This window comes from Sminthopsis crassicaudata, chromosome 1 (genome assembly GCF_048593235.1).
Source record: "Sminthopsis crassicaudata isolate SCR6 chromosome 1, ASM4859323v1, whole genome shotgun sequence".
NCBI classification, from domain to species: Eukaryota; Metazoa; Chordata; class Mammalia; order Dasyuromorphia; family Dasyuridae; genus Sminthopsis; species Sminthopsis crassicaudata.
In genome coordinates, this window is record NC_133617.1 from 616,144,330 (window position 1) to 616,216,418 (window position 72,089).

Sequence of the window (72,089 nt, forward strand, 5' to 3'; positions counted from 1 at the left end):
TGAATACAATTCAGTTTTCCTGAACAGTCAGCAGAATAAAGTTAAATGTATACTTTTTATATGATACAGAAGTATCTATCTCTATATATGAAATGGATGAGAGACTTTTTGGGGGCAGGTAATGTCATTTCCTCTAGCGCCCCATGCATTCTGTAAAACTATGTGGGTGACTCATCCTAGCAGTCAGCAGCACCTCCAGTATATACTAAAGAGGGAAGTGTATTTGCCAGTCATGGCAGCTACTCCTTAGCAGATTCCAGAGGCAGTTATTGGCTGTGGCTTCAGTTATCTGAGGATATGTCACATGTTTAGGCTGTTACATGATCTATCCTGCCTGCCTTATGCTCCTAAAAGCTTTTTCCATACAATGACTTTTTACACATTGCCTCCTTACACATGTGACTCCTTAATGAAATCTACAGGAAAGCCCTTTTATAGCTATTTAAATAAGGTAAAGCATTTTACATGGGAAAAAAAACTAGCCAAACCTACCTAACAATCATCTCTTATATGAACCTTTTCTGTGTTCAAGCTTAACTATATGTGTATATATACACATACATGTATACCCATATTTTTATAGGGCAAGATGTCCAAGATTAATGACCTCCCTATCTTCTTATGCACTTTCTTAGTGGTATCTGGTCTCAAGTCAATGCAATACAAAGCAATAATAAGCATGTATGAGATGCTTAGAGGGTGTCAGGCACTGGGAATACAAAATAATCCCTGTCCTTAAAGAGCTTATAGACACATACTTTTTCCAACCATGAAACTAACTTCTGTTAAGATTCATCAGATAAGCTTTTTTTAAATCTTATCTGAAACTAAATCTTTCTAAACAATTTAATTGTGAATGAAGAAAGTATAGACTACAAAGATATTTTTAAAAGATCTTAAATACCGATTTTAATAAATGCTTGTACTGTTTTCATTTGCCTTTTTTAAAATTATGAAGACTTGCTCAGGAGTTTTTGATCACTATTGGACTTAAATTATTTATAATATATTATTTATATATTTAGCACTTCATTTAGAGAACTACACAAAAATCAGAAAGTGGGGAAACCCTCATTGCTAAGGCAAATTCTTTCAATCCAGGGAAATTGTTGTTATATCACTTCAGAAAATGAAATAAACTCTTAAAAAGAATTGAATCTGGCTTTTTTTGTACTCTGACTGTGGCAGCATGGATATAAAGAGAGCGTTAGCAGATTAGTAAGTAGTAATAGGATAATGGGATAGGAGTGAAAGCATTAATTAAACATTTTAAATACATTTAAAATCAAAAAGGAAAAAAAGGGAACACAAAAAATAGACTTACAGTATACCTTGCACATTAATGATCTTAGACAAGTAACTTATTATCTCATTGGACAAGGCAACTCTCTGTCACTGTGACAGAACAGAAGATAATTAATATCAGGAGATGGAATTGACCTATGCTAATGAAATCTTTGTCTGGGTTTTGGTTTTGTTTACAAATCAGAGTAAAGAAAATGCTACATCATTTCAGCTAGCAGCATATTTCCAAGGAGAAATTCAGGGACAGTCTGACTGCTACACTAGAATCTCTGATGAAATTCAAAGCCCCAGGGGAAAGTCAGTAAGTATGTCCTCTATGGAGGAATTAGGCAAGGGGCTAGACAAGGGTCCATAGGATGGAAAAGTCTAGAAGTACTATAATCTGTACTCATAAAGTTTTAACTAAATTAAGATCTTTGTTATTTTCTTGTGTTTACACATATATAGGAAAGCACTTGATAATAAAGGTAGAGCCAGCCTACTAAAAAGTGAGAGGAAACCTAAGGGAATTAACTAAACACTGTAGAAGTATATTAGTTCTGTGTACTAACATATATCCTCAGTTACTGGATTGCTCCTCTGTAATCCTATCATGGTCAATTTTGAAGACTAAACTTTTTTTAAAATTTCTTTTTATCATAAAATTGACAATCAAAAAATGCAAACATTTTGACATACTGAAAAATATAATTTATAGCAAACGACCTATTTTGCACTTTTCTTTAGTGTGTTTGTAAGTGAGAGAGACAGACAGAGAGAGAGAGAGAGAGAGAGAGAGAGAGAGAGAGAGAGAGAGAGAGAGAGAGAGAATAAAAAGACAGAGTCAGAGAGATAGAGAGATTTAACAAGAGAAGTAAGATTAATAACTATATCTATAAATTTTCTGGTCTGTGGAGATTTTTCTGAGGAGCCTCCTCTATCAGTGTGCAATTTAAATTTTTAAAGAGTAATTTAAAGCCCAGCTTCTTAAACTGTGTGTTGAAATGCCATATGGGGTCTCATAACTGAATATGGAGGTTGCAAAATTATGACTTATTATCAGTAAATGATTAATTTTTATATCTATTTTATATGCCTCTATATCCAGGGTCATATAAAATTTTGAGCGTTGCTAGTGGAAAAAATTGAAGAAATCCTGATCTAGAAAACTAGGCCACTTGTTCAGGATCACATGGTCAGTATATATCAGAAGTGGGATTTGAACCTAGATCTTCTGTACTCCAGGATTCTCCCTCACCCTGACTTTTTTCTTGTTCTCTTTGTCTAACTGTGTAAATACTAGAAAATACTAGATGTGTACATATGTATAAGTAGATCAATCTCCAAGTTACAGTGTGTATATATATACATATATATGTATATATATGTGTGTGTGTGTGTATGTATGTATATATATATATATATATATATATATATATATATATATATATATATATATATATATATATATACATACCTACTGTCAGAGGGATTCACTTCACGTGGAAGTTTCCAGGACCAGTGAAATTACAGGTTTAGGCTTGAGTCCCATTCCATGTGTGCATAGATGTGTGTGTGTTTTTGTTTTACTTCATTTTTTATAGTTTAGATAGTAAAGATTTATTTTGACACCAGAAAGAAAATTACGGATCTTTCAACTCTTAAAAGATGAATATTCATAAGGAAATTCTAACAAAAGTATATCAAAAGGCCAAATTGCTTTGATTTGAAGTGTTTTTTAAAAATCTCTTCCAGAAGCTTATGTGCTGAATTCTTGATTAAAGTACCCTGAATCAGAACTAATCAAGAGGACCACCCACTTTTAGACTCTAAGGACCACCTAGTTTTAGAATTTAAAACTTATGTGAGCAATAAGGTCAGGTGAAACAAGTCATATCCAGCTACAAATTGAAACCGCCACATGGCAGTAGAAAAGATAACTGGCATGAACAGCACTTCAGATATAGATTCATGTGAAGATACCACAATAATCTGGCATATTTAAGATTTATTGGCTATGAAACAACAAACAACCCTCAGAGGAGTCTTTAGCTCACTCTGAAATTGCTTGTACTTCTCAACCCAGACTGCAAGACAGAAAGAAAAAGATCTGTCAGATTTTAGGGACTTATCTGATGAAAACCACATGGCACATGAAAGGTTTCAAAGAAAGATGGGGTACATGAAAACAGTAAGAATTGGCACATACCTCTGTCCCAACCCAGAGATTCTTCCCTGAGTCTTCATGAAGACCTCTACGTAGGACAGATTTGTACAAGCCTTTTCACTTTCATTTCATGTAAATTGGTGCCTCTGTGTTCATTTTGAGTTTCCAGGTCCCAAAGTTTTCGTGGAAAAAAGTGGAAGCCCAAATTCATCCAAGCTGAATGTATTATACTCTTGTTCTTTTCAAGCTGAAATCAAGAAGCATATGAAAAACACACCTCATATTCCCTAAAAAGAAAAAAAAATTGAGGAACTTATTATTAGCATAAGAATTCTACAGGGGCAAGTCAAGATTGGAAGTTTAAAAGGCTTATATATCTGAAAATCAAAATGGATGAAATTAAAATGGAAATATTAAGTGGTAAATAAATGGGAGAGAACTGAATCTTCGCAACTAATTTTTCTGATATATTTCTAAGATATATAGAAAACTGATTCAAATATATAAGAATAAAAGCCATTTCTCAGGAGATAAATGGTCAAAGTATATGAAAGTTCCAGACTATCAACAGTCATGTTACCAAAAAAAAAAAAAAAAAAAAAAAAAAAAATGCTCCAAATCACCAATAATTAGAGAAATGCAAATTAAAGCAGTTCTGAGGTTCCGCCTCACACCTTTGGTAAACATGACAAAAAGGAAAAAATAACTCGTTGCAGAGTCTGTGAGAAAGAAAGTATATTAATGCATTATTGCCAGAACTATAAAGTAGCTCAGCTCTCCTGAAAAGCAATTTGTATCAGTGCCCCAAAATTTGCTAAACTGTGTATACATTTTCATTCAGAGATCAGTAGTAGGCTTTTACTCCAAAGAAATTAAAAAGGAAAAAGAACATTACATGTGTTTATATGTATGTGTCTATGTAGATATACACCTATATGTATATATGTACATTTATATATATACATATATATATACACATATATACAAATACACTTTCTATATTTGCACATCTGTACAAATGTGTGTGTATTATGTTTATATATAAATATACTTATAAACACATATATGTGTGCATAAGCCAATGTTGTATTACATATAGATATGTACTTATATGAATATATGTATTTTGTTTGTAGATATACACATAGATAAAGATATATATATATATATACAGGTATATGTAGATATGTAGATATATCAGCTCTCTTTGTAATAGTAAGAAACTGGAAGCAATGGGATGACCATCAATTAGTTGAAAAAATTATAGTATAAAGCTATAATCGAATATTATTTTGCCAAAAGAAATGACAAAGGGAAAATTTCAGAGAAACTGAAAGCTTTGATGAACTAATAAAGACTAAAGTCAGCAAAACAAGGGGAAGATTATATAAATAACAATATATTACAGACAAACTTTGACATATTTAAGAATTCTGATCAAGGCAATAACCAACCATATTTTCAGCTAATTGATAAGGAAGCATGCATCTCACCTCCTAAGAGAAAGATGATAAACTCTGTAGAATGTAACCAATGTGGGAAACTTTCACTTTTCTTTCTTTTCAATAAAGTGGAAATTGGAAGAGAAATGAATTAAACTTTTTTTAACCTGAAAAAATAAAAGATTTTCTGGGATATTAATACATTCTTGGTGGAGTTGTGAACTTTTCCTGAAGTGCAATTTGGAATTACATCCAAAGGACTATCAAACTGTGCATTACCTTTGATCCAGCAGTTTCTCTGCTGTGTCTGTATCCCAAAAATATCAAAAAAAAAAAAAAAAAAAAAAAAGAAAAAGGAAAAATGACCCACATGTGAAAAAATGTTTGAAGCAGTCCTTTTTGTAGTAGAAAGGAACTAGAAGCTGACTAGATATCCATCAGTTGTGGAATGGCTGAATAAGGAATGGTATATGAATGTAATGGAATATTATTGTTCAATCTGAAATGATGAGCAGGATAATTTCAGAAAAGTCTGGAAAAACTTACATGAAGTGGTGCTAAGTGAAGTGAACAGAATCAAAAGAATATTGTACACAGCAACAACAAGATAATATGATAATTAATTGTGATGGACTTGACTCTTTTCAAAAATGAGGTGATTCAAGGCAATTCCAAAAAACTAGTGATGGAAAGAGCCATCCACATCCAGAGAGAGAACTATGGAGACTGAATGGCACCTTTTTTATTGTCATTATTGTTTATTTGCTTGGATTTTTTTTCTTTCTTTCTCATGTTTTTACCCCCTTTGATCTGCTTTTTCTCATTCAGGATGACAATGTGGAAATAAGTTTAGAGGAATTGCACCTTGTTTAACCTGTACTGGATTGCTTGCTATCTAAGGAAGGAGTAAAAGGGAAGGGAGGAAGAACATTTTGAAACACAAGGTTTTGCAAAGGTGAGTATTAAGAACTATCTTCGCATGTATTTTTTAAAAACTATTATTAGTAGTAGTATTATTAGTATTATTATTTTAGAAAGTTTTTTCCAAAGCTTATGTGATTAAAAAGATTTTTAAAAACTCAAAAAGTCATTCAAAGATATGAGCAGAGATGATCAAAGATAATTCTATGAAAAAGGCAAAAGGTCCTCGGTACCATATCTTCTCAACCTATTATGTCATATACTTCCTGCATCCTTGATTTGGATTCATTTTTACCTATCTTTCAAGTATCCTTAACCATAAATAGAGTTGTATGGCTAGACCTTTGTAACAAGATGCCAAAAAAATATTAATAAACACTGACAGCACTTTCTTAAAGTCCTAGGTAATTAAGTTTTATAAATTAATTATATATAAATCATGTTAATGAGTTGTAACTCAAATTAAAATTTTCATGTTAAGGCAAATTGAAAATAAGTTGATGTATTAGTCCAAAGGTGGATTTAATGGTGGAAATTTCTGAGTACCTGGGTTAGGAGAAGAGTTTTAGTGCCTGCTTTTATCACATCACATGGGCAACAACTTTCTTCATTTACACGTAGAAATGAATTTGAGCATAAATAAAGGAATTTTAACTAATGTGATTTCAAGTTAGGTCCTCAATAAATAAAAAGTGGAAAATGTCTAGTTGTTAGAGCAGCAATCAGGGATAAAGAGCTACAGAAGATACAGTTCGATAGTGTGTCAAACATGGATAACACACTTGACCATGATGCTGGCCCTTTGGAAACCCAGCCAATCAATCAACAAATTACCAGACATTGTGCTAGGTACTGGGGTTACAAAAACAAGAAAAAACTGGCCCTGCTCTCAAGTAGCCTGGTAACAACAACAATACGTATCAATTTCAGATTTGCAAAAAGCTTTTTTATTCCTAAGAGTATTTTGAGGTAGGTATCATTTGTTATTATAACAAAGGGCTCAAAAGCTATTTGTAGAAAATCTCTTCATTGACTGAGATTAATTACTCAATTCTCCACTTCTTCATCAATGGAAGAATTGGTAAAAGCTTGAAAGAGGAGAGATCCCTGATCTTCTGCCTCCCCCTGAAAAAGAAGACTCATGACTGCATATTTGCTTCAGGGAGTGGACCCTGAAAGAGGCCAACATGTAAAGGGGGCAGCATCTCAATCAAGTCTGTATACCAACTTCCCTATACTAAAGAGTTCAGGGACTTTCCTTTTGGTAAAATCTAAGACTTTTTTTCTTAGGTAAGTTGAGATACCTCTTTCACAGTGAAAAAGTTTATTCATTCTGTGCATTCTCTAATACAATTTCATCTGCATATTTTTTGTGATTTCTCTTTGTTTTCAACTTAGATAAATGGGTCTATTAGAGATTCACTACATGTGGTTTTTGTATAACTGGCATTTGGTGGGAAGGGAGTCTAATTTTGGATAAATGGCTTAGTGCACTCCTTCCCTGTTAAGGGATAGCAAACAGGATCACAGCTTGAACCTATAAATCATTTCTCTTAGACTAACAAAATCTAGGAGGGCAGAAAGATCTAATTTTATCCTGGTACAACCTCTCTGGAGAGAGCATAGTGATCAGACTCCTGGTTTTTATCTCCTACTTTTTCCCTTGACAAAAATTAAAATTCACCCTTAGAGAAGGGTGGGTGGGTAGAGAATATTCTAGAAACATTTGTTTATATTTCTCTGGAAGCCAAATCCAGATACTAAGCACATATAACCTGCATGGACCAGTGCAGACACACAATCACACACACCTCTTACATTATCATTACTGTTTTATAGATAACAATTATCATCATTATTTAACATTTATAGACCACTAATCCTCACTCCCCTAAAACTTTCTTCTAATACATGACCATAGAATGGAAGTAATCCTAGCATCTCAAAGATTGTTCCATTGGGAGGTAAGCTCTGGCAGTTCCCACCAAAAGGGAAATTCACTTCAAGTCAATTTAACAATTTATTTGGCATATCTTGTGTGTATGTTGTAAATGCATACTGTGAACCAGGTGCTGTATGAGGCAATAGAGGTGGAAGGAAGGAAGGAAGGAAGGAAGGAAGGAAGGAAGGAAGGAAGGAAGGAAGGAAGGAAGGAAGGAAGGAAGGAAGGAAGGAAGGAAGGAAGGAAGGAAGGAAGGAAGGAAGGAAGGAAGGAAGGAAGGAAGGAAGGAAGGAAGGAAGGAAGGAAGGAAGGAAGGAAGGAAGGAAGGAAGGAAGGAAGGAAGGAAGGAAGGAAGGAAGGAAGAAAGAAAGAAAGAAAGAAAGAAAGAAAGAAAGAAAGAAAGAAAGAAAGAAAGAAAGAAAGAAAGAAAGAAAGAAAGAAAGAAAGAAAGAAAGAAAGAAAGAAAGAAAGAAAGAAAGAAAGAAAAAGAAAGAGAAAGAAGGAAGGGAAAAAGCAAGTGAAGAGAAGGAAGGAAGGAAGAAAGGAAGGAAGAGAAAGAAGGAAGGGAAAAAGCAAGTGAAGAGAAGGAAGGAAGGAAGGAAGGAAGGAAGGAAGGAAGGAAGGAAGGAAGGAAGGAAGGAAGGAAGGAAGGAAGGAAGGAAGGAAGGAAGGAAGGGAGGGAGGGAGGGGAGGGAGGGGAAGGGAGGGAAGGAAACAACCCTGCCATCAAAGAATTTTCATTCTGTTGAGGAGACAATGATGCACAAAGAAGTAAATGTACAATATGTACACAGCAAATTGAAGCAAGTGAAAGCCCTAATGACTGGGGGGTTGGGAAAAGTTTCATTTAGAAAGTGGTACATGAGCAGAGTCATAGATGAATCTCAGAGTTCAAAAAGGAAAAGGTGATAGGGGAGAGAATTCCAGGCATGAAGATCATCAGCCTGTGCAAAAGAATGTCCTATAACATAAATAACAAGTTAAAAGTTTTCATGTTCAGGCAATGCAATCTCTATTATTCCCAGAATTACAGAACCTGAGCAAAAGCCAACCATTACTCATATCTTACATACTATATCATCATGACTCAGCTGCCTTCTGATCTGCATGTTCCTTTTTACATTGGTAAGTTCCTCCCAGAATCTCCATTTTGAGTGAAGTGCCAAACTAGAAATCTTCCTTTCTCCTAACTGTACCACCATACTACCTACACCAACTTTTTCAGCTCCCTATTTATGGTGTTTAACCATTATGAGTTAAACTACTTGAGTTTATGGATATCTTTCTTTTTGTTTTAGACTCTGGAAATCCTAGCAACTCATGAAATTATCTACTCTCACAAAAAGGCTTCACTTTGCTTCAGCCTGGAGAGTACCCACATCGATAAATGAATGAAGTATTTTAACTGCTCATATGTAACACTCTTTATATAGTATTTGAGGAATACTGAATTGAAGAAGTTGTAGTTCTACTGCATTTGTTTCACATTATCACATATCTAAGAGGAATAATCACAGTAATACACTATAGTTGTCAATATCAGTCAACAAGATCCAGAATAGAATATTCAAGTTTAGGCACAACCTCCATTGCCCTGTGGCTTGTCTGGTCAGGGCTAACCACTTCAGCAGTTGACTGTTGGCATTGAGTATATACAACTGTTTCTAAATGATTCCAGAGGTGTCTCAGCCTGAGGGAAAATACTTTAGACTCAGAAAGAGAGCATGGTTAAATGTTTCACTTATCCATAGGTCAACCTTCCAGCAACCTCAACCATCCAGAACACAGCTGTGAAACCACAAATAAGCTAATAAGGCCTTTGAGCAGTAAATTGCTGTCACAAAGCCCATAATATCTCCCATTTAAATGGTGCTTTAAGGTTTACAAAGTGTTTTCCTTTCCACAATAGGGCCCACACTGTTATTTTGATAGGAGTATAGAGAATCATAGACTTAGAGCTGGGAAGAATATTAGAGGTCATTTAAACCAACCCCTTCATTTTAACAGCTGGGGAAAACTGAGGCTCAGAGAAGTGAAGTGATGTAGCAGGAAGTGAATCAATTTTATCCCAGATCCTCTGATTCCAAAGCTCATGCAATTTATTTTTGATGCACCATAATTGTCTCAAAGAAGAATCAGGACCATCCTCAGGCCCCTAGCCTGAAAGCTAGCTACATGTAAAGTTGAATAACACTCTAAGGGCATTATGACAGGGCAACTGATCATTAAATAAAGAGAAAAAAGAAATGTCAAAGCACAGCAATCTGATGCCATTTAAAAGAGGAACTCACAACTTTTCAAACTTTAATTGCTCTAGAAAACATCCCTATCCTGGAATACAGGGGATAAATTTTTGTCATAACAGCCCTAAGGAATAAAGAAAGGGTTAACATTTGTTTCACATCCATTATGTGCATTAAGAATACAGGGAAGCCCAAAATGTATAACAATTCAAAATTAATCCAATCTTTTCAGTGTTTCTGTGGCACCTGATAAGGAATTCATCATCCTAAGTAGGTGCCATCCCTGAAAGCAGATGGCAATAATAAAAGCAATTATCCTAACAACCATAATAGCTCCCCATTATAATATATTTTATCATTAAACATCTTTTTTCCCATACCTTTAAGGTAGGCCATGCAACTTTTAGGATTTTTTTTATGGATGGGGAGAATATGACACAGGGAAGTTAATGCCATAAAGAGGGTTACAAAAGCAGTAAATGTTGGAGAAAGGACGAAAATCCCAGATGACAAAGCATAAAATTTCCACTAGCCTGACTCTGATAAAAGGCCTGGTTTATTCTTTACATGTATATTCCCAGTACCTAATAATAAAGGAATTTAAGATATTTAATGAATATTTTTGAAATAGACAGGGTGTTGAAGTTAATTTCAAATCCTGCCTCAGATTTAAATTAGCTATGGGACTGTGGGCACATCATTTATTCTCTCTCAGGCACAGTTTCTTCATCTGTAAAATGCCTTGCTATAACAACCTCCTCCCACCCATGGATTCCTCTTATCTTCTCCCCCACCTTCTCTTCCTCTTTGTCTCTTTCCCATTAATCTATACAGTTTGTTCCACTGCCACAAATCTACACACCCTTCTATACCCCTAACTTATCCTATTCCCTCACTCCTTGTTTCTTATAGATTTTGGAGGGTGCTATATCCTTGTATATATGTATATGTATATAACCTTGAATATGTATATGTGTGTATATATGTATGTGTGGTAGGTGTATGTATGTATGTATATATGTATTGTTCCCTATTCAACCAATTCTTGATGTGAGTAGGTTTTCAGAACTACCATCCCTCCTTTTGCCTCTAATGCCTGTATGTCAGTTCTTCCTCTGCATCTCATGTATAAAGCAAAATTACTATTCTTACCTTTTCCTAGTTTTGCTTTTTAGAGATAGATTATTCTCAGCTCTGTTCAGTCTTTTTTTTTTAACTACCCAATTACTGATGTCAATCTTAAACTGGTGGTTTACAGTTCCAAGTTAAAAACATAAACAATTCCTCCTTGTTGACTCCCTCAAAGTTATTCTTTGATATTGGTTCTTATATTTTAAATTTTTTTAGAGTTAAGGTTTAGATGAGATAAAGTTCTGCTAGTTCTTTGAATGTCCATTTTTTTCATTAATTATTTTAGTTGCTTTCTCTGTATATGATATTTTGGCTGCAGATCTAGTTCTTTTGATTGTCGATATATATATATATATGTGTGTGTGTGTGTGTGTGTGTGTGTGTGTGTGTGTGTGTGTGTGTGTGTGTGTGTGTGTGTGTGTGTGTGTGGTTTTTTTCCAGAACCTGCAGTTTTTATTGTAGCTGCTGAAAAACTCTGTACAATTCAAATTGTAGCTCAAATATATTAAATTTGGGCAGGGGTGAATTTGTTTCTTGTAAAATTTTCTCTTTGATCTATGGGTTTCAAAATTTAACAACAATATTCCCATATGTTTGCCTTGTAGTAATGATTGGTGGATTTTTTTCTCTATTTTTACTTTCCCCTTATGTTCTATCACTCCAGGACAATTTCTTTGATTATTCCTTTTTATTATTGTGTCATGTTTCTTTTTTTTTTTTCCTCTTCTTGATCTATTCTCTAGATCTGTTGTTTTTCTTATAAGATGTTTTACATTCTCTTCTAAATTTTTCATTTTTATAGGATTTTTTAATTACTTCTTGGTCTCTTTTAGCTTCAATGGCTTTTCTTTGCCCATTTCTAATTTTCAAGGAATTATTTCTTCTTTAAAACTTTATATATCCTTTTCTAGTTGGTTTACTTTTTCTTTCATTATCTTCTTGTTTTTGTTAGATTTTTTTAAAGAGTTTTTCCTCAATCTCTCTCTCTCTCTCATTTACTTTTTAAAGTCTTTTTTTTTTTTTTGCTGAGGCAATTGGGGTTAAGTGACTTGCCCAGGGTCACACAGCTAGGAAGTGTTAAGTCTGAGGCCAGATTTGAACTCGGGTTCTCCTGACTTCAGGGCTGGTGCTCTATCCACTGCTCCACCTAGCTGCCCCCTAAATTCTTTTTTTGAATTATTCTATAAGTTCTGTTCGAGTAAGCCATTTAACATTACTCTTTGAAGTAAAAGAGGCTTTTTTTTTACTTCACTGTTTTTCTCTGAAGATGAACCTGGGTCTTTCCTATTCCCATAATAAGTTTCTATGGTTAGATTCTTCTTCTTTGCCAGTTCATTTTTTTAATGAGAACTATTAGCTAATCCTAATAGCTCTAATGCTGTTTGTCCTTTCTTATTCATATTCAAGTCTATCTCTCAATTACAGGTCTAAATTGATCTTTCTATAGCAACCTAACCCAAGTAACAGCTTCTATTCTATGTGAAGAGCTACTAGAATTGTAATAACAAATTTGGGATAATAAAGTGTAATAGCAAAATTACATTTTTAAAAGCCAAATTCAATGAGACAAACTAAATTTGATTGATAGTTTATCTATAATTTATCCAATTTGTTCATATTTTGTCCTTCCAATATCTCAACATACCACAGTAAGGTTGCTCTGTACTTGAAGAAACACAATGAGTAAGAATACCACAAAAAAACTAAAGGAAAAGGTATAAGACTTTTTGAAAAGGAAAAAATATATATTTCTCAGGGCACAGTAGGAGAAAATCCTTCAGAAGGTAGAGTACAAGAAGGCAGCTCTGGACCAATTTTTCATGTGTATTATGCCCTGTTAGTTTATACTGAGCTTGTACAAATATTTGTACAATGTATAAGTACTTTGTGTATTTATTATTTCTCAATGTTTATATATCCTTTAATGTATTTAATCCTAAATTCCTAAAGATCAGGGACTATGTTCATTCAATTTCTTTTGGCCAGTGTTTAGTGTTTACCAAACACTACTAGAGGATGCTCATGGAATTACATGAATATGGCTTCTATATTTGTAGAAGTTATCTCTTATCAATAATGAGAAGGCAACTCTCATGATGTTTAAGACATGATTGCCATATACAGGGATATTCAATGCATCACAGAAGAAAGAGTATGACACAGAAGAAAGAGAAATGAATTGGGAGTGAAAAGTCCTGTATTCAAATTTTGCTTTTGCTACAGCAAATCACATAATCAACAAGCATTTTTAAGGGTCTGTAATGCATCAGGAATTGTGCCAGGCTACAAACACAAAAATGAAACAGTCCTACTCTCAAGGTACTTACATTCTATTGGGAGAAACATGTATACAGTAATGGTCTCAGTTTCCTCATCTTTAAAATGAGGGAGCTAGATTACATGGCTTCTGAGATAACTTACAGGTTTAATATGACCTTAAGATCTTGGAATCTATTAAAAATCATTAAAATATAAGCAAAAGTCAGAGGGAAAAAGCAAGGTATGGTGTGAGAGGTCTGAGGAGAGAACAAAAGGTTTATGAACTGTAAATGAAAAGGAGTAAAAGCCCAATTGCAATTAGAGAACAAAAATTCATAGTAGACTCAGGCAACGTGGTTTCAAGACTTTCTCCAGAACTATTCAGCAGCAGATGAGTAAAAGCAGATGATGGAGTCAACCAAGGATTGGGGTTTAGCAAAGCATGAACAATGATTTTCTTGAACAGTGATGACAAAGAAGAAAGGAATTTGAGACTAGAAGACACTATAAAGTTGAATTGTTATATGTTCAAGGTTGAAAATGGACAAAAATGAAAGAGGAGTGATAAGCTAAGAAATCAGGGGAAAGTAGAGGGAGAAGATCATGGTAAGGACAAAGATTGGGTGCAAGGTAAGTGACAAGACTCCAAGAAACCAGAGGGAGATGCAGTGGGAGCAGACAAATGCCAATACCAGGACCCCTACTCAACCCTCAGGTACTTTAACATAATCAAAAGAACTAGCAGGCTCCAGATCCAAGAAGCACCCCATGTTTCAGTATAGCCCCAAGCAAATAGGCATCCTCCAAACACCAGTATAGATCTGGAAAACATAGAAATACCCACTAGCCTCAGCACTCACAAAAACCACCAATAGAACCCCAGTTCAGCACCAGGTAAGCTGCCAGACCTCTACATTCTCTAACACTTCCATCAACCTTTACACACACCACCATCACCATCTCACTGTAGCACCAAACAGGAAGGTTCCTTTGGACCTCAAGGTAACATCAGTGTAGTACCAATATATAGCCAGGACCAGTGGCCACTGGCAGAAGAAGCCTGAGAAAGTGCCCCTTCTAGTCTGGGAGCAGAGGTCAAATTTTAAAGAAATGAAAAAGAGAGAGAAAGAAGAGAAAGAGAGACAGATAAAGAGAAAAAGAGAGACAGAGAGAGAAAGACATAAACAGAGAATGAGACAGAGATGGAGAGACAGAGAAAGAGAGAGATACAAAGAGTGACAGAGAGAGATAAGCAAAAAAAAAACAGAAAAGAATAATAATGTAACTGTGCAAAGTTATTATGGTGACAGAGACCGGGTGACCAAAGCACAATCTCAGAAGAGGACAACAATGTCAAAACACCTATAGGCAAAACCCAAAAAGGAAAACAGAAGGTGGAATCAAGTACAAAAAGAATTCATGTAATATCTCAAAAAGGAGTAAGTCTTATAAGAAGTTTTCCTTTAAGTTATCAGTAGCATATATTTAAAACCATCACAAAACATCATATGTAATGGGGATAAACTAAAAGCATTCCCAGTAAGTTCAGGGGTAAAAAGAGGTTGTCCCTTTCTATCACCATTACTATTCAATATTGTATTAGAAATGTTAGCTTTAGCATTGAGAAGAAAAGAAATTAAAGGAATTACATTAGGTAATGAGGAAACCAAATAATCACTCTTTGAAGCTGATATACTTAGAGAATCCTAGAAAATCAAAAAACTAAGAAACAATTCACAACCTTAGCAAATTTTCAAAGTACAAAATAAATTCCCATAAATCACCAGTATTTCTGTATGTTACTGACAAAATCAAGCAGGGAGAGATACAAATAGAAATTCCATTTAAAATAACTGTAGACAATATAAAATATTTAGGAGTCTACCTGCCAAGACAAAATCATTAACTATTTAAACACACAAAACACTTTCTACACAAAGTCAAATCTAATCATTTGGAAGAATCAAATATTCATGAATAGGCAAAGACAACATAATAAAAATACAATTCTATTTAAATTAATATACTCATTCAGTTCCATACCATCTAATTAAAAATAACAATACTACCTAAATTAATCTACTTACTCAGTGCCATACCAATCGTCCCCAAAAAATATTTTACAAAGCTAGAAAAAATAATAACAAAGTTCATCTGGAAGAACAAAAGGTCAAGCATTTCAAGGGAATTAATGAAAAAATGCAAATGACGGTGGCCTACCTGTGCCTGATCTAAAACTATATTATAAAAGCAGCAATCATCAAAACTATTTGGTAATGGCTAAGAAATAGAGTTGTCAATCAGTGGAATAGGTTAAGTCCACAAGATAAAATAATTAATGACTCTTATAATTGAGGGTTTGATAAATCCAAAGACTCTCTTTTTGACAAAAAATTGCTGGGAAAATTGGAAATTAAGTATTGCAAAAAGTAGGTATTGACCCACACCTAACACCCTGTACCAAGATAAGGTCTAAATGGATTCATTATTTAGATATGAAGAGTGATATTGTAAGCAAATTAAAAGAGCAAAGGATAGTCTACCTCTCAGATCCATGGAAAAGGAAGGAATTGTGGACAAAGAAGAACTAGAGTACATTATGGAATGCAAAATGGATAATTTAACTTCTATTAAATTTAAAAGTTTTTGGACAAACAAAACCAAAGCAGACAACATCAGATGAGAAGCAATAAACTGGGGGGAAATTTTTCCCAAGGGTTCTGATAATGACATCATTTCTAAAACATATAGAGAATTAACTCAAATTTATAATACAAGCCATTTTCTAATTGATCAATGGTCAAAGGATAATAACAGATAATTTTCAGATAAAAAAAAAACATTTCTAGTCATATGAAAAAATGCTCTAACTCACTATTGATCAAAGAAATTCAAATTAAGAAAACCTATCAGATTGGCTAAGATGACAGGAAAAAAATAATGGTGAATGTTAGGAGGGGATGTGGGAAACTTGGGAAAATTGTTGGTAGAATTGTGAACTGATCCAATCATTCTGGAGAACAATTTGAAACTGTGCCCAAAGGACTAACTGTGCATAAACTTTGATCCAGCATGTTTCTCCTGAGCCTATATCCCAGAGAGATCATTAAAAAGGAAAAGGACCCACATGTGCAAAAATGTTTATAGTAGCCCTTTTTGTAGTGTCAAGGAATTGGAAATTGAGTAGATGTCCATTAGTTGGAGAATAGCTGAATAAGTTATGGTATATGAATGTTATGGAATATTATTGTTCTATAAAAAATGATCAGCTGGATGATTTCAAAGAGGCTTGGAAAGACTTATATGAACTGATGCTAAGTGAAATGAGTAGAACCAAGAGAACATTGTACACAACAACAGCAAGTTTATACCAATTCTGATGGACAGCAAGGTGATTCAGGCCAGTTCAAATTGTCTTGTGATATAGAGAGCCATCTGCACCCAGAAAGAGGATTGTGAGCACTGAGTGTGGATTACAACACAGTACTTTCACTTTTTTTGTTATTTGCTTGCATTTTTTTCTTTCTCATTTTTTCCTTTTTGATCTCATTTTTTCTAGTGCAGCATGATAATTGTGGAAACATATATATATATATACATATATATATATATAAATAATTGCACATGTTTAATATATATTGAATTACTTGCTGCCTAAGAGAGGGAGTGGAGAGAAGGAAGGGAGAAAAAAAATTGGAACACAAGGTTTTACAAGGATGGATGTTGAAAATTATCTATTCATGTGTTTTGAAAATAAAAAGCCTTATTTTAAAAATGTTTAAAATTTGTTTTAATATAATGGCGAAAATATTAAATAAATAAATGCTTTTAAAAACATATAAGAGGTAGAAGAGAAATCAGGGAAAGAAACAAGTGATGCAATAGAATTATAAAAAAAAAGAGTCAACATTTTGGAAAAAGAAAACAACTGCTTAAAAAGTAGAATTGGTCATTTGGAAAAGAAAAAGAAATACAAAAGCTAACTAGGGAAAACAACTCCTTAAAAGTTACAATTGGGCACATGGAAGCTAATGATTCTATGAGACATCAAGGATCAATCAAACAAATTCAAAAGAATGAAGAAATAGAGGGAAATGAGGGAGGAAAATAATACCTCATTAGAAAAACAAATGACCTAGAAAATAGATCCAGAAGAGACAATGTCAAAATCATTGAACTACCTGAAAGACAAAATTAAAAGGAGGACCTGGACAGCATCTTTCAAGAAATTATCAAGGAAAGCTATTTTGATATCATGGAACCAGAAAGCAAAATAGACATTGAAAGAATCACCTTAGAAAAGAGATCCCTTGTCCATCAGTTGGAGAATGGTTGGGTAAATTGTGGTATATGAAGGTTATGGAATATTATTGCTCTGTAAGAAATGACCAGCAGGAGGAATATAGAGAGGCCTGGAGAGACTTAAATCAACTGATGCTGAGTGAAATGAGCAGAACCAGAAGATCACTGTACACTTCAACAACAATACTGTATGAGGATGTATTCTGATGGAAGTGGAAATCTTCAACATAAAGAAGATCCAACTCACTTCCAGTTGATCAATGATGGACAGAGGTAGCTACACCCAGAGAAGAAACACTGGGAAGTGAATGTAAATTGTTAGCACTAATATCTGTCTGCCCAGGTTGCATGTACCTTCTGATTCTAAGGTTTATTGTGCAACAAGAAAATGGTATTCACACACATGTATTGTACCTAGACTATATTGTAACACATGTAAAATGTATGGGATTGCCTGTCATTGGGGGGAGGGAGGGGGGGTAATTTGGAAAAATGAATACAAAAATAAAAAAAGAAAAAAAAAAAAAAGAAAAGAGATCCCTAAACAAAAACTCCAAGGAACATTAGAGCCAAATTACAGAACTATCAGATACAGAAAAAAATGCTATAAACAAGAAAAAAAATCAATTCCAATATCAGGGACCCACAATCAGGATTACACAGGACTTGGCAAGTGCAGCATTGAAGGATCAGAAGTCATGGAACATGGTATTCTAGAAGGCAAAGGAGGTAGGATTACCACTAAAAATCCCTTACCTAGCAAAATTAAGCAGGATATTTCATTGTGGGGAGAGAGAAATTGCCATTCAATGAAACACAAGGATTTTAAGCATTCATAAAGAGAAAATTCCAAAGAGATCATTAAAAAGGAGGAAAGGATCTACATGTGCAAAAATATTAATAGTAGCCCTTTCCATGGTGGCAAAATACTGGAAACTGAAGGAATGCCGATTAGGTGGAGAAAGGTTGAATAAATTGTGGTATGTAAATGTAATAGAATACTATTGTATAATAATAAATGATGAGCAGGCAGATTTCAGAAATACCTGCAAAGGCTTGTACAAACTGATGTAAAGTGAGATGAACAGATTCAGTACACAGATTGTACACAGTGTCAGCAACATTGTATGATGATCAATTATGAAGGACTTAGCTCTTCTCAGCAACACAATAATCTAAGACAATTACACAGGACTCATAATAGAAAATGCTATACACAAGCAGATAAAAAACTGATAAGACATACAGATCAAAATATGCTTTTTTCAATTACTTCATTCTTTTTGTGGATTTTTTTGTCATTAATCTTTCTTCTTTCACAACCATAACTAAAATGGAAATAAATTTTACAAGATAGCACATACATAATCTATATCAATTTAGCAACTATTTTAGGAAGAGGGGAGGGAATGGAAGGAGAAAAATGTGAAATTCAAAATCTTGTTAATATGAACACTAAAAATTGAAGAGAAAATAAAATATTGTTTATAAAAATAATCAGGAAATTGTGCATACAGTATCAGCAACATTGTAGGTTGATAAGTTATGAATTATTCAGCTCTGCTCAGCAAAACAACGATCTAAGATAAGTACAAAGGATTGATGAAGGAAAATGCTTTCAACATTCAGACAAAGAACTGAACTATATTCTTTTTCATAGGTTTTTTTTTTCTTTCAGTTTCTTTTATACTACGATTAATATGGAAACTTTTAATGTCTTTTTCTTTAATATCATATCAGAGTCAATTTGTACTCACACCTTTTGTCTATGTATGCCCCCTCTAACTGCCCTAACAAAAGATATAGTTCTCAAGAAATATAAGTACCCTTTTCCTATCTAGGGAAGTAAACATCCTTTACTTTGAAATAATATGTTTTTGTTGGGGACAGGGGGTTCTGTTCAACTTTCTATGCTTCTCTTGATTCATGTATTTGAAGATCATATTTTCTTTTTAGTTCTGGTCTTTTCAATAGAAATTATTAAAAGTTCCTTATTTCACTCCACCCCTGAAAGAAGATGCTTAGTTTCATTGGAATTGATTCTTGGTTGTAATCCCAGGTCCTTTGTCTTCCAAAATGTGATATTGCAGGCCTTCCCATTCTTTAGTGTAGAAGCTGCCATATCCTGAGTAATCCTGACTGTGGTTCCTTAATATTTCAATTGTTTTTCCTCTGGAAGCTTGCAGTATTTTTTTCTTGACACTATAGTTCTGGAGTTTTTCAACAAGATTTCTTAGAGTTTTCCTTGTGATATCCCTTTCCAGAGGTGATCAATGGATTCTGTCAATGACTACTTTACCTTCTGGTTCTGATAAATCAGAGCAATTTTCCTTGATGATCTTTTGAAGAATGATATCCAGAAATCTTTTTTTGGTTGTGGCCTTCAAGTAGACCAATACTTTTTAAATTGTCTCACCTGATCTATTTTCTAGGTCAACTGTTTTGGAAATATGGTTTATATGATTGCACATTTATAACCATACCAAATTGCCTGCCACTTTAGGAAGAGGGGAAGAGAAAGAGGGAAAATGGAAGAGAAGGAGAAAAATTTGGAATTCAAAATATTCTATAAATTAATGGTAAAGCTTATCTTCACATGTAATTTGGGGGGGAATAAATATACTTTTTAAAATATTTTTAAGAGTGAGGAATAGAGAAAGATTAAATGAAAGGTGGCACTATCTATATGGAAATGTTATAGAATTATTTTTAATCATAGAAGTAAAATTCTTGTCAGTATTGGGGAGATCAAGTGTATAAATGTCCCTGTGTGTGGCTAAGGTTTTGAAATGAAGAGGCAGGTCATGGGAGTTAAAGAAAATTGGGAAATCATGGTACCTGAGGAAATTTATATATATATATATATATATATATATATATATATATATATATATATACACACATACACGTGGTGTGTGTGTGTGTATGTATGAGAGCAAGGATTTGGATGAGAAAAAATACCGTGAACTGAATGTTAAATTTTGGGAGAGAGGAGATAGAATTGATGAAAAATTACATTAAAAAGCTACTGTATACAAAGCACTGTCCTAAACACTACAAATAAAAAACACAATCCCTGCTCTAAAGGTGCTCAAATCTGCAAGCCCTATGGTCTTTAGGATACAGTACCAAAGCAGATCATAAAAACTTTTATTATTTCTTAAATTGATCATACCATATTCATTTCTGAGATTTAGTAATTTTGCAATGAAATTATCATTGAAGCAATACCTTTCTTTTTGTAATCTTCAGTAACTGGTTGCTAAGGAAGCAGGGCTATACCACCTGTGATTTGGTAGAAATTTGTCAATACTTTGAACTTTAGTCAAGATGGTCATGCTACATACTACCTCCTATCTTACCCTCAGGGTACCTTTCTGCTTTATCTCTTCTGGTTTACCAGCCCTTTAGATAGCATTTGGTAGGGATGGTTGGTCCCTTTTTTCAAAGGAGATAGATAATGACCTCAGGTCCTAAACTGGAAGCAAGATTAGCGGTGTGTGGGATGCTACTATTCTAGGGCCCTTGAGTTTACTTGCCTTTTAGTATCACATGTAGCAAGATGATAAGTCTCTTTTCCATAGAGAATGAATGATGACTATGGGGGACAAGAATGAATGGGAACTCTGTTATCTGAAGGCCATTGCTATTCCCAAAACCAGGATAAGAGCATGACCTGAACACCAATAGATAACTACCAAGTATCTAAAATAAGATTATGTCTAGCTAGAATTAATCTTAAATCCTCTCAAATATCTAGGTTAAGATGATTCTAGATAGAATTAACTTTAAATCAAGGACATATTGCTAAGAATTCCATCAGAGAAGAATCTAGAAGTTATAACAGAGAACAAACAGTATGCTTGTTTCCCCTGGATCATTAAGGAAAAATTATCTAGTACTGGAAATAATGGCCAGAAATGCAGTGTCTTCTGGAGGGCAAACCACATGTCAGTGAATTTCACAACAATGAAGGAATATAAGAGGTGGAGGAGGTCTAAGATGAAGGGAATCTTATTCATAATTGAAGTGAACTCCAAAAGGCACAATAAACAAGGTAGGCAAAGCTGGTTTGGTACTTATAAGGGACAAGGTAGATATAATTGGGGATGAAAGAACAGGAAATGAGTGAGGTCCAGAGAATCTATTTCATAAAGAGTGGGAGAATAAGACATAGGAGTTTACTAACCACAGGAAAAAGAGATAAAAATCTTTATGATAAGACCTCAAACCCAAGAATCTTGTGAATGACAGTGGTTCATGAGTTATCTTTCAATTACTCAAAAAGAAAGGACTTTGAGGCTTGGTTTCAGTGGTTTTTCCTATAAATGGGATCCTAGCAGCAAGAGGTCTGGAATCTGAATGTTTCTTTAGTCCTTGGCCAGGTTCTTGAGGAGAAGGAATGGTATTGGAGGCTCTGGTATTGTGAGGTAAGGGGCGTGCTACTTAAAGCTATGATACTGAAGGGGAAAGATCTATTGTCTCAGGTCTTAAGCTGGATCCTGGGGTGAAAAACAAGTTATATTAAGCAAAACATGAAGTTTTGATGTTGGGGTTGGTCTGCTTAGCCTATAGCTTCATATAAATTAATAGAGTTGAACTCTAGCATCAGTGTAGTGAGCCCAGGAATAGCAGCAATAAAGATGCTAGGGCAATAGATTGAATTGTCAAGGAAGAACAGTGAAAAAGTCTAAAGGAATCATTCATGCTACAGGTGGATACAATACTTAGTTCTGCTGATGATGATGGAGATTTCTTGGAAATTGATGCCTTAACATATGGCAGCTATATGATCATGGTAAGCTACTAACGTTGCTAGATTGTTTCCTTCAACTGTAAAATGATAAGGTTGGACTACATTCTCTTGAAATTGCTTTGTTTTATTCTCATGTGGCATTGGTACCTAAGACTCCATAGCCTATCTACCTAACTTTGCAGTCTGTCCTCCCACATGCAGTATTCTTTTTACTTACATCTACCCCCAAGAATCCCTAGTTTCCTTAAAATTCAGCTTAAGCATTCCCTTCTACATCTTTTCACTGTCCTCCAAATTGATAAGAGACTTTGCATATTTTGAATTATAAATATATATATATATGTTTTGAATGTTGAATATATATAGCATATGTGTGTATTAGATTTGCTTTAAAGAGTTGAGAATTGAGAAGAAGAAAAAAGTTCTCTTCACAACAACCCTGTAAGGCAGGTATTCTGATTTTCATTTTAAAAAGAGGAAAGTGAAGTGCTGAAAGATTAAATTATTTGTCTTAATAAACAAAAAAAATCTACTGAGTACTTAACCATGTGTAATGCTGTGTGTGCCTGGCCCATAATTGCACAACTAAGTAGCTGCCGAGTTGAAATGAGAACCAAGGTCTCCTGTCTCTTAGATCAAAGCCCTTCACCATGACAACACAAACTCTTGTGGATTACCCCCCTACTTCAAGAGCATGTGGAAAATTATTTTTCATTCATTAATTATTTTTAAGCCCTCAATGTATGATAATATGCAGTCTCAACAATACCAGGAATTTACAGAAAGAAGGCATTGTTCCTTAGCTTCTAGTGGCTTCCAACTGGGGAACAAAACTGTGGAAAATAACATCAAGATGCCAATCTGGCAATAAATATTTACTGAGTGCCTGCTACTTTCCCAGAACATTTGAGGATTTTGTTTGTTTGTTTGTTTGTTTTAGCTACAATGATCTCTCATGTTATTTACATGGGATCAGTCCTGGTGTTTGTGGTTCACAGGCTCAGAGAAAAAACATTTTTCTCAAGCATGTCACTGGCACAAGTTGGACTTGTGATTGAGAGTTAAGCATCTTTTTAAAAAGGTTATTCTGATGTTCAAAAGAGGTTTGAGAGTGGTATCACAGTGAAAACACTTCATACTGAGTAATAAAGTAGATGTCTTTAGTACATTGGGTAGTGAAAGTTGGCTCCACATGAAATAAAAGGCCTATTCTGTTTTACCCTGCTTTGTGGGCACAGGTACAGGGATCCAAAGTTTTTTTATAGTCCTACTGGAGTAACAAGTACTTTCCTCTTCTTCCAGAGGTGATGCTAATGAGCAAAAACTAAAATTGGGAATGACATAACAGACCATGCCTTCTGGGCCCATTAGAGTCAATAATATTCCTTGAGGTTGCCAATCTGTCTACATCCAAAAAAATCTCTCCCATTTTTTAAATTAACCCAGAAAAGTAAATAAATAAAAATAAAAATTAACCCAGACTTCTTATTTCATTAGTGCAGAGAAGAATTGAAGAGAAAAGTCCTTCTACCAATGAAGTACAACAACTTATTTGCAGTTTGTAGTCTTAGAGAGTTTTTTTCATGTTTGTATGAATGTGAGAAGCAGGACTTGAGGCCAAGTCTTGAGAAAATTATGATGGATGGATAGATGGATAGAAGGAAGGAAGGAAAGAAGGAAGGAAGGAAGGAAGGAAGGAAGGAAGGAAGGAAGGAAGGAAGGAAGGAAGGAAGGAAGGAAGGAAGGAAGGAAGGAAGGAAGGAAGGAAGGAAGGAAGGAAGGAAGGAAGGAAGGAAGGAAGGAGAAACAATGAAAGAAAAATATTTTAAGCACTTACTACTGCCCCACAGAGAGGATAAAAATACAAGTAAGCAAACAGACTTAGATCTCAACAAGTTTTTACCCTAGTAGAGGAAGATAACACATAAAGGAGAGGTGCACATAGTAGGGCTATATAGTCTGGGAAGTGGCAATTGGGTCCAGACCCTGGTAAAATAAGGTAAAAGCTAACCTATTATATAGTATCATGACATGAAGTGTCCCAGGAATTGGTTCAGATAGAAAAGGAATTTGTGGTTTCATTGAGTATGGGGAACTCCTAGTTAAGGAAACTTTTCTACTAATGAGATTTTGTAATTTCTTTGAAAATTTTAACTTTAGAGAATTGTAAAGATCACAAAAGCATCAAATTACTTCCTACTCAATGTGCTGGGGGCTTTCTTCAAGGCCTTTTTAGTTTTTATAGGTATCAGTAGAGCATTCAGTTAGGCCATCTGTCATCTTTTGCTCTTGCCACATGACTGACCCAATTTCTTTTCCATTTATACATATCCTCAATAATGTGTCTTAAGCACTTCTTAAGCCTAGATTGCTTTTGAAAATATGGGGAAAACAGCACTATGCATATCTCCATTTTGGGGGGGTCACCCAAGATGTGGATTTCCCAGAGATCATGATGTTCAAAATTTGTGACCATATATCATTGTCAGAGGAATACTGCATTGAAAATAAGGTCTTTGTGTTGGGAAACAGTAATAAGAAAAAAACTAAGCTGATTTCTAAATATGGTCATTTTGCTTTATTCCTCTTTTTTAAATTTTTGTTTATTTTATTTTTAATTTATTGGATAAAGTTTCATTTCAAGTACAATAAGAAAAAAACAAAAAGATGATTGCACAAGAAACTGCAATTATATACAACTATATTATATACAATTTGCTATTCCTTTTAAATACATATTAAAGTTTTCATAGAAATTTCTTTTTTCCTTTTTTTCTATCCTCCCCCAAGCCTAGAAATAGCTACCATTAGTCACAAATATGTGTATGTATATTTAGTATGTAATGTTAAATAATTCTATACATACTTCTATTTATTAGTTCTTTCTTTGGATATAAATAATGTCTTTCTTCATAGGTGCTTTGTAGCTAATTTGGGTCTACGTAATAGTCAAAATGACTTATTTGTTCAAAGATGTTCTAAAAACAATATTGCTGTTACTGTTTATTGACCTTATCAATTTTATAGCACATTAGTATTTTATCACAATGATATAGCACAACTTGTTCAGCCATTCACTAATTGATGTGCATCTCTGCAATGTCTACTTCTTTGTCACCACAAATAGAGCTGCTATTAATATTTTATAATATATAAGTTCTTTTCCTTTTTCCCTAAAAATCATTACAAATAGACCTAGTGGTAGTATTGCTGGGTCAAAAAGCATAGTGCAGTTTAATAACTCTTTGGACATAATTCCAGCTTGCTCTCCAGAATGTTTGGATCAGTTTGCCATTCCATCAACAATTAATTAGTATCCAATTTTTCTACACCCAGTATTTGTCACTTTCCCTTCAATCATTTTAGTCAATCTGAAAGTTATAAAATGATATTTCAAGGTTCTTTTAATTTGCATTTCTCTAATCTATAATTATTTATTCATATGAAAAATGATTATAAATTGTTTTTATTTCTTCATTGGAAAAATCTGTCCATATCCTTTGACTACATATCAATTGGGGAATGATTCATATTCTTATAGATTTGTCAAAATTCTTTATATATTTAAGATATGCTAATTGACAGCATTCCCACAAGATTTATTTACTCCTGAACCAACTCAATAAATTGTCCATTAAATTTCATGCAAGCATCTAAAAAGTAGGAGCTTATCTTTCATTAGTTTTCCTTTAAGAATTGTTATGGTGTTCTCTTTTGAATAATCATGGTCTTATTGAGAAGCTATGTTCTGATGCTTGGAATAATTAAGACAATATCATCAACAAATGAGAGCACTTGGGATGATTTCATTGTCTATAATGCACCTGATTTCTTTTTGGACCTTTCATAAAACACTCTTCTTAACAATGTCAAATAGCTTTGGTGAAAATACATTCCCTTCTTTTGTGCTTTATGTGATTTTAATAATTGGAAGAACACTGAACAAAGTTATCTGTATGGTCTCCTTCATCAAGGAATCTTGTATGTTCTTAATATATGAAATGTAACCTATAAAGCTACATTTTGCTTTGGTGACTCAAATACTTCTTTTCATACTAAACAAATATTTTGTGTTTTTGTAATAAATAAATATAACAATACATTGTATTCTCTGTATCTTCCAAGCAATTGTGTATATTTATAAAAGATGTGTTCTGCTACAGAAAATCTTAACAAAAAAAAAAAAAAAGCTGCATGTTCAAGCCTCATGTTCTGTCAACGACAGTTTTGCTATACCTACAGATTATTCTCTAAAATTTTATATAAAAATGAGAAAGTTAAGTGTGTATTTACATATCATTAGTTGATGATGGTCATCTTAAAGGCCCATTCATATCATCCATTTTTTCTTTCATTTGTTTTTTCTCTTTAAGATAGTCTATAAAGTGATCCTTCCATATTTTCATGATTGTGTCATTTCTAAATGGATTACCAAAGTATATTCTTTGTCTAATCTCATGCTATTCATCCCATATTCATTTTCCTAAATGTCATTTTATTTCTGTGTATTTTGAGGACTAAAGTGATGAGGTCTAAATGTGGTGGCTCTTCTGTCACCAATAAAAAAATAGATTTTTAATAACACTAATAAAGGTGTTCCATTTTCATCTGTTTTTAATTTTACTGCCAAATTAATCCAGGAAGTCTCTTGGGATGATGTGGCTTATCTGAATCTCACAAGTTTTCTGTAGACTTGTTTTCACTTTTACTGATTTTAAGTATTTTAAAAGACAACATTGAAAAACATAAAAAGTTTTGTATGAACTGATAACATAAAGAAAGCAGATCCAGGAAAATAATATTCAGTTACTACAGCAGTATAAATAGTCAAGGGCAGGAGGGAACAACCACTAAATAACTGAAATTAACTGTTGCCAAGTTATAAAAACCTTGGTTCTTCCCTTATCCCTTTGCAGAGCTAGGAGTCCATGGGTATAAAATAATGTGCATAACAGTAGACTTTTTTTGATGTATTGATTAGTTTCGCTGCACTATTTTTCTCTTCTTTAAAGAAAATTCTTGTTATAAGAATTCGCTAGGGAAGGGTTGGAGCAGGGTGAATAATATAGAGGGAAATGCAATTGATATAAAACAAAATATATCAATAAAATCTATATCAATATATAATATCAATATAATCTATAATCAATATTTTGCATAAACTTCTAATGTTCTCCACCAATGTGATTTTTATTTGTTTTACTAATAAAGATCGTTGCTATATAATATTCCACTTAAAAATATATCCTTTCTCCACCTCTTCTACCTAATGACTCATCCTCAATGGCATTCTTTGTAACAAACATTTTTAAAATGAATAAAAGAATTCATTCTTAGCAAAATCAACATATCAACCATGCCTGGAAGTAGACTTCTAATATTTCAGTGGTGGGAGTGTCCCACCTCTCAACTAATTTCTAGTGCCAGGACCAAATTTGGTGATTATAATTATACAAGATTCAGTTTCTTTTTCTTTTTTTATTTTCTTATTATGTATATTGTTTTCCTGGTTCTATTCATTTCACTCCATCAATTCATACATATTTCCCTGCTACTCTGAATTCTTAAAATTCACCTTTTTGTGGCATAGTAATATTACATGATATTCACATCCACATTTAGTTCAGTCATTTCCCAATCTAGCTCAATAACTTAATTTCCTATTTTTCACTATTACTTGTGTTTCACACATTAGTTTATATTCTAAATCAGTGTTGTCCTTGACTACCTTATATCTCTGCTTAGCAAGATGACTGCCAACTAAAAAGGTTTCTAGATTCCTTTGGACACCTTTATTCAGGGATCTTCCTCTTCCACTCAAACTACTAACCTTCCTGACTTTCTTAAAATCCCAAATAAAATCTCACCTTTAACATGTAATCTTTTCCTAATCCCTCTTAATTCCAGTGCTTTCCTCTGTTCATTGTTTATCCTGTACATGGCTAACTTTGTATCTATTTATTGTATGTTATCTCCTCCATTAGATTATAAATTCCTTGAGGGGATGGAATATCTTTTGTCTCCTTTTGTATCCTATTATTTAGGATGACTGCACATGGTAGGTACTTAATAAATGTTTAATGAATTGTCTTGTTTAATATTGTCCATTTATTTATTAAAGCTAAAGTTTGGTTTCAGTAACAAAGTCAGTGATTTAAATCACTCAATTAGTCAAAAAATATTTATTAAGTAACCTCCTACATATCAGGAACATTGTTATGTGCTAAAGATACAAAGAAAGGCAAAAGACAATTCCTGCCTTTGAGTAGCTCACACTGTAATAAGGAAGATAGTATGAAAATCAATACGTGCAAATGAGCATATACAGGATAAACAGGAAAGAATCAACCCAGAGGAGCACTAGAATCAAGAAAGAATAGGAATGGCTTCCCATAGAAAATAGGATTATTTTTGGGACTTATAAATACAGATCTCCATAAATCATATGCCTAATGTGAAAAAGTATGTAGTATAGTAAAAATTGTGCTAGGTCTGCACTTGGGAGGACTGATTTTAAAAATTGAACTTACTTACTAGCTAGGAGACCTTGGACATGGTCACTTCTCTCTTAGAATTTTAGATTCCTCATCTTTAAATCCAGAGAATAATGTTCCCTGCCTGACAAGCCCTGGTAACCAAAAGGTTTTGGAGTGTTAGTTTTCATTTTACTTTTCCAAACCCTTTGACTATTTTGAAATATGGAAAGAATTTAAGGAAACAAGACAATGAAAGCTTAATGTTAACGATATTCTGATGAATAAAGGTAAAGACTATGTACCTAAGGATATTAGCCTTGTTGAGTTGAATTTCCTTAGTTTCCTAATGCAAGCTATCCTTAGTCCATTCAGTAAACTATTTTGTGTTCCAAAGTTGTCATTCTTGCACTCAGAATTCACCTCTTAAAACATGTGTGCAAGGGACCTTTACTCCTAAAAAACAGCACAAGATTTTGTGTTAGCTATCCCATCTCTGGCTTGGCCCAACTTTGAGTTTCAAATCTGTCAATGTCTCTGAATTTCTCAAGTTTATCTGTAGAAAAATAGGTTTGGCAGCCTGCCCTAGTATTTTGTTTGCTGACAGTTGTCCTGCATCTCAATAAATAAGGAGGAGGCAGCTAACATTCCAGCCTCTTGCAAGTTTAGAGATTGTTGTGACACTCAGTTTGTCTGTTTGTGACAGTGCTTCAGGCAAGGGACGTCAGAAAGAGAAGCTGTGGAGCTGGTGGAAATCCAAGGAGCTGAACTAACCTCATTATTGAAACAATCACCATGACATCGATATCCTTCTGGGAAATATTACACTTTCAGTTATTTTAGGATTGGAAAGGAGTATAAAGAGATAAAAGAATATAGAGTAGTGAATAGAAAATGAAATGACAGCCATCACATAAAAACTCTAATTTTTTCATTTGGTTAAAAGCAAAATAAAGACACAGATTAAGTTGTGTTTAAGGTTTACTAAACTCTTATTCTAACAGATTTCTCCAGTGAAAACAAGTTTTTCCTTCTTTTAACAATAAATCTAAAGCCCAGACTGTGTTTTCCAGTTAAAGTCAGTAAAATGATTGCTTTGCCTTTGCTTTATGGGATGGGAAACATAAAATTGTCAAATTGTGTTCAGAGCCTTCTAAGTTTGTTTTAATAGCCCTCAAATACTAACTGCAACTACATCACACCCTCAGTACACCACTGTGATTATCTGTTGTTTAACATAGATGTCTTAAGTATATTATCTAAGTGAACAAAAGCATAAACATTTCAACTATCAAATCATCAGAATTGCTTAGGCAAGCATAAATATCTTCTTGGCTCTAGTATACCCCTTATGTAGTGGGGGGTTTTTTTTCTTTTACTTACTCTGCCATTGCAGTGATAATGGGTTCATCTTAAGATAATAAAATGATGAATCTTGTTTTAATAGTTTAAATGTTGAGGGTTTGTTTTATTTTCATTTGCTGAGAGTCCATGGTTTTTTTTTCCAGGTGATAGTACTATGTCAGTAACAATTTTATGTTCCAAGTAACAGAAAATAAAGATTTTCAACAAATTCTAAGTAGAAAATAATGCCACGAAGAATAACAAAACCAACAAAGAAAGAAATTCAAACCACTTCCATGTTATAACTGGAAGAGAGCTTAGGCCATTTATTCTAACCCCCTCACTTTACAAATAAAGAAAATAAGGCCTAGAAAGTTTAAGTGGCTTTCATAAGTAAGATCACACAGATAGAAAGTAGTAGAGTCAAGATTCAAACCCTCATCCTGGCTCCATATCCTACAGATGGGCTAAAAGAAAGCAGAATGTCTCCACATATATTTGCGATTCATCTTTTAATGCTTTCTTGTCATCATCATTTTACCTCCAAGGAATTGTTCCAATTTTTCCCAGCCAGATGCATATTTTGGGTTTCTCCTTAGTTTTTAGAAATGGAAGGCACAACTCAGGCCACATTGCCCTCCACTTAATCATGTCTAACTGAGAAGTTTCAATCATTTCAAGTCCTATTTTCACACTAGAAGAAACCATTGACTACGTCTTTATTACTAAGATGACATACCATAGAGGATTATGGAGAAATACAAGAGGAATCAACTCCTATTCTAGGTTACTTTGGTGAGATAATTCCTTTCGGATCTGTATCAAGTTCCATTTAATGCAGTCCATTGCTGAGACCTTTTTTTCCCCTCCCACAAAAGTCCTCTCAACTGTCACTCTGACAAGTCGGCCTTTTTCTGAAGTCCCTAAGTGTCTGCACTACCCAGGTATCAGATAAGACATGGAGATGAGTGACTGGGTTAACTGATAAAATTGCTAATTAAAGCCCTGTTTTCAACACTCCTGAAAGATTAACTGGGCCAAAATTTAGAACACTAAGGAAGTCTTACTTTTATCAACTTAAACTGTTTGGTAAATAAGAGGCCTTGAACATTTTAAAGAAATAATGAAAGAAGGCCAAGAAAGGAGGCCAAAGACACTTTCCCATCTGCTTCCCAGAAATCAGCCAAATGGGAACAACTCAGTTAAAGTTTTGGAAAAGGGGCTGTTTATTTGACTTTTTGCTTATTTGTTTTCCTCAGTAAGCTTGTTTGTTTGATTGTCAAACAGCAAAGTTGAATCACTAGAAACATCCTAAAATGCAGCCATTCTATATTCTTAGCAATTGTTTTTATAGATAGAGGTATAACATAGAATTTTTTTTCTTTTAAAGGTTCAAATTGGCCCAAATACAAAATAGAATAAATTAAAATAAATATTCAGTAATGAAATTCAAAGATTTTAAAGCTGGTCCAGTGTGAAGATTATATGGCTGATTAGCTCATTTACATATTTCCAAAAAACATCCACAGACACAATCAATCAATCAACAAGCATTTTATTAAGTGTCTATTATGCACTAATCCCATGAGAATAAAGACGTTCATAGGAATTTAGGGAAATATGAATTCATATTTTTTCTTGTGCTGCATGATAAATGTGGAAGTTATGTTTAGAAGAATTGCATGTGCTTAACTTGCATTGAATTACTTGCTGTCTAGGGGAGGGGAGAAGAGGAGAGGGAGGGAAAAAATATGAAACACAAGGTTTTGCAAGGGTAAATGTTGAAAACTAGCTTTGCAAGTATTTTCAAAAATAAAAAGCTACTATAAAAAAGAAATATGTATTTATAACACAAGCTTAGATCTGTCTTACTCTCCCATCACTAACTGCCCCTCATTTAAAATTAAAGTTAATTATATATCTCTGATCTCAAAATCCCAAATTGCAATTCACATCTCTAAAATGGGAAAATGTGACAAGTTAATCTCTATGGAACAGTCCAGCTTCTAAATGTTGTAATTCTACAAAGATTCAAACAGGCACAATGAGTCAGTAATGGGGCTGAAAAATTAAAACTTAAGACTTTTGACCACCATAAAGAACTATGTAAATGTAAGTCATTGTTCTGATTATTATTCCTATCTACCTATTACCTGATTCTTCTTCCATTATTTATTCTCTGTTCTCATAATACTCAATTTAAACTGGAAAGTCATCTGCTTTGTGGTGGGAACTTATTGCTGATTATCAATAATTTCTTTAGCTATAGAAATTCACTGTAATTTAGGCATTCCACAGTTTTCCAGGGACTAATGAACATCAACTTAGCATCAGGGCAAAAAAGGAAAGTAGGTAGAGGAGAAGGAAAATGGCTTCAGAATTGACTATTAATAATATGGTTTTTCTTTCATTCATTTCTCTTCTGTCTTAAGGCAATATCAGAATAGCTCCCCTTATATAGATTTTTATGAAGTCTTTAACAGTGGAGCTGCACTTCAAACACAGGATATTTAAATACTTCAACCACAGAACATCAAAGACTGCTTGTGGGTGGTTTGCACCAGGGCCTAAGTCACTGCTGCCCTAGACTGCAATAGGTGTGGGGACACTGTGTACCTATGAAGCTGCAGTGTTTGTGTTTCTCTGCTGATAAATGTGGAGCTGAGAGAGAAGATGCTGGTGTGATGCAAAAGAGTGATCTACTGTGGAAGGCTTGACTGCAGATATATCAGGTTAGGGTTACTGAGGGCATTCTCATGCATGGAGATGTCCTTTGTACTTTCTGATTAGACTTCTTAGGCTGATGGTGTAATGACAGACACTGATAAGGCAGATTTCCTGTTAGAATACAGAACTTACAAAGGAGAAAATGTTTGAAACTGTAGGTCTAGGTAAGTAGGGGGAAGCCAAGGACCAAACAAAGAATATGAATGGATTACCTCCATTTTGTTTTGTTACACAAAAAATATTAGTGGTAGTGGTGTAAGTAGGGAGTTGGCTTTAGGAAGACCAGTGTTCAAATTCCTTCTGATACACCAGACGACTCTCTAAAACCATCTTTATTTCTGATGTTGAATCATTTAAAAGTACTAAGAACTTTAAAGAATTTTCTTTTCCAGATATTCAGTAGCTATGGTTGCCAGGCCCCCCATGTTCACAATTTTTTCACTGAAGTGAAAAAAATTGCTTCCTGAAAATTCCATTTTAGAATTTGATCTCAGACTCTTACTACCTGTGTGATTACCTGACCAATCAGAGCTTCAGTTTTTTCATTTAAAAACAGGGACAATAATAGTACCCACAGGCAACTAGGTGACACAGAGGACAGGGATCAAGAGGATTTCCAGAGTTCAAATGTGACTGGAGACACTTAGTAGTTGTATAACCCTGTGTAAGTCACTTAACCTGTTTGCCTCCATCTCCTCATCTGTAAAATGGGCTAGAGAAGAAAATGGTAAACCAACAAGTTTTACCAAGAAAAGCCAAAATGGATTCACAAAGTGACAAACACTACAGAAATAACTAAACAACAAATACAATAGTACCTAGTATATAGTAAGCCATTAAAAATGTCAGCTGAAACAATAATTAAATCTTTAATCTTTTCCTTGTGTTTGTTTTAGACAATAAGGATAGAATTGTAATGGTAAAATAGATGCAGTTCCTCTCCAAGATCACTAACCCTATCTTTTTCCTATAGAGGGACCAGCAAGGGACAGCCCACCTTTTGAGTTCTGACTGCTCTGTTGGCCATGAAAAGCTTTAATCAATTTGACAAGCACACTCAGATCTAAGCTCCATTGTGATTTTTTTACCCTCGAAATAAACAACAGGGTCAAGACGTCTGTGCTGCATCCTCCTGAACCAGCAAAATAGTGGTTTCTGGTGGAAATAAGAGAGCTGTGGGGAGACTGTCAGGGCCCCAATGACTGCAAACTTACCCAAACCACAGGTTTTTAAACCACTGGCAGAATCTCAAACCACTTAATTGACTGACAAGCTTCTCAAACAGCTGTCACTTAAGATTCCTGGGTTTAAATGAAAGGCCATAAATACTTATAATCACCTCCTATCATCATCATTTTTCTAAGCCCTACACATATCTTAGGCAGCAAATTATCAATAAAGTTACCAGTCTGGATAGAGAAGCATGTGGCTGACATCAAAAAGTTTTAAAACCTATTATAAATCCCAAGGTTTCAATCAAATCTCAAATCTTCTCATTAGACTCAACTAACTTTAATCTCTTTCCAGCTTCCACTAGACCTCAAGGTCCTATTACCTATTTCTAAACTCAGTTTTATCTTTGTTGATCACCATGTTAGATGCTCTATTACCCCTGAGAATGGTGAAAGGCTTCAAAACCATAGCATTTAGAAGAGTAAGTTGACAGAACTAGGAATGATTAGCATGGAGAAGACTTCATGAAGTCTTCTCCATGAAATGATGTAGAAGAAATGTTAACTACTATACACACACAATATTTTTAGACTTGGAAGCAACCTTAGCAGCCATCCCATTCATATTCAAAAAATATTTCCCACTAAAGCATCCATTCTTAAAGTGATCATAGCTTCTGCTTACAGGACTTTCAGTGAAGAGCCCATGTCTTGTTTTTAAATTTCTGAAAGACTTTCATGTGGATTTTTTTTTTTTTTTTTTGCTTTGTTTGGAGGCCTGCAAAGTAGGTCTGGTGATCAAGTAGCTATAGCTGGCATTTTATTAGTTGTCTGGATGAGACCTCCAAAAGACCAGGATTGTCATAGATATGGCTTAACTATTCCTTTCCAGCAGACAAAGAGAGAAAGTAATAAACTACATCTTTTCCTTCTCTTGTCTATTGCTTGGGATTATAGAGATTGAGTAAAATTTCTTTTCTTTGCATATAGTTCCTGATTTGTGTAGTTCTTAAAAGACAGCTTGCTATAGATAATATTTTCTCTATAGTAACATTTTTTAATATATATATCCTTAATTGCAAACTGGGGACTAAAGGAAAGAAATCTAATGAATGGTATGAAATATATAGACATAACAATAGGTCAAAAGGACAAACAGCTTCAATCTAAAGTACCAGGCAAAAGAATCCAATAACTTTGCTTTATCAATAATTTCTATAAAAATCATAAAGCAGGATGAAAATATATTCTGTGTAAACTATGAGCACTACTGTCTTTCTACCCAGGTTACTTATACCTTCGGAATCCAATTCTTACCGTGCAATAAGAAAATTGGATTTACACACATATATTGTATCTAGGTTATACTGTAACACATTTAATATGTATGGGATTGCCTGTCATCTAGGGGAGAGAGTGGAAAATTTGGAAAAATTGAATACAAGGGATAATATTATTAAAAAATTACTCATGCATATGTACTGTCAAAAAAATTTTATAATTATAAAATTAATAAAAAATAATAAAATAAAATAAAAATAAAAATTTTATATATATATATATATATACACACATATTCTGGATTTTTCCGCCCTTCTTTTTTAGACAAACAAGCCTATAATCACTGATGTCCAGCAAAGGAAAATGGACACTGTTAAATTATCCTATCCATTTATTTACTCTCATATATGCTCAGAACATATCTCTCCCTAGAAATGTAGTGAGGATAGTGATGAGGTAAATAAGTCCAGATGAAAGGAATGAAAAACAAGAATCACTGGAAGGTCTAGACATACATATTCCAAGGGTAGGGGCCAACCAAGGAAAAGTAAAAAGGTTTTTCTTTCTCTGTATTTTATGCAGTTAACTCTATCAGACCACACATTTTAATTACAATAGGTAGAAGGTACAAGGAGTAAGATTTCAACATGGTATAAGAAAAATTTCCTAATAATAAATAAGCATGTTTAAAAGGTAATAATTTCTCAATCACAATTGTTAGTCTCCACTTGTTTGAAATATTGTTAATGAAAATTTTTGACCAGGTTAACATTGATGACCCTTTGGATTCTTTCCAATCCTAAAAGTCTATAATTCTATGACTACTTTTCCATAGTGGAAAAATCAGTTTCCAACTGATTGCTTTGGTTTCTACGTCATAAAAAAGCAATCTTTGAGGAAGCAGAATAACTGAAAAGTAGAGCATTCCATTCAATTTAATTATCTGGTGATTTCAGGTTAACCAAAAAATCCTTTTGAAAAAACAACTTCCTGCCTGTTGAAATTCATTCTAAAATGTATTACAGTCTAAAGATCACAACTGAATATTTGACAATTGATATTCTTACAATACTAGAAGACCTTTATGGTGAATATCACTTCTTACTGTAGAGTATTGTATATAAATAAAAGTTTTAGAATATGAAGATGAATCAGGACTGTGTCTCAGATATAAGCTAAAACTTACTTCAAGAAAACAATATATACAGTAAAAGCAATATCATTTTAAGAACAACTTTGAGCAAATAAGTCATTATAACTATTATAAATATCATAATTGACTACAAAGGACATTACCTGCATCCAAAGAAAGAACTGATAAATAGAAGTATATGCAGAAAAATCTTACATATACACATATATAACATTATATATATATGTGCACATATATGAATATATATGAATGTATCTTCTAAAAGAAGACAAGGGGAAAGAATCTAGCAAGTCAATTATTTTTTTTTAATAATGTTGAGGTCTCTATTAAAAAAAAAAAAAACCTTTGTAAAATAGAGTAACACAAACTTACCAAACTAATTTCTTAAGATCTGCTAAGTCTGCTCATGTGGATTCTTGACTCATTAAACTTCTTGTCTCCCTATTACCTTTTCAATCAAATACAAACTCCTCTATGTGATTATCTTTCTTTACAATTTGGTTTCCCACTTAGAGATAACTCTTCTCCACACTCTCTACTCTCTATCCATTCTGTTCCTTGTGATATCCCATCTTCAAACTCTAGCCTCTGTACTGACTGTTTCTCTTTCTACCTGGAATGTTTTTCCTTTGCACCTCTATCTCCTGGAGCCCTCACTATCTATTTAAGATTCAGTTTAATTACCGCATACTTTGGAAGGCTTTTCTTTATGGTGAGTGTAAGTATTAGAGAGTCTAAGTACTCTTCTCTTCTAAGGTTGTCTTGTATTTTATTTATATAAGTCTTATATATGTCTGTATATGTACATGTTGTCTTTCCCTTTAGAATGTTCTAAAGGATTGTTCCACTTTTGTCTTTTCATCTCTAGCACACAGTAAACTTTAATGAATACACTGAGAGATTGATTCAACAAACTCCATGTGCACTAATGAACCATTTCTATTATGTTGCATTTTATACAAAAGCAATTAAATAGAAATGGCTACTGCTGTCCAAGAACTTAATACTCTTTGAACAAAATAGTATAAAAGAAAGAGTACCAAGTTTAGTGTTAGAAGACCTGGATTTGTATAATGGCTATGCCATTTGTGACCTGTGCAATGTTGGTTAGTCATTCCCTCTGGGTTTCAATTTCCATTCTTCTTGATAAGGAAACTAGGGTCTTCTACAACTCTAAGTCTATGATCCTATGATCCATCATGTTAACATATATGGGACACACAAATAGAGACAACTGTTCATTTTGCAGAAGCAAAGCCAGAGGTTGGGGGTGGTGGTGGGAGAAAAAGGGTCATAACTTAAATGATATATCATGTTTAACAATAAAACATGATCTCCAACCCATCTCATATTTCAGAAATTTGAAAGGCTCCAATTAAGTTAATGCTAATCGAGTTAAAATTTTATATGCTCTGAAAAGACATAGGTACTGACAACTCAGGCTGCCATTAAAGAGGGTGTCACCATAGGGAGATGTTTTTTACAATAGCGTATAAACAAATATTCTTTCTGGAGCCAGCCTGCATGTCTCAGTGTGGTTTTCTCAATCAATGACTGCTCTATGGTCACTTTCACACAAGGTCTAAATCATTTGGAGGTTTTATTCCCCAAACCATTACATCCCTCTTTGCCCTCAATTTGGTTAAAGATATTTCTTCATCTCCTCTCTTCCAATGTTCTACAGAAAGAAACTTAGATCTGAGTGTCTGCAACACACATTTTAAATTCAGATTTATATACATTAATTTCTCCTCCAGTTTTCTTGGCTTGATATTGTTGGCAGCTCAGGTTTTGTCCCACATTGTGCTTTTGTTCAAAATGAATCTTCCCATCCTATTTAGAAATCATTTACATGGCCTATCTACCTCTTCTTTTCTTCACAACCCAATGGCTCTTTTTAACTAGATTTGAATATTACTCCCAATAACCTTGCAATTTTTGATGACCAAACAATTAAGCATAAGAAAACATGTGTGTGGCTTTTAACAATATATTTATTTTTTAAACATAACTGTCTCCAAACACTTATGCAAAGGTAGGACTCTCACCTTTCAACATCCAAACCAAGGTCTTTTTTTCTTTCTTCAATAGGTTGTACTTCATTCTAGTTTCAAGTTCCTCCTACCTCACACTTCCCCAATGATCCAATGTTTTTGATTCCGAAGCTGGAGTGGTTCCCTATTTTCTCTCATTTAAATTTGGTAATTATTTTTTTTCAAAATATATTTGTTACTAAAGCAAAATAACTGCCTGTCCACAGGAAAGAACATTCAATTTTAAGAATTGCCTGAGTTACCACTTCTTGGACAGTCACAGATGAAAGAAGATGAAAATAAGGGTATGGATAATATTACTGATTCCTAATTTCCAACTATGTGCTATTTGTGCTTTTTAAACATTTTAAAACAATATTTATGCAAAGAGAGCCATGCTAATTGTAGTATATAAAATGGTAAACAAGACTCACAGTTTTCAGAAAGGAAGGAAGGGAGGAAAGGAGGAAGGAAGGGAGAAAGGAAGGAAGGAAGGGAGGAAGGAAGGAAGGAACGAAGGAAGGAAGGAAGGAAGGAAGGAAGGAAGGAAGGAAGGAAGGAAGGAAGGAAGGAAGGAAGGAAGGAAGGAAGGAAGGAAGAGAGGAAGGAAGGAATGGAGGGAAGGAGGGAGGGAGGGAGGAAGGAAGGAAGGAAGGAAGGAAGGAAGGAAGGAAGGAAGGAAGGAAGGAAGGAAGGAAGGAAGGAAGGAAGGAAGGAAGGAAGGAAGGAAGGAAGGAAGGAAGGGAGGGAGGGAGGGAGGGAGGGAGGGAGGGAGGGAGGGAGGGAGGGAGGGAGGAAGGAAGGAAGGAAGGGAGGGAGGAAGGGAGGGAGGGAGGAAAGGAGAGAGGGAGGGAAGGAGGGAGAGAGGGGAAGGGAGAGAGTTCCTACCATCAATAAGTTTACATTCTATTGAAGAAATTGACATGTGAACAGAAATGTCCAAAGTAAGTGGAAATGCAAAGTAGATTGGTGGTATGTATGGGAAAGATAACTAATAGTCCAGAGATCAGATTAGGCTTCACTTAAAAGATGACACATGAGCTTTGCTTTCAGAAATAGGGAAAAGTCTTTGAGGAGACTGGATTACATGCTTCCAATTCAAATACATGATCCTAAGACTCTATACATGAAGGAGGCACAGGTCTAATAAATTATCTTATTTTGTTAAAAATAATTACTTAAACTAGCTGTAAAATATCACAATTGTTATCGAAATATAATTTCTTCTGATTTTATGGTTTTATTAAGCTCTATTGGTTTTTTTATTTTTGCATTTGCTAAGAATATTGTCATTAAGCTCATGAATATATAGTGATATTTTATATATCTAAAAAGAAATTTGATAGTGATATAAAGGAAATATAAGATTTTTGTACTGAGTACCAGAAAAGGTCATAGAGGACATAACTATATTATTTTTTGGGAGGGGAGGCAAAAGAACAGCCACTTCTGGCAGGCTCTGGGGCATCCCTAAATTGTGCAATGTCCCCCAAATTTCTCAAAGGGATTCCAGGCCTAGAGAAAAATTGGCCATGGCTAAAGCAGGTAATTAAGAATTGACTGCACATGTGTTCTTTTTCTTTTAAAATGTCTTTGCACAGTTATGTCATTATGTATTTAGTTGATATTTACCACCCTCCGCCTTCACACATCAGATAAGCAGCCAGAGAAGATAGGAATTCTGAACAAATCTAGGAGGAGTTCAGAAATCACTCAAACCATTCCCTAGAAACCCAATTTATGGAATTCTGGTTAATTCTCAAAGAGTCGGTGCCAGGTTTCACTCTGCACACTACTCCAGGCTCCTCTCCTGCCCTTCTAATTCAAGGCTGCCCCCACTTTCTGGAATCCTGTTTGATTGCTGCAGCTGTGAGTCTTCAGGGCTTTCTCCAAACTCCAGCTCTTTCTCCTTCAGTCAAACCAACACTACACACTCTGTTAAAAACCTGAGGTCATGCATTAAGAGGGGAAATCATCATTCTAATTCAAGGCCAAATGTCCCAAATCCATAAATCCATTCAGAGATTGTTTACATATGTATTGTGGTAGCAGCTGTGAAGATCTGGGTGGTTGGTGATCCACCTGTAGGCAGATGGAGAGCAGAGTCATGTAGAAGGCAATACTATGAAAAGATCAGTTTCAGGAGTCAGAGAAATTGGATTCAAGTCCTTGCCTCTAGTGCTTACTTAGATGAGTGATTTTGGCACTTAACCTCCCCAGGTCTTAGTTTCATCAACTGAAAATGAAAGTTCATAGACTTTGCAAGCTATATGAACTACTCATTTGTCTATTGATGAATATATGGAAAGTGTTTACAACAAATCTGAATGGATGACTATGTCCCCTATATCCAGATCATTGATCCCTGACTGCTCCAGTGCCCACAACTTCACTTAGCAATCCACAACACAAAACTTATGTGAAGACCATCATTTTCATGTACCTTCAGTTTCAGTTCCAGATCTCAATCCATAATCCTATGATTTCCATGTACTTTAATCAAGATAGCCCCTGAAATTAATTATAGTTGCTTTTTTTCACCTCTTCCTTGCTGACTTATATCTATACTCAGTGCCGGCATGGTCTGAAATGCATTTCAATGAATTACCTAAGGATAAGGTAACTAACAGGATAAAATTGAATAATTTGGCAGTATGTTTACATCTTAAATATTTAAGTATAGCTGCTTTAAAAAAAATAACAATGCATCTCACTTAAACTATAAGCCCTTTAATAAAGGGGAAAATATATATAGAATCACCTTAAATAAGCTACACACTATTATTATAAGTGGTTATTTTCATTGTGGGTAAGTTTGATTTATTCAGTGAGCTTGGCCCCTAAAGTTAAAAGTCAATTCAGACAATATGTTTGGGAATATAATAATTACTTATCCTGACAAATGGCATGGAGGAGGAGAGGTGAGTAGGAGAGGAGATATTTGTCCCTAATGATAGAAAATAATCAATCAGTCATGTGTCCTCCCTATGCCCTGAACAGTTTCATAAGTTTAGTAGGCTTCTGGATGGTTCTAGGAGTATTTGAAAAAAGTCCTTTCTTATAATTCAGACTATAGTCTTCAGGCTAATAAAGGCAATGCCATTCCGTTTTCCTGATAAACAACAGAAGTAGTAAGAAAAAAAAAGGTTGGTCCCTGACTTCAAAGAGCTTATTTTTTAAACTAGTACATTCAGCTTAAAAGGAAGTAAGAGTATAAGGAAAATGAAACTGGAATAATATGCTGAAGCACCCCCACTTTGTTACAGATCAGGGATTTCCACTTACTTTTTCCACTCACAAATCCCTTTCACCAGAGAAATTTTTATGCAACCCCAGGTTTATAGATATAAAAATAGGTATACAAATCAAACATTTGCTGACAATAAATCATAATTTCCCAACCCTTATATTTGGTTAAAAGACCCCAAATGGGATCACAACCTACAGTTTAAGAAGCTGAATTATAGACTGCTATAAGGGCCAGCTATATTCATCAAGCTAATTCAGTGCTCCTTACAATGAGGGATTTTACTAACATCCAAAAACTGTCCCTCACCCTCAATATATCATTCAGCAACCTATGACACTTACTTAAGATGAGACACTTTCACTCTCATAAAATCACAGGGTTAGAGAATGCTAGATGGCATTCTGGAAATCATAAATTTAATCACTTCACTTTACAACTAGTAAAAAGGAAGCACAGATAGTTTAATTTACATGATCAGGGTACACAAATAGTAAATGTCAAAAGGCCAACCTCCAAGACTTGGTGGCCAATATTCTATCCATGGGGCTAGTGCTGTATCCACTGTATCCATAGGTGCAACATAATTTTAGTGCAATAATTCTCCATCCAAAAAAAGTTGCAATAGTCAGGATAATTTTTTTATTTTTTTCTTTTCTTTTTCTTTTTTTTTTTAATTTTATTTGGGAAAAAAATGGAATAAGAAAAAAAGAAAAGCAGAAAAGGAATAAGAAACAAAATAAAGCAAAACAAAAGAGAAGATTGTGATGTGCCCAGCAGAACATCAGGGAGGATTCAAAATATATAACGACAAATTACCAGATCAAGAAAGTTAGTTGAAGAAATTATATTCCTATTGTTCTTTGCATATGTATTTACATATGTATACATATGTAAATATATATTTATATATATTTACATATGTATACATAAATGTATATATATATACATATATACATACTCATACACACACCCCCTACATACACATATATCTTTCCTATCCTTACTAGCTCTTTAATTAAATTCTGCTCCACAATTTGCCTTGCTACTACTTAACTTCTTCCCACCCAGAAATCCCTCCTTTGTTTTCTTCACTTACTCTCTGCTTCCCCACCAAGATAGCTTTTATATATTTACTTGAGCCTAAATTTATTAGATTTGCCTTTGAAGGTGTGGCATTTTACATATCAACATCTATTAAGTTCCTTTTATATGCCAGTTCATTATTAGTGCTGGGTTTTCAAATACAAAATAATGAAGTAATCCTCTCAAGAAACCCAGAGTATATTATTATGTGATATTAATACACTTTTTAAAATATAATTTAATAAAAGTAATTTTTCCAAGAAAATATTATTTTTTTAAAAATATATTTACCAACCTTTTTTAACCTGTGGAAAGGTAAACATTGCAAGAGTATTGTATTATGTGCTCAGGGAGGAATCAGCACTGTGATTTCTATAAGAAGGAAACCCTTCTTTTTTCTCTATATTCTTCCTCATCCACGCTATAGAACATAAGGTCTATAAGATTATGAATGAGATTTTTTTTTTTAATGAGGCAGTTGGGTTTTAGAGTAGAGAGTGAACTAGGTTAGGAATCAGAAAGACCTGAGTCCAATCCATTCTCAAATATTTAATAGCTATATGAGCCAAAGCAAGTCATTTAACCTGTCTGCCTCAGTTTCCTCACTTGTAAAATGGGGATAATATAGTACCCAAATCCCAACGTTGTTGTGAGGATAATATTAGATAATATTTGTAAAGTAAATTACAAACTTTAAAGTATTATGTAAATGCTAGATATTATTAAAAATTTAACATACAAAGCAATAAGTATCTTTAAACACAAATCATTCTCTGGAAGAACTGGAGAACAGATTGAACCATCTTTACCTAGTTTAATATCAATATCTGGGGGGAATTGAGCAGGAAGCCAAGATAGTAAAGAAGCTGGGCTCCTGAGATTCTCCCACATCAAATCTGTTTAAGACAGCTTCATTCATTTTGTTTTATGTGCTTTGAATTTCCTGAATATCAAGTACACTCATTTTGTTATGAAAGGAATGTATGTTTGCTTAAATGAATCAAATTCCTAAATAAAATACATTTGGTCTGTGTTATTTGCTATTTTGAATTATCTGAGCTTGTGCTTTCTTCCATTGCAACATAGCATTAAAAAGTTCAGTTTTATTTTTTGCTAATGATATATTAAATATATACTTGGAAAAAGTGCTTGCAATGGGGAAACCTGGGCTTGAATTCTGACTCATTTACTGTGTGACCTTGGGGGAGTTGTTTAATCTCTCTAAGTCTCAATTTCCTCAAATAAAAATGGGGAGATAATACTTATACTATCTGCCCCCACAACGTTGTTCTGTTCATTTTGTGAACTTCAGCCTTAAAGAAATGAATAATCTTTGATTACAATCTTCATAATTTCTTAAAAGAGAGTATAGTAAGTCCCAAATTTTCACACATGAAGATGGCAATACCTTATACAAATATTACTCAGGGTTCCAAATCAAGGCTTCAATCAATGAAGAACAAAGAATAAATTAACCAATACACAAGAGGTTAATTGTAAACTATTAACAACCAGTTGAAAGACTACTCCAAATCACTAAAAAAAATATCGATTAAAAACAAGTGTGAGGTTTCACTTCATACTCATTGAACTGACAAAAATGAAAAAAATTCAGGGGAAAATATTTTGGAACAGTTGTAAAAAGGCAAATATGCTAATACAATGATGGGAAAAACATTAACAATTCTGTAATATAACTGGAATTCTATTAGAAAAGCTTCAAAAGTGTTCTTTTTCTTTTATCCAGAGGATATCCTGCTAAGCATATACTCCAAGAAAGTCAAAGACTCCACTAAAGGTAATACCATATATAGAGAAAAAAATGTTGGTATCAGTACTTACCATGATAGCAAAAAAAAAACAAAAACAAACAAACAAACAAAAAAACCTAGAAACAAAGTACCCATCAATTGGAGAATGACTGAGCAAATTTGGCTATATAAACACAATATAATATTATTATGCTGAAAGAAATGAATATAAGAAATTCAGAAAAACATAGAGGCACTTATATAAACTAATACAAAAGGAAATAAACACAACTTAGAAAAATATACACAAAAACTATAAATGAAAATAACTCCAAAATAAAGTCAAAACATTGAGTAATTGCAATGACAAACTCTGCCTCAAAGATGAGATAAAGAAGCTTCTTTTCTATGGAGAATTTAAGGCATTATGGGTACAGAATATTGTATGTACTGTCGAGCATTATCATTTGTGTTGGATTTTTCATATTTTCTTTGTTGTAAGGCAGAGATCTTGGGAGGTGGGATGAGGGCAATATATCCATAAATTATAGTAATCTAAAAAAATTGGTAGAAACTAGGAGATGCAATGAAAAGAGCACTGGACCTGGAATCAGGAAGACCCAAGTTCAAATCCGGCCTGAGACACTAGTTGTGTGAGCCTGATGTGGGTTATAGTCCCTTTAAGATTCCTTTCTGATTCCCAACCCCCATGGCTGACCTTTGATTCACAAATCCTGGTCAAAAGCACCCTTTTGAATTCCAATGGGAGATATCCTGGCTCTCCCAGCCCTCTTCGGATCTGAGCCAACTTGGGCTCCAACCTCCACCCCAAGCACAAACAAGTTTCCTCCTTATCTAAAAACCCATTGAATTCTATTCAAATTCTAACCCTGGCTGAAGCTCCAGCCAGAAGTCAAAATGGGATTCCACCCACGAGCCCCTTCAGATTATCACAAGACCCCCTATTATAAAAGGGGCAAAACAGGAGTTCACTCTTTTCAGAGATCCCATCCTTACTCTGGTCATGTCAAGGGTTTCTGCCCACGGGACCTATAAGTCCGGTGCCCTTTTATCTCTACCCTCAACTTTACTAACTAAACTTAACTTCCAAACCCCACAAGAAACCTCTTTTATCTAGGTTTTCCAGTCTGTAAATTCCTTTACAGAGGACTCTTGCACCACTACTAGACCTCATTTAACTCTGTATCCTTGCACCAAATCCAAAGGGGTTGCAGCGAAGCTCTAGTTGACTCCCTGTACACCAAACCTGCCAGTAGACTTCAATTAAATCTAATTTCATTTAGATACTCCTTACGTAGTTCTCATCAAGCCTAGGCTCGGAAGAAAGAAAGGAAGGAAGGAAGGAAGGAAGGAAGGAAGGAAGGAAGGAAGGAAGGAAGGAAGGAAGGAAGGAAGGAAGGAAGGAAGGAAGGAAGGAAGGAAGGAAGGAAGGAAGGAAGGAAGGAAGGAAGGAAGGAAGGAAGGAAGGAAGGAAGGAAGGAAGGAAGGAAGGAAGGAAGGAAGGAAGGAAGGAAGGAAGGAAGGAAGGAAGGAAGGAAGGAAGGAAGGAAGGAAGGAAGGAAGGAAGGAAGGAAGGAAGGAAGGAAGGAAGGAAGGAAGGAAGGAAGGAAGACAGAAAGAAGAAATGCCTGTGATCAGTTTTTCAAGAGACATCAATAAAGTTGTTTTGTCCTTGCTTTTGTTTAAAAAAAAAAGAACAAAAAGTAAATCTCTAATCTTCATTATCTGGTTTTTGTTTTAGGTGACCTGATTCTAAAGCCACTGGTCATGGAAATTGGAATGTTTTCTTTTTCAGTATCCTCTTGCCTTTATTTTTTTACCAAGCTCTAGGGACAATGAGAGAAGATTGTTTTTTTTCTTGTATTCCTTCCTTGTTTTCCAAGTCCATCCCCCATTCCAAAACACCTTTTCTCTAAGTGAAATCAATAGACCTTGTATAAGATTGATGTGACAGCTCTTATAAGTCCTCAAATTCAGTGTGCTGGAAAGTCAATAATGACTGTGATTTAAATTAATTTAATAGACATTTACTTAACTCCTCCTATGTTTAAGGTACTCTCTTAGGTGCTGGAGATAGAAGAGAGCAAAAATAAAAACAGTCCCTACCTTCAAGGAGTATATATTCTACAGAGATTTAATCCTATAGAAATAATTTTCCTAAATCTCAAATTAATCATGGCCTTTACCTTGTTTTCTAGTTTATTATTTCTAAGATTAATCCTCCCAGAAAAACGAGATGTACAGGTCAGGCCCTACTTCATGTCACCTCAAAGAATTGTGTTAGGTTTTTTATGTTGTTGTTTTGTTTTGTATTTGGCAATGTGGCTACCTCTTCACCCTATAAATTATTCCTTCCTGTATCTAAAAAGCTGGTTGTCTCCATCACAGACTTCTTATTCAATATGTTCTACAAAACTTTCACTTTATTTATATTAACGTATTGTGCAATGAGCACTTTCTTTTGCCAAACATTGCTTTTCTTATCATTTTTACAGTATTTTAACTTCATTCTGTAATCTTTCCAGTTCCTCCTCTGCATGTAGAATTTTATTATTCACATTTGATATTTTTCTTGCTTTCAATCACATTTTGTAATTCATTTATCCAAGATGCAAAAAGAAAAATTCTAGCAACAATTTACTAGATATATAGATTCTTTTTTAAATGCTTTCCATTTTCCCCTTTTGTCTCCTTAAAATCTTTATATTTTTATTTTGTCTTTCTTCTAAAATTTTCTCTGGTATAATTTAATAATCCTCATCCTTTAATTTTACTTTGTTGGATCTCACTTTATTCCTAATTACAAATCTAACTGAATTGTGATGATTATCACTCCCTTAAGCATTCCCTTATGTCAACATCTACAATCATTTCCTCTGTGTTACTCAAAGGACAGACATGAATCGTTTCCTTTCTGATTCATTCCTTTAAAGTCCATATTGTATAAGCAATCACTACCCTACTACATACTCAAACCTGGGGTTCCACTGATATCTCTTAGCATCTTGTAGCCCAGTTTATGTTCAATTGGTTAAATATTCCATCATCTGTCATTTATCCTTTTCACAAATCCTTTCTTTGTTGATCCATTTCCTCAAATGATCCATACTAAGTTCCTGTTATCAGTTTATCTTGTTGGCTAAATTCAATCTTGATTTGCACAGAAATTATTCTTCAGTTCTTTTAGGGTCTTCCTCAATTATGTCAATTACTCTCAAACTGCCTTTACTTGGAAAGTTGTACCAAAATAACAAAATAAAAGATGTTTTTTCCAGCCATATTTTTTTTAATAAAAGAGTGTTTTCATTAAAATCTAAATATTTTCTCTCTAATAAAAACCCAAAGGTTTCTTTGAACAAATGTGGACTAAAGTGTTGTAGATCATATTTTGGGGACCTTACAGAATAAACAATAAATATTTTTGTACTGTATATACTTTTTTCATAGGAAACGAGAAGGAAGAAGGGTAAAGGTGCATTCAGGAGGAATACTACAGAGAAATACATATGCAGAAATTCCTTCTAACAGGTCAACAACTTGTCTGCAACCTAAAGTTATAGAATTGCCTAGGATCTGAGAAGTTAAATGACCTGCCCATGAAGACACAGACAATATGTGTCGGAAATAGGAGATAAATCTAAGTCTCTGTGACTCTTAAGATCAGATTCTCTTCACTATACGAGGCAGTTTTTCTAGGTATACTTTAAAAAAAAACTTTAATTTCGTTGGTATCAGCTCCCTCTACCAAAGCAACTCTGCACCTGCTCTGCAACTTAACATTTCAGCAGGTTGCCTGGGGCACTAAAAGGTTAAGTAATTTTCCCAGGACCACCCAACCAGTATGCAGAAGGTGCATGACTAAACCCAAATCTGATAATGCCAGCTGATCACCATGTCACATTGTTTCTCAAAGGGTAAACTTTTTGTAACACTCAGCTATTTGAGCTGATTTCCATATATTAGCCACTCACTAACTGGGAACATTCAGTCTGAATTATTATAAATGCCTAAATTGTATATTAAAAGATATACTTTTTATTATTTTCAAGGACATGCAGTATTACTGTGTTAATTGTTAATGTTTCCAAGTAGAGGTCCTTTTTAAACTTTTTTAGTAAATAAACATATTGGGGCATGAGCAAAAATATTTGTAAATTGCTTTAAAAACAATCTGCTCTCAACTATTAGACTAAGTCCAGAAGACAGGTTCCATTCCTGGCTCTTCTATTAGTGAGGTGACCCACTATGGGCAAACCATTGAACTTTTTTGGATCTTAGTTTGCTCATGTACAAAATGAAGGTCCTCAATTTCATGTCTAAGCTGGCTATCTATTTCTCTTTGTAATCCTGTTCACAGTATTATTTTGCTTGGGAAAAAAATTTATTTTATGAAGACCTATTTTCATAATATGTCATAAACTTGAGAAAAGAGATTTAGAGCTAGAAAGGGCCTTGGAGGCTATTCAATCCAAATTCCTCATTTTACAGTTAAGGAAACTGAGGCTGGGACATTAAGTGATTTCAGACAGCCAATAAGTGTCAGAGGCTAGATGTGGATGTGACTCCAAGTCTTGTACTCTATCCACTATACTAGTTTTAACAGTTGCATGGGTTAAACTCAAATAATGAATTCTCTCAAAATAATTTATATTTAACTTTAGAATTTTATATTTATAATTGAATGCTGATATTCATTAATGATAACATAATAAACAAAATAAAATTAATAACATTTATGCTGTGTTTTACTATTTAAAAAGCTCTTGCCTTATATCACTCCTACATAGTTACATAGTTACATAGCACAAATAATGTTGTTCCCATTTTATAAGTGGATAAATTGAGATTCAGAGAGATAATTTGATTTACCCAATAGTGAGAGCTTGATGTGAACCTATTCAGTTTCTTCATGGAGGTCCACTACCTATTTTTTTTTTTTTTTGATCCTCATTCAATTCTAAGAATTTACTAAATCATTTCTCAAAGTAGACACAGATGCAACCTGTCTCCATGTACCAACAACAATCCTGAGTGCTTCCAAACCATATTGAAATGTAATTGGCAAAATATTGGCAAATTAAATAAAATAGAATAAAACCTGTAATGTTGATATATGCTTTTCTATGTGGATCCTTGTGTACTGCTTAGTGCCTACTGCCATTTCTATTTGAGTTTGACACCTACATCTTTGATATGGACAATCATATGCTAAGGTGCTAATAACTCCTTGAAATTTTGCTAATTAGAACTTCACACAGAAAGATATTTATCTTGGCTTCAAAGGCCTCAGTCCCAATGTCAGCTCAGATAAAGTAAAAAAACATATTTTCTTCAAAGAATCAATTAATAAATATTTATTAAGTGCCTATTAAATGATTGATATTGTGCTAAGCACTGGGAATACAAAAAGAGGCAAAGGATAGTTCCTGCCCTTAAGGAGGTTAAAATCTAATAAGCTGATGAATCTAATATTCAGTAAAGAAAGTTATTAAAAGTAGTTGATAACAGTTGATAATAGTTGGTAACTATTTGGATAAACTATCAATGGATATTTGAGAGATGACAATTTGTACTGTCTACTGGCTGAAGTAGAATGCCCCTAAATGGAGAGACCCTTCTATCATAAAAGATCTTCATGTTTTAGAATTTAGAGCTGAAAGAGACCTCGTGCTCATCTAAGCCAACTTCTTCAATTTGCAGAAGATGTTAGCATAGAAAGATAATAGTGGCTTCCCCATAATCATACAAATAGCAAAAGGGCAAATTACCAGATTCAAACCTAAGAATCTTGATTTCAAATATAATGTTCTTCATTATGTGCAGAAAAAGTAAACTGAATTAGCAACTTCCCTTCTCTTTTCACATTTCCCCCATCTCATGTCTCTGCCACAGCACCTCAACACACAAATCCTTCCTAAATAACTCTTACAAATTCTTTCTACCTTTCCCCATTTTTACAGTTAATCCTATCCACAAAGCACTGTAATTAACTTTCAAATCCAGCACTTTTTCTCTGGTTCAGTTAAGCAAATCTTGACATTTCTAGACCTCAATTTCTTCATCTATAAAAAGAGGTTAAAAAATGAATGTATTCATCTGAGTACATAATGACTTCTCTTGAAACTTGTAATGTTGTCTAAAGACAACTTACTCTTTATTAGGTCAGCATATCTGCCAAAAGTGCAGAAGCATCTGTAGCAGAAACAAGTATTGCAAATTATTGTTTTTTTTTAATAGCTGACTGCCTTCCCAATCTGAGGTTGTGCACTCAGTATCTGGCTAATAGGAAAGATTAGAGAAATGATTTCCAGATGTATGAAGTGCATTTGAGGACAGTTAGCCCCCTGAATCAGGACCTTGCATAACTTGAGGACCAAATGATGAATCCAAACACCTAAATATAGGTAGATAAGCCATCACAAGAAACCAGAAGTATATCCAATAATCTCTATAAGGATTTTTCCCCTTCTCTGTGACATTAGTTTCTTTTATGATAATGACAAGAGAAAGTTTTGTTTTTGTTTTTTTTTAATTCAGTATCACCCAATCACAAGCTGGCCTTCACTTGACTCAATCAATCAACAAGCATTTTAACTACCTACTATATATAAAGTATTAAGGATACAAAGGCAAAAATCAAATATCCCTATCTTTAAGAAATTTGCATTCTCTTGGGCAAAAAAAAAATGTTCCTATATGTAAATATGAAAAATACTAGGTGAATAAAGGTCATTATCTCAGTCTGCCTATCTTTTATTATTTTTAAAAAAAGGATAATTCTTTGGCTTTTTTATCTAGACTATGAAAATAGACTGGCGAAAACCTTTGGCCAACAATGTGCAAATGTTTTTATTGTAGAAAGTTTCTGTAAAGGATTTGCTTTTAAAAACATCAGGTAATACGCAACCTTCACCTTCTATAATTCTAGACGCCTTATCAAAACATGTATCTTATTTTCACTAATTGAAGTAGAAACATGAAGATGCAATAGAACACAAAGCATTTCGGTATTAACCAGGTGACTACAAGATGTTGTTCTAGGTGCTGAATCCACAAAGAAGTAAGACACAATCTTTGACCTCAAAGATCTTGAAATATGTTGAAGGCGTTTAAAGTCCTAATAAGAGAAATTAGCTACATATCTTCAAGATCACATTCTATAATTATTCTATGTAATTTATCATTAAGGGATTAAAAACTGGACTCTCTCTATTCATTCAAGTTTCATTTCTCATCTTAGAGAGTTGTCTACAATACTCAGTATTTTATCCAGATGACTAGGCACAGATCACAGAGCAAATTTGTGTTGGAAGTGGGACTTGAATTCAGATCTTCCTGGTTTTAATCATAAATTTCTAGTCATTAAATCATGCTACTTCTTATAACATTATCATTAACTTGTTTGAATTCAACAGGTATTTACTGTAAATGTATAGTGTGGTGCTGAATATCCCTGGAGAAATTCATATCAGATAATCTAGGTTACCTGCAAATGTCTATCATTTAATCTCAATCAGGCCTTCACCACTGTAAGACAATCTTTTATTCTTCACTGATCAAACCTTTTTATTTCTCCTTTTCTCTTATACTACCCCTAGCATCTGCCTTCTTCTTCCCCTCTTTCTCTTTTCTCCTTTCTATCCTTCTCTCCTCCATGCTAGATGATCTTCCCTCCTATTTTACTGAGAAAATCAACCCATCATAACATAAATGTAATAGGTTTTTTTTCCAACTTTCATTCTCTTTGACCTGTTGACTATCATTTGAGACTTGAGTTAGAAGGATCTGATTAAAATCCAGTAAAAAATTTACTAGCTGTGTGATTTCGGGCAAGTTATACAATGTCTGTCTCAGTTTTCTCTAGTATAAAATGAGCATTGTGATAGCATGTACCTCCCAGAGTTATTTTGATGATCAGATGATGTAATATTTGTAAAGCACTTAGCACAATGCCTAGTACATAGTAAGCACTATATAAATGCTATCTATTATTATTATGTCAGTTATTGATGCTATGCTAGTTCCCAGAACTCCTGCTAGTTACACCTTTTTGTAAACTGCAGATACAAATATATATTCTGTAGAGGGCAAGAATTCTGAAAAGGTGTACTTGACTTAAGGACAGCAGGGTATTTATAGTTAAGCACTTACTCAGTGTGATTGATGATAGATATTGATTCTCTAGTTAAGCACATACTTAGTGTAATATGGTGATGTAATGGCTATAGTTGCACAATGTGTTGTAGTGATGTAATTGTACTGAAATATTTAAGGGCTGGAAGAACTCGGAATGAGCCTCTCAGCCACAAACACAGAAGAGACATAGAAGTCTCAGACACAGACACAGATAAGACTCAGTGCTCCATCTTTGACCAGCCTCATGGTGGCTCTCCTGCCTTCATCACTTCTCCACCTAAAGAGACTCTCCAGAGAGCTAGCCTGGAAATTACATTTTGACACATAAATGCAGGACCCCAGAAATGCAAATAATATTTGGGATGTCTGCTGACAGCTAGCATATAAACTATTGGTGAAAATGCAGCAAATAGAAATTATTGCCTTTCAAAGCAGGGCACAAATCAATTCATCTGACATGATCATAAGCTCAGTAGAGAAGTCCCTCTGACCCAGAAATTGGGTGAGTATAAAAATTGACAAGCAGAAAACTGGTAAAGGCTAAACTAGTCACCTTTGTTTTTCAGCTGAAAGGGGGTAAATACTAAGAAAAGGCCTGCTCCACCTCAAAGGAAATATGTAGAATGCATAGGTAGGTTAATAAAGAAGCAAGGTTTGATGATAACTTGGAAACAGCTCACTGGACTCTTAAATATATTAGAGTCAGGGCAACTAGGTAGCACAGTGGATAGAGCACCACCCCTGAATTCAGGAGGACCTGAGTTCAAAATCTAGCCTCAGACGCTTAACACTCCTGGGCAAGTCACTTAACCCCAATAGCCTCAGAAAAATATATGTGGGAACTAGTGGGAGAACAACTAAGTGAATATTATGAAGCTATTCCTCAATTGCTGAGGAAACGTTCCTTATGTACAACATAATACAATTAGCTTTAAAGAATCCCACAAGTTCTAAAAAAAAAGGAAAAGTTTTAAAGTGTACAGCCAGACAAAGAAGTGTGAGGAGAAAAAGCAGGAGGGGAATGGTACTGACAAAGCAGCTGAAAAGCATGGAAAATTGGACAAGAAAGGAGTTTAAGGACAGCACTGATGAATTTAAGGGGTGTGTGCTTCTTACTTTCACAGCTCAGTTACACCCAAGTAGGAGCCCTTAGGGCATTCCCCCTCTTCTGACCCTCCTCCCTCAATTTTGCAGGAGGAGTGGGAAGGCAGTGACACTATCAGCACCACCCATGAAGAAGATTTGTCCACTTCCTATGACACAATTACAAAAGGCACTAGTTAAAGCTAAAGAGAAAGGACAGGATACATCTGATTTGAGAATAGAAGCATACTCTGTGATTGAAGAGTTTGACTCTTAAGGTCAAGAGAAAGATATACTCCTTTTAATCTGGAAATTATCAAAGATCTGGAAAAGGCTTGCACTTTTTATAGGTCTACATCATCTTATGTTAAGATGCTATTAGAGAATTTGGCTTTTGAAATTTTAACTCCTAATGATTGGAAATCTATAGCAAGGACATGTTTAGAACCTGGACGAAACTTGTGGCTTTCTGAATATAGTGAACTCTGTAGAATACAAGCCCAATGAAACAGGCAACCTAGAGTTAACATACCAGTCACCTTTGATCAACTAACAGCTTTAGGTTCTTATGTATAGTTTAGCGCAGATTAATTACTTTTTGACAGCATATGAGCAAATTGCTTCTGCTACCATCAAAGCATGGGGCACTCCCCCACGAAGACAAAATAGAGGGGAAGCCTTCTAGAAAATATCACAAGGTCCAAATGAACCATTTGCTGATTTTGTGGGATGTCTGATGACAGCTATCATATAAACTATTGGTGAAAATGCAGCAACAGAAATTATGATAAGACAACTTGCTAAGGAAAATGCTAATGAGGTTTGTAGAAGAATTATACTAGAACTACACAAGCATGCTCCTTTAGAGGAGATCATAAGACACTATGCCACAGTGGGACACAACTACCTTTTATACCCAGGCTATGATGCAGAATTTTCAAGAATATGGGAAGACAGGATCCCTTTTAGCAAGGGACTTCCAGAGAGACTCATCAATGCTTTCAATGTGGTAAAGTAAGGCATTTGAAAGCTCAATGTTGAAATAAAGATAAAGTGAAAAAACTAGGGTGGGAGAATAAGACCCAAAACCCTATGTCCAAAATGCAACAAAGGCTTCCATTGGACACCAGAATGTAGATTGACTCAGGGAAACAGGAAGTGGGGCACACCTCCAGGGCCCCAGGCAAAAAACACTTGGGGTCTTATGTACTGAACTTCTAAAGACTCTCCATCTTACACCAAGAGAGTCTTTAGAAGTTCAGTACTCCAACATGATCTATCAGCCAAGAAGCAACCTGATGGGAGAAAGGGATTATAATTGGGGAGAATAGAGTTATATGCAGTTGGGACTATTGAGATATCCCTGGAGAGGTGAAATATGTCCCCTTTCAGCCTATAGAACCCTTGCCTCCACACACAGTAGGCTTGACCATTTCACCTCCTAAGAATGCTTACAAAACAGTGTTTATCTATATACTGTTTTGGGAAATTGAGGAATATGTAGCTAATATCCCAGTCACTAATACAGGTAGACAATATGTGACTTATCACCCAGGAGAAGAAGTAGCATCAGGTTTACTGATACACACTCCTAAGAGGCAATCTGGTGATAATTACCTAGATTTTGACTCCCAACAACAGAATCCAGGAATATTCTGGACTGCAGTCATTACAGCTGACTGTCCTTTGCTGACAATTTATATAAACGGCATACCATTGAAAGGGTTGGTAGATATGAGTGCAGATCATACAGTCATTAGAGGTGCCAGTTGGCCCAATCATTGGCCAAAGATTAATGAAGACACCTATATGTCTGGTGTAGGAGGATCAATAGCAGCTGAAATTAGTGTTACCCCTTTGAGATAGATATTTGAAGATGAAACAGGAGTTTTTACTCCTTTTGTAGTTGAAAAAATCCCCATCAATCTGTGGGGAAGACACATCTTAAAATAGTTAGGATTACAAATGAGTACTTTGGCTTTTTTAGGCAAGGCTGCTGTTGAAGACCTGACAACGCTCTCACTTTCTCAAAGGAAAATTAATACACCAGTGTGGGTGAAACAGTAGCCCTTAACAAGTGAAAAATTCAGGCCTTATTAGATATAGTACAGAAGCAACTTGACCAAGGACACTTACAACCTTCTCTAAGTCTTTGGAATTCCATTGTATTTGCTATAAAAAAGAAATCTGGAAAATGGAAGATGTTGACTGATTTGAGAAAAGTAAATGAACAGATGAAAATTGTGGGAACTCTTCCATCTCCTACTCAATTGTCTAGGGAATGGCCTCTTTGGGTTACAAACATTAAATATTGTTTCTATTCTATCCCTCTAGATAAGGAGGATTTGAAAAGCTTTGCCTTCAGTGCCTAGTGTTAATTTAGCTGAGCCTTATAAAAGACTTGAATGGACAGCTTTGCCACAGAGTATGAAAAATAGCCCTACTATGTATCAAATATATGTGGCTGCTGCTCTTACTTACTCCAGTAAGAAAAGCATTTTTAAAAATTTTGTTATTACATTACATGGAAAAAATTCAAAGGTACACTGCTTCTCAATATTTAGGATATGAAGTATATCCTAGGGTGCTTACAGTACAAAAGTTTTCTTTAAGAACAGAGAATTTGAACATCTTAAATGACTTTCAGCAATCGATAGGAGATATCCAATGGATGCATACAGTATTAGGCTTAACTGCCTATCAATTACAACCATTGTATGACATTTTAAGGGGAGACAATACTTTAAACTCACCATTGCAGCTTACCAAAAAAAAACAAACAAACAAAAAAAAAAAAAAAAAAAAAAAACCTCAAGAGGCTTTGAGAGAGGTTGAACTGGCTTTATCCAATGTGATTGAAAGAGTCCCTTGGAAATATCAGTTTTTTCTACAAAAGAAGCACCCATAGCAGTCCTTCATCAAGGACATAGTATGATAGAGTGGGTGATCCTCCCAGCACAACCAGATCAAAGCCTTACTCCTTACCCAGTGCTTGTGGCTAGAATCTTATTAAAGGCCATAAGTGAGTAATACAATTATCTTGGATAAGACCTGACAAGATATACACTTTTTATACCAATGCTCAAATTAATGTTTGCTGTGAAAACATCCCAGATTGCCAAATTTTATTGGCTATAGATCCAAATTTTACACACGGGTCTCCATAAAAGATATTATGGCTATTACATAATTGGCAATGGATTTTTGAAGAAAGGGTTTCCTCTTAAAAGACCAACTATCCTTATATATGCATTCATGTGTAAACATTTGTGCTGTATACTCTCATTGCTTAATTATAAAGAGAGTAGTCAGAACTCCTTTTCAGTCCACTCAGAAAAATGAATTGTTTGTCATCATGCTAGCTCTTACTTATTATCCAGGAGATGTTAAATATACTTATCTGATTTGGCATATTCAGTAAGTGTGATACAAAGAATTGCCACAGCCCAAATAAAATTTGTAGCTTCTAATATCAGGAACTTTAAGAGTTTTAAAGAACTTCAAGAGCAAATGAGAAAGCATTCAGGTAAGAGTTATATCTTGCATGTCTACTCTCATAGTAGACTTCTAGGTCCTATTTTTTATGGAAATTCAAAGGCAGATAGTCCTCTAACCATGTTAGACAATACCCATTTATTTCAGGCAGCCCAAGAATCTCATTCTAAATATCACCAGGCTGTTCAAGCTTTATGTTTGCAATTTGGGATAACAAAAGAGGAAGCTAGGAGCATAGTAAAAGGCTGAACAACTTGCCTTCCTTTCCACCACCTACACTCCCTCCAGGGAAGAACCCTCGTGGTTTAATACCCAGTGAATTTTGGCAAATAGATGTGACTTGTTATAAATCTTTTGGTCATCTGTCTTTTATCCATGTTGTAGTAGACACCTTTTCAGGATTTATTTTTGTAATACCAGCAGCAAAAGAGACAGCCCGAGTGGTCACTGAATTCTTTATACAAGGTTTTGCAATCATGGGTGTGCCACAAACAATAAAAACAGATAATGGGCCTGCATATATGTCTAAACATTTTGCACACTTTTGTGCACAGTATCAGATTTTACACACCACTGGCATACCTTTTAATCCTCAAGGACAAGAAATAGTATAGAAGAGAAAGAGACATCAAGATGCTCCTCCAAAAAACAAAAGAAAGAGGGAGCCATAGGTAACCCTAGAGAACTTCTAAATTTAGCTCTTTACACTATTAATTTTTTTTTATAAAGATGCATTGGCTCCAGCAGACAGGTTTTATAATCTGCTGAAAGGGCAGTGTCCAGTGCGAGCAGCTCCACTATTTTTAGATAATTGCCAGGTAATTTGGAGAGATCCAGAAAGTGGTGAATGGAAAGGACCAGATAGGTTAACTGTTTAGGGGAGAGTCTTTGCTTGTATTTCTACAGATAGAAAAGGAATCAGATGAGTGCCAACAAGCCGTATTCACCTTATCCATTGGAGAGAGACAGAGAAGACCCTTGAAACAAAGAAGACCCAAGAAACATAATGTGATTCCATCACTGATTGTGACCACCACTGAAAGAGCATAGTAGTTATGGCAATTGACTCATGAACATCAAAAATTGTTGATGAGACTGCTGCAGGACTTTAAAACCAGCAGGAATCATTGGATTCCCTAAGAAATGATAATGCAGGACTTCAAAATCTGCAGGAATTAGCCTGTGTTATATTATTATGTGCTTGTGTAATACCTCCCATGCTGATGGATTTATGTATACCTATTTCAATTTCAGAGGAAACCTGCTAACAATATCTGATTTGACTCTCCATTTCTCTTTGGTGTTCTCAACTCCCTTCCTGAGAAGTAAGGGAGGGTATGACCACCTATTTTCTAAAACAAAAGAAAGGTGGAGCTGTAGAGGGTGGAAACTCTGAAAAGATATACTTGAATCAAAGACAGCAGGGTACATGTAGTTAAGCACCTGCTCAGTGTGATTGATGAGATAATGATTCTTTAGTTAAGCATATACTTAGTGTAATATGGTAATGTAATAGCTACAGTTGGCATATGCTCAGTCTGCTGTAATAATGTAATTGTACTGAAGTATTTAAGGGCTGGAAGAACTCAGAAAGAGCCTCTTAGTCATAGACACAGAGGAGATACAGAAGAATCTCAGACACAGACACAGAGAAGATTGAGGACTTCATCTTTAACCAGTCTCATGGTGGCTCTCCTGCCTTCATCACTTCTCCACTTAAAGACCAAGGCCCATCCTGAGACCCTCCAGAGAGCTAGCCCAGACATTACAATATTCTTTTAAAACTATGGTTTAAAAGTCAATTAGTTAATTTCTTAAATGAAATAGATATTAACTGACCTCAGAGCTAGGAGGGAGGTATCCCTAAAGTCCATTTAAAGAAACATAACTTTTGACAAGGGATTTTCTTTCTTGTCTTGTTCTCCTGCACATTTATGAGTTACTAGTCATATCCATGAAAGTATTGTTTTATATCTTAGACACATTATGTGATTTATATTACATATTCAGCATAAATCTCAATGAATTAAGTAATCTAGTTCCGATTCTAAATAATTTGTAAAGAAATCTCATACTAGATTTGGAAGATCCATAATTAGTGTCTAGCTGATGGCTACATACAGTCCTATCTCTTGCTGAAATAAAATAAATTATTAAAGAGGCCTCTGTGGCATTTTAAAGGCTGAATTATAATTCAATAAGCCTCACCTTGAATTCCAATTTGGGATATATGCTTTGAGAGCATGTTAGTAACTTTATCCTTTGAATGGTGGTATTATACAGTGGTAAAAATTAAATTATCATCTATGCTACAAATCCTCACATATCCCTTTATCATTTTAAATTATTTTTCTAAAAGAATTTAATTTTTGTTACTGAAAATTAATTTTTATGTGTCTTTTTGATGCAACAAAGCAAAAAATGACATGGTAATTAGTAATTTGGCATAGGAAGGTGGGAAGTTCTTGCTATTTTCATTTGAGTTTTTAAACTTTGGGAATATATTTAGCTGCACTGAAATAGAATACATTCAACATACCTTTAGTTAGTGATATCAAGATTAAAATTTGTTTTTTTTTCAGACTTCAAAGTATCAAGAGGACTCAGATTTGGAGGTACTGGGGAGAGTACCCTGGTGAAATTACCCTGAAAATCTACAGAATCCATTCTGGATTTTATACATGCACTGTTTCATTTTTACCTTTGACACTCTCTGAAGTGTTCTATAATATTTACTTCATTTAATTTCCATATTCACCCACAAAGCCTTTGAGTCTTCTGGGACTGTATTCTATCATTAAAGAGAATTCAGCCTTTTGGAAGGCTATTTGAAGCTTCTATCACATAGTGGAATGAAAAATATTAAATACATTAAATGGTAGCTTGAAAAAAGAAAGTCTGTTCTCAAGACCTAATTTCAAGATTTATTTACTCCTTCTTACAAACTAGAGGAGACATAGTAAAATAGAAAGAATATTAGGCTTAAAATTTGAGTAGCTAAGTTCACATAGTGAGTCTGCCACTTAGTGTCCAAGTTATTTAAACTCTTTAAATGACTTTGGGCAAGTTATTTAAACTCTTTGAAACTCAGTTTTCTCTTCTATAAAATGCAGAGGCTGGGTTTAGATGACCTCTAATATCCCTTATGGCTCTAAATCTATATTCCTTGTGATTGCATGACTAATTGTGTAGATATTAGAGATGTGTAAAATGTTAGAGAATGCAAAGTATCTAATTATCCAGGAATTCAGAATGTTAATAAAAAAAAAGTCATGTTGATCATATAGTGCCATGTGATCAGGCTATAATTTTTTTTTATTTGAAGAAATACATTTTCAACATTCATCATTAACAAGGCAAATATGTCATCACAGTTCACTATTCAGTCATATATAAAAACTTAGGTGGATTTTATTTGGGGGCCTTTTTTATTATGATTGTCATGGTTGAGTACTAATCCTACTAGACATCCACAATAGAATGTCACCTTTCCACACTTCCTTCTTTCAAAGTCTCTACTAGATCTGGGAGCATAAGATGTTGTTCTTTCATACAACTTGCCTTTTCTTAAGTAGCTACGACAAAGTGCACTACTCTAATATCATGTGACTGATGAGATACTGATGAAAAATGTAGTGGCTAAACCGTAACTCTTTTTGCTCATTTTAAAGACATTAAACTTATTCTTGTGTTCCTTATTTAAATAAAAACAGCATGTAGCCCTTGAAGGGAAAAAAACAGAACCACAGAGCCTTATAACAACAACCAGAAGGATAGTATTCACAGGCCAGACTTAAAATACAAGCAATTGATAAGATTAGACTAGATGCTAAAGGGTCTCATAGTTCCAAAGTGCTTCCCTCAGTGGAAAACTTGGCATGGAAAATTCCTATATGGCTCATTTTTCTTATTAGGTTTTGAAAAGTTCTACTACTTATTATTAAATCATGAAGGGCATATAAGATCATAGATTTTAGAGCCAGGATCTAATCATTTGACAAATGAGGCAAATGAGACCTAAAAAAGTTAAATGGTCTTCTTAAGGTAATCAATGACAGAAGTTTTGAAAACAGGTCCTATGACTGCAAATTCATTTCTCTTTCAATTCTATGACATTTTGTTCATTCCTTAGAAATATGGAAATGATAGGGAAAAAGAGGGAGAGAAGGAAGAAGAAGAGGAGAGAGACTGAGACAGAGAGAGAATATGTATGGGCTCAAACTACATGCTAAGCAGTCTACTAAGCTGTAGGGATACCAATGCAAATGAACAAGACAGTTCCTACCCCTCAAAAAAGCTAACACTCTAATGGGAGATTACACATAAAGAGAATCTGAAAAGAGAGAGGGGAAATAGAAAACATGCATACAGAGGCATGGTATAGAAATGGCAGGGAAGTAGTGTGGCAGCAAGATTAAACAGATTCACTTCTCAGAAGTGGATGACTGAAGGGCAAAAAAGATTATTCATCATAAATATATTGACACAATAGACACAATATGATTTGTGTAATTGAAATTAACTAATTGACTTTTAAACCATAGTTTTAAAAGAATATTGTAATGTCTGGGCTAGCTCTCTGGAGGGTCTCAGGATGGGCCTTGGTCTTTAAGTGGAGAAGTGATGAAGGCAGGAGAGCCACCATGAGACTGGTTAAAGATGAAGTCCTCAATCTTCTCTGTGTCTGTGTCTGAGATTCTTCTGTATCTCCTCTGTGTCTATGACTAAGAGGCTCTTTCTGAGTTCTTCCAGCCCTTAAATACTTCAGTACAATTACATTATTACAGCAGACTGGATATCTTTGAAAATGAGAAGATCCAATTCAGTTCCAATTGATCAATGATGGACAGAACCAGCTACACCCAGAAAAAGAACACTGGGAAACGAATGTGGACTACTTGCATTTTTGTTTTTCTTCCCAGGTTATTTTTATCTTTCTGAATCTGATTTTTCTTGTGCAGCAAGAGAATTGTACAGTTCTGCACACATATATTGTATCTAGGATATACTATAATATATTTAACATGTATAAGACTGCCTGCCATTTAGGGGATGGGGTAGAGGGAGGGAAGGGAAAAGTTGGAACAGAAGTGATCGCAAGGGACAATGTTGAAAAATTGCCCATGCATATGTTCTGTCAATAAAAAGCTGTAATAAAATAAAAAAGTTCCTACAATAAGACTATATCCTAAAAGTCCATTTATAAAAAATTTAAAAATGGAAATTTTTTTAAATGTATGTTCCAAAGGGTTATACAGTGCCCTAAATTCATCCATCCACTTTGACTCAAAAACAAATTCAGCATACAAAATACCTTCTGTGTGATCAAAGTCCAAGACACTGCAGAATAATTTCTGATGGAGATGTGTTGACACCTCATATTCCACCATTTTCCATCATGTTTGAAGTAACAGTTGTAGAACATCCCTTTTCTATCATGGGTCCAAGTCATACAAGTAAACTTAACCCTTTCTAGGAAGTCTGAAGGTCTTAGAGTCCATCAGCTTTCATGAATTTGGTAAGTTACAAATCTGAACAGGAATTTGAATCTAGGTCTTTAGATGTCAAATCCAATACTTTTCCTATAAAGTCATTATTTATTTTACAGAATTCAAAAGGATTGGAAGTTGTGGATAAGAACAGATTTCAGATTTGAATTTCTAAATATATAAGGGAGATCTGCTCCCAAACCTTTGTATAAAATGATTTCTCATTTATTTATTTGAGAAAACAGAGTGATATGAGTTATTTCCCAGCATTTCCATTATTCCCCTCATTTTTACATTATAGGAATTCAAGACATTGAATTATCCAATCTCTTCTAAATATCAATAAAATAAATAGTCACATTGATCAAGCATAGACTCCCTCATGACAATAAAATTATCAAGGAACTTCTAATATTGGGATCAAAAGTTGTTGTTTTCATTCTTACCCTAGGAAGATATTTTCTTAAATAGTCCATAAAATGTCCCCTTTAAAATTCATTTCTTGCCTTGATGTCAAACCATTTGAAACTGTGGTTCCTAAAATTTGTTAATTCATCCTGGAAAATCATTTTACCTCTAATCACATGAAATGATTTCAAAAAGAAATTTAAAACCCAGTTTTGTCTGAGCTTTGGTAGGTGATATATCTGCCTTCTTTCCAGGTTTATGACTCCACAACTCCCAATACAAATAAATGGAACACATTTCCTTCACCTCAGCCCTGTGAAAAAACAAGATAAAATTTTTAAGAGATCAAACAAGAGAATTTTCATTAGGAGGTTAGAACAACAGATTTGTTGTCTTGATTTTCACAGAAACAAGTGAACAAGGAAGAAGTATTTTCAGCTCCATTATTTTTAAACTCAAGAGCAGAATTTAAATCCAACTTTTATTTTGCAGAGAAGCACTAAATAGGAACTTTCAGTTAAAGGATTGCCATCAGTATGAGACATTTTCCAATACTTTTTTCATTTTTAGCACTATGAACATTCCTACAAGAAGTCATATAGAAGTCGTATACGTTATGAGAAATTGCCATTATTTTGCAACAAAACATCAGTGTGTGTGTGTGTGTGTGTGTGTGTGTGTGTGTGTGTGTGTGTACATACACACACATGGGAGAAATCCCAAAAGGCATTTGGAATGCACTGTTTATGGGATGTTAACAGCTACTTGAAACTGAACTTTTACTGTGTGTATACATCCCATACTCAGATCCCACAGGAATTATACACAAATATCCACAGTCCCTGATGGAAAACATGACAGCACTCATTGGGCAATCATCTCTAGCCAGACTTGACTCTGCTGCCAGGAATTTTTAGAAATGGTATGAATGTCTTTATTGTGTCACCCACATCACAACCAGTACTTTTAAGCCACCCACTATCATAGGAATGGGATTCTCTTCTTTTCAGAGACCTGGCTTTACTTTATTTCTCTTTGCCTTTTTCGGATTTGCTATTTATTTGTGCCTATTAGGCCTGAATAGGGTACTTTTGCTATCTCTCTAGTTCCTAAGTATGATAATTCAAATCAAAAACCCAACCTAAAGGTGCTTACAAAAATTATTAGATTATCTGAAACATATAAATGTTGGGAAGGAACTAACACTTTAGATAGAGAAGATTTCTGTACTAGTCTTCTGTTTAAAATGTCTGTTTTGAAGAAATTGCATTTTCCCAATTGCTAAAGAAGTTTTTGAACTAGATATCACTAGAAATCCTCATTTTTTTAATCCTTTCAGTAAATAAATAAAAGCTTCTTCTATTCCAAACAGTAGTCATCCAATAGCTTCAAGCCATTTCTATATGGTATAGTATGAGTTAGTATTTTTCACATGAAATCATAGTTAGAAAAGCCTGTAAAAGTCATCTAGTAGAATTCCTTAAAGAACAGATGAATCCTATCTATGACATTCTCACCAAGTGATCATCCAACATCTGTTTAAACATTTCCAGTGACACAGAAGGCAATACCTCTTGACACATTCCAGTTTCAAATTGTTTTCATTATTTTCTAAATTTTATCAAAACCTGCTTGTCTGAAACTTCTATCAACTAATTATAGTTCTCCCTTCTGGAGCCAAAAAGAATCTTTCTTACTTATATCAACCATATTACAAATGCCCAATATTTTAAAAATAATTATCGTTCTAGGACAGATATATGGTGCAGTGGATAGAGCACTGGTCCTGGAGTCTGAAGGACCTGAGTTCAAATCCAGCCTCAGATGCTTAACACTTATTAGCTATATGGCCCTGAGCAAGACATTTAATCCTAATTGTCTTGAAAAAAATTAGTTATCATTACCATCGCAAACTTAAAAGTTTTTTTTTCTTTTTCTTCAAGCAGTCCCCATTTCCTTCTACTAATGTTCACATAGAATAGCTTTTAGCCCCCCTCCCCAGTTGCTTTTCTCTCTATAGGCTCTAATATGTCTAGCCGCCTTTTAAATGTTCTATTGAATTTGGGTTTCATAATAAGGCAACTTGAGTAATTAAGGATTGAAATATTTTTTTTAATTTAGTCTACAATCATCTCAAAGAATACAAATATGTCTTACATATTATTTCCCTCAGAAGTTTACAAATGTATGATTTAGTATATTCATTCTTCATTAATAAAATAAATTTGCTACTTAAAGAACTGCAATGGAGAATTATTTTGTAGAAAAATAAATCTTTAACATCAACATGGGCACATCTCTCTCCACCCTGATTCAATGTGGAGGAGGAGAAAGATATTCTCTGCTCAGACCCTCTCTACTCAGTGCAGTTTTCTCACAAACCAGGTAAATCAACAGAAATACAAAAGGAATAATAGCTAACATTTATATAGCATTTTGAGATTTGCAAAATATTTGACATGTTATCTCACTGGACTTTCACAAAAAGCTGTAATATTCAACTTAATAACAGTAGCATTTACATATTGCTTTAAGATATTCATTTTATCCCCACAACAACTCTGAAGCATTATTACTATTTCCATTTTACAGATGAACAAACAAATTAGTCTGAGAGATGTTAAGTGACTTGTCTAGGGTCACATAGTTAGTAAATATCTAAAACAGGATAGGAAAGCATTTATTCAAATATACCATCAATGTATATAAATAACAGGAAAACCTCTACAATAAAATTATCCTTCACCCCTGATAAAAACAATAGAAAACAATTCTGTTTACAGTCTCCTAAACAAGTAAGAAAAGGAAACAAACTCTTTGGTGAAAAGGAGGTCTATCAGGGTAGGTCCTCACATATAAGTGGATGAGGGTTCACCTCATCAGTCATAATCAGTTCTGCCTCCTGATATCTGTTTCAGCTCTGCCTCTTTTACTGTCAATCACTGAACTCCCTCTCTATCCCAAAGCTACCTTTCCCAGTATCACTAAGAATGACTAGCCATCCTTCTGCCCCTTGCCATCATTGTTGCTTCCCACCTCTAACACGACTGCTCAATTCATGCTTTTGGGGGATCAGCTGATGGATAATCATTCATTTTTATTCTGTTTCAAAATTCTTTATCTGCATATCTGGGAGATAGAAGCAGGTAGAAGGCTCATTGGATAGGATGCTGTACTTGGAATCAGAAAGCAATGAATTCAAAGCCTGGTTCAAACACAGCTTTCTGTCACTTAAGTTCTCTCAGCCTCAGTTTCCTCATCTGTAAAGTGAGCATAATAACAGTACCTATCTCACAGAATTGCTGCAAGGATCAAATAAGAGTATAAAGTGCTTTGCAAACTTCAAGGTACTATATAAATGCTAGCCATTGTTTTTATACTTTCAGAAACCTCGCCAGCCATTTAGTTTCAGACTGTTCATCATATCCCCTAGTCTTTTTCACCAGCCTCCTAAATCCACCTGAGTAATACCTAAAACAATTTTGGGAGATTTCTTACTCTTCTTCATAGAAGACATCCAGCCCTGACTCCTATCCTGGCTCAGAGATGGGCATTATTCATTTCCATCCTATTGGAGCCTCCCATTGCATATTTCTAAGATTGGAGTAAAATACATGCAATGTTCTTTGTTGAACCTTTCAAATTCCATGATGCCTTACCATGCAAATCTTCTTGAAGTTTTGATGTTTCAAGAAGCCAAGACAGTTGGGGAGAGGGAGGGATCAACAGAAAGAAGCAAACAAGTCAGAATCTTTATGGCATTACTACCAGTAGTAATGTTTGAAGAGAGATGGGCTGGCCTACTGAATAAAGAGCTGGTTTTGGAGCTAGAAAGGACCTGAATACAAGTTCAATCTCTGACATCAACTACTTTTGTGATTCTTGGCAACAGATTTAACCTGTCAATACTATAGGCATTTCTCTAAAACTAAAGTTGCAGAGAAGTTTCTTACCTACCATAATAGTTTCCTCATCCAGGAGTTCCTTAGTTATTAGTGAAATCAAAAAAACAAGTCCCTGTCCCCATTCCCATTTTCTATTAATTAGTATTCTAAGTTTGTCTGTTGGCACTCAGTATGATATGGCAGAGATCCCCTGAACCCCAAAATCAATTCCACATTCACTGTTATGTAATTTTCTGCTGTTTATCTCCTAGATTCCAATATTCATATGTCAAACATACACACACATAAAGCAGTATATTTGTTGTTGTTTCTTGTTGTTCAGTCACTCAATCAACTTTTTAGCATTTCAGGCCCATCTATCCTCTGTTATTCCCCAAAATCTGTTCAAGTTCATGTCCATTACTTCTATAACTTCTATCTCATCCTCTGCTATTTCCTTCTCCTTATAGATAACATTAAAAATTATCTGGATTAACCTATCTTTGCAGTATATTGTTTGAAGAATACTAATGTTGAAAATCATTTTTTGCCCTAAACAATTTGAATTATGTGACTACCCACATTGTCTAAATTTGGTCCTTGTCTCTACTTTAGCCTCTGCTGTCCACTTATATTCCTTTAAAATCCTTTTCCTTGTATTTATTTTATCTTATCCTTTTTAATCTATCTCCATGCTTGAGATCTTTCTCTCTAACTTCCCCTCTTTCATTTTCCTTTCTTCTTTTTTGGTTAGTTAATTTCACTATTCCTTTGTCTGTTTCTTAAATCTATCAAAAGCTCTATGTGCAATGCTAATAATTATGCCCACTGGAGAAGCTCACTGATATCACTGAGTTCTGTTTTCCATCAACAGAAAGTTGTATAGCCAAATATTTGGAAAATCTAGTCATTTATGAATAAGGCTCTTTTAACAAGAACTCATTACAAGGATCTTTTATAGATAGCCTAATATAGGAAGTGATGGCTTTGCAATCTTATGATCCTAATGCCTGAATTAGAGCCCCAGTTCTGACTCTTTCTAGCTGAGCAACCATGGACAAATCAATTAAGCTTTTGCTATCCAATCTCAGTTTGGTCTTTACTGCTTCATTCTAGTAATTTTCCTTTTTGCTAATTGACTCTCTATCACACTCTCCTCAGCAGGCTATTCCAAGATCCTTTCCTCCTCAAGCCTAACTACCTCTAACTTCCCTTTCAGCAGAGTTCTCCACTTCCTATTTTACCAGAAAAACAGAGGTTATACATTACATATTCTCTCCCCATATTTGTGGCTCAAATCCTTCTTAATCTCTTATCATTTGTTCCAGTCTCTGAGAAAGAGGTAGACTAGAACCTCTACTTTTATTCTTCCAACAAGTCTTTATTAAAAATATATTAAGTATCATACAGCACCACTTATGTGCCAAAGTTAGGCACTGGGGATAGATAAAAAAAAAGATAAATAAAAACAGTTCATACTCTAACAGAGCTTGCATGTTACTTAGAAGAAGCAACCAACAGGTTTTCTAAATAAGATTTAGAAGATGCAAAGCAAAATATTCTGAAGCAATATGGGAGAAGTTTGACAACTGAGAAGAGGGGTTAGAAAAAAATCTCACATAGCAGGAATATTTTTTTGCTTCCCAATGCCATTTCCAAGCTTTCCTTTGCCTTTACTATTATTATTTGGAAATTTCTCCTCCTTTGCATATGGCTCTTTCTATCCAAATTGTATCACCCCATCCAAATCTTTGTGGCTGCTCTATTGGCCCCCAAGACATGCTGCATCTTTTCTCAAGGAGATTAATGCCTAGTATACAGTCTTTCTCTTTACCCCAACTATTGCCCTCTTACTAGGAACTGTTAACATGTGATAATTTTGCGTTCACCCACAAATCTTCTTCCATGAACTTCTAAATTCTTTTACTAGATCATAATCTCCTATTCTTCCATAACCCCATATGCTTTATAATTCCTAAATCATTTCTTTGTACTCATGTGATCTCCAATATCTACACTTCTAAATACTTTTCCAGACCCGCTTTGATTATATTCTATTCCTTTCCCAGTTGTGGCTACTTAGTAAACTGGTTCAATTCTACATTTTCCTCTACTCTCTAATTCCTTGTTCCTTATCCTTTCACCAATGATCCTTTGCCAAACCCCAGGCCTGGGATAACTCCCACTGTCTACTTTCTTCAGTTCTACTCTCATGCTGATGAATGGAAATGGAGGAAGTTTTGAAACTTTATTCATTGAGTCCCCTACAAATTTGCTATATAATTTCAGTGAAATTCTCCCTGCAGCAAGGCAAAAGTCCTACTCTTCCAAATAATAAAGTACTTTGCAAATCTTTAAGTGTTAATTAGCTATTAATTAATTCTCTATTATACTCACCACAACTTTCTTTTCTCTCTTCAGGCCTAATAATAACCCTTCAATACATTCTATCAAATAAGGACTTATTTCATGTTTTACCAAGAAAACCAAGGATATTTACATGAGCTCCCTCTTCTCCCTTTCTCTTCATTTCACTTTCTCCTAACATACTTTCCATTCTCTTTTCCTTCATTCAAATCTTTCTCCACCCCAAGGTCAACTCTTCTTCATACACTCTTGATCTTATTCCTTCTCATCATCTCCAACAGACTGATTATTTAATCATCTTCCTCCCTTCTCTAACCTATTGATTTCTTCAGTGCTGCATACAAATGAACTTAAATTTCCCCCATCCGTAAAAATACCTTCATTAGGACTAGGGTTGGTGTCATACATTTGTAGTCTTTTCTTGTTGGAGAAGCTAAACTTAGTAGATCTCAAGTTCAGGAGTTCTGAGCTACAGAACTATATATATATATATATATATATATATATATATATATACAGTGGAACTATATATGATCAGATATTTGCGCTATGTCAAGTACCAACATGGTGAACCTTGAGAAGTAGTGTTATCAGACATGCCTGAGGGAATAAGTGGTCCAGATTGGGAAAACAAGAGTAAGATAAAACTTGTATGCCAATCAGTATTGGGATTAGATTCATGAGTTCCTGTATATTTAAGATAGGAAGACCTAGACTGAAAAAATTAAAATAAAAAATCCTTACTCTGGGATAAAATATTATTTTTTTAGTTTTCCTTTTTTTGTTATGAACTGGAAAAGTATCAACAAATGTGAATATTTGTCTTTAAAAAAAAAAAGAGTATATGAAGCTATGAATCTCCATTCTAGATATAGGTTGGGACATCTTTTTTTTTTCCATTTCAAATACTTTCAACCCTCCTTTACTTATCAATTTTTATAAACTTCCTTCTACTCTCTTCTGTGTATTTTTAATGACTTGTTGATATTTCTTTTTTCTTTTTCCTGTTTTAGATATCATTATAACTATCCATCTAATTCCAAATAATTCTCCCTTCCCCACAAAAAAAAGCTTCCATTACAACAAAAAAAGTCATTCAAAAATCTACACATTGGCTAAATATGAAAAATGTATATCTTATTCTACACCTGCAGATATGATTCATTATCAGTCTTCTGGTTCATGACTGGCTGCATTGATCAAAATTCCTAAGTCTGTCATAATTGTTCTCCTTTCCAATGCTGAAATCATTATATAAATTATTGTCCTACTTTTTCTTATTCTGATCTCTATCAAATACTCCAAGTTTTCTCTGAATTTGATCCCTTTTCTGATTTCTTATAATTAAATAATATTCTATTGCCTTTTTACATAACAATTTATTCAACAATTTTTCCCATCAGAATCTACTTTGCTTCCAATATTTTGCTACAATAAAAAATCCTGCTAGAAATATTTTTGTACATAAGGGGTCATTGGCCTTTCCTTGATTTCTTTGAGAGACAAATCTATTAGTTATATACATTGATGCATTAAAAGGCATTGATAGCTTAGAGAATTAGGGGTTCCCTTCACTATCTTCTCATCCTTTCACCAAAAATGTCCTCTCAAGAGTAATCAGTGGTCTCTTAATTATGAAAGAAAATACATCTAGAGAAGAAATCTTCACAAGAGCATTAATAGCTAATAACAAATAAAATTAAACCTTATACAAGAATTAAACTCCCTAAAAATTAGAATAAGTCAAATAGAAAGCAAGGACTCCATGATACAACAATAAAATTTTTTAAAAATCAAAAGAAATTGAATAAAATGTAAGGCACATGCTATTTTTTAAAAACTACTTTATTGAAACATATCAAATATAAAAAATAATCAATTTATTATTTTCAAACTGATGTGTTATTAGATTGAGTTTTAGTCTTAATTCTTATGTAGAGATGATTCAGTATGTGACAGCTTCTACTGAAACTAGTTCAGCCATAATTAAATAAGATTTTCATTCAGTAAATCAGTCAAAATAGTACAGTGCTTCATTCGAATCATTAAAAAAGCTACCATTATACAATATACACAAACCTCAAATATGTTTGTTGACATTTTATATATATTATTATTTTAGTTGAATGGTAGAGAAATTACTTTTTATTTCTACATTCTACATTGAATGAGGACAATATATTTAGACATGTGTGTGTTCAAAGCTGACCCCATTCTGAACTCCTACATTTATGCCCCTTATTCCTTTCAATAAGGTACACTTATCAAAGGTAATAGTACAATCAAAGATTTCATCCCCCAAGTATCGGATATACTTATATGGTAAAGTTTTTCTCCTTGCCTTACTCTCCAGCATCCTACCCCATGAAAAGTATATGGCTCATTTTAAGAACATCACTTCTTTTTCAGGTATACATCATAATTAGTCCTCTTAATTTGTACTTTAATCATTGCTTTGATCAGAGTTCTGAAGTCTTTCAAATTTGTTTCTC

The 72,089-nt window shown here is 34.3% G+C and overlaps 1 long non-coding RNA gene across 1 annotated transcript; it reads left to right on the forward strand.

The window, feature by feature from the left end:
- Window positions 1–1,524: 1,524 nt before the first annotated feature.
- LOC141555532 (uncharacterized) lies at window positions 1,525–48,013 on the forward strand. The gene is made up of 5 exons (XR_012486246.1): window positions 1,525–1,606; window positions 5,722–5,848; window positions 38,858–38,935; window positions 44,711–44,761; window positions 46,477–48,013. It is a non-coding gene; the product is annotated as an uncharacterized LOC141555532 (long non-coding RNA).
- Window positions 48,014–72,089: the final 24,076 nt, after the last annotated feature.